The 72,089-nt window shown below is 40.3% G+C and overlaps 1 protein-coding gene across 1 annotated transcript; it reads left to right on the top strand.

Moving 5' to 3' along the window:
• The first annotated feature begins 29,043 nt into the window (after nucleotides 1-29,043).
• LOC148475027 (patched domain-containing protein 3-like) lies at nucleotides 29,044-62,396 on the top strand. Its single transcript, XM_088457827.1, has 4 exons — nucleotides 29,044-29,793; nucleotides 44,066-44,187; nucleotides 47,729-47,874; nucleotides 60,691-62,396. The coding sequence occupies exons 1-4, from the start codon at nucleotides 29,044-29,046 to the stop codon at nucleotides 62,394-62,396; spliced, it is 2,724 nt and encodes a 907-aa protein (XP_088313953.1).
• Nucleotides 62,397-72,089: the final 9,693 nt, after the last annotated feature.

Genomic DNA, 72,089 nt, shown 5'->3' with positions numbered 1-72,089 from the left:
TACTGACAAGGCCCTCATGTTGGTTCAACTCATCATGTATATGTCACTGTTTTACTAGTGTGGATAATCTTTTACTAGTGCATGCCATGCATGTTAGGTTTTATATGCATGTGCCACAACCGCAATTTTTGTGATGTTTGCATGATAACCTAAACCTGCATACATGTATTACAAGACACTGTGGCATAGACTGTCTCAAGTGAGGCAGGCAGCAACTAAATATAAAGTGATGTAAAGACTGAATTTATTGTTATTCAAAAATCACAAATGATCCCAGATGTCATCTTCAACTGATACTAACTGCAGAATGACTTCCATTTCTGCAAATGTACCCAACTCACTTCACAGTACACAGCTGCTCATCAATCATCATGTACACCACCCCAGACATAATGCACCATCACACAAATCAATGCAGTTTAATGTGTAAATTTATCATCCACCACTGTGTAAATGTCTGTCCTCCAGTCCTATTCATGTGCACTAAGAAATGCAGACACTACCTTTTTAGGTAGTAGATGTGCATACCAGTTATTGTCTTCATTTAGTTTAATGGTTGGCTTAAAGGCATTTACTTGCAGACTATTATTATTATCATTCTGTTTAATTGTGAGGCAGTAATGTAATGGTGATTCTTATATTGGCGGGAGGTCACACGAGCATCAGTGATTGTGATCACAATTAATGTTCAGGCTATAGCAGACTTAAACACAGCACAGGTAGTTTATACACTAACAGTAAAAAATAGGTATGTAATCTGTATACCTCATAACTATATTAGCAAAATAATATCTAACATTTACATTACATTTATAAAAATTTAATTTGACGGCAGATAATAACCACTTGGCCCATCTAGTCTGCCCCTTTTCATTTATCCTTTTGGCAACTTCAACCCTATTTGCTCCTTAGGTCTCTCTTTAGCATATTCTTATGCCTATCCCAAGCATGTTTACATTGTTCAACCGTCTTAGCTTCAACCACCTCTGATGGGAGGCTATTCCACTTATCCACTACCCTTTCTGTGAAGTAATTTTTCGACAAATTTCCTCTGAGCCTACCTCCCTCCAGTTTCAGTGCCTGTCCTCGTGTTCTTGTCCTTCTCTTCCTTTAAAGAATTCTTCCCTTCTGCACCTTTTTAAAACCCTTGAAAGTTTCTATCATGCCCCCCTTTCCCTACTCTGCTCCAAACTATACTTTTTAAGATATTTTATTCTTTCCTGGTAAGTTTTGTGATGTAGGCCATGCACCATTTTAGTTGCCCTTCTTTGTACCATCTCTAATGCATTTATATCCTTCTGGAGATATGGCCTCCAGAACTGAACACAGTATCCTAGATGAGGCCTTACCAATGACCTACTGTATACAGTGGCATTATTACTTGTTTTTTCCTGCTACTGATTCCTCTTCCTATGCAACCAAGCATCTGACTTGCCTTCCTCAATGCTTTGGTGCATTGCTTGCCTGACTTCAAGTCATCTGAAATGGTGACTCCTAAATCCCTTTCCTCCTCTGTTTTTCCCATTATAGTGTCCTTGATACTATATTTAGCCTTTAGGTTACTAAGACCCAAGTGCATGATTTTGCATTTTTTACATTTATTCTCATTTATTCTCACTAAAATAACAAACATACAAATAAAATTACATAAAAGATTATTATTCAACCTCTTGAAGAAGAACTCAGTGTTCTACTTGGCATAATATACATTATAGTGTCAATAAAGAACAATAAATCAAGGTTAAGACGTGCATTATTCATATAATTATGCCCTGTATCACAACATAAGATACCTTTTATGTCCATAGATACTGCTTTATCCCAGAAGTTCAAAGTACTGTATGTAATCACCACTGATTGCAATGCATGAGTATCAGACTTTAATGATCTGCAGATTAATTTATATTTGTTCCATGGACAGCTGCCTGCAATAAAGTCATTTATAGCAAAGCTGTCTATAACCTTGTTTGAGTTTTATGTCTCCAGTAATAGTGGAGATATGATTCTTGTAGTTAGTATCACCATAGATGTAGTCCAGAGTCCATGTGACATATGACCTCTATATGGGAAGACTTGAGGATGATCTAATTTGGGGTGTGGATCTTGGGGCGCATTTGGTCCTCTATGCTGGCTATATTGGTGCTCTTTTTCATTTGGCATGGGGATACACACTTTATCCACAATTTTATTTTCCACTTTATTTCTAACAATTCTAACCACACCTTCTCTATCACTTACAATCCCATGCAAATATAACCTTAGAAATTATTGATGGTGAGATATACTGTACATACAAAAAAGAAGTTGGCACTAATAAGTATTTATATTATTACAGTAATCGCCATAAAAAATGGGCTTAAACAAGTTCTTGAAACACAATATAAGAAATTTACTTGATGGTATAGGTATCCCACACATCCACATCTCAGCTCTTTTGGTGATGTGGCAAATTGTCCCACACTCCACAACATATTTGGTGGCATTGCTCTTCTCTGGTAAGTTTATGGCGGACTGTTTGGAGACTCTCGGAGATTATCACTGGACTCCCGCTCCCTTTCACTCCTGACTTCTGACTTTTCATTCTTATGGATATTTCCATTTCTCAATTCAAAAAGTCTCTGCTTAAAGACATTATGAACACTACAAGAGCTGGTATTCCTTGTTAGATCTCCTTCTCCTATCTCTCAGCAGTTCCAGAGACCTGATCCTTATATGAAAATGGAAGATTTAACTTCTTCCATCTTGTTGACTCACTCAGGCTTCATTGCCATTGGTATGACTGGTTGAGATTTAAAGAGTCCCCTGAGTATGGAGTCCTTCTTAGGCACCCTTTTACTGATGTAGATCACCCTACCTGCTCATCATCTGCTATACCCCGTCCCACCAAACATGTCACACTTCTGGATCTCATTTTTGATCCTCTTATACCTTCCCTTTGATCTCCCTTGACCCTTATATTATCTGGAACAGCCCTACAACCTACCCCATACACTGTCACCCCAATCTTTTATACTTCTTTTCTGATTTCCCCCTCCTTTTTTAAGCACCTAAAGTGTTGTCATGTTGCTCCATATAATTTTTTTGTCTTCTGTTCCCTTTTTCTCCCTCTTTTATTTCCTCTCTTCTCTCAGTATTTACATTCTGCAACAGCACACACTCTTGTTTGCTTATGTTTAGTCCTTGCCAGTGACTATATAGTTAACTATATATTTCTATATTACAGATTTGTATATATCTTTGCTGTTTGCTTTAATAAAAAACAGATGGCATAAAAAAATTGGCTTCAAAATATATCACAAGGTCAAGTTCATCATCTAAAAACAACTGCTCCTCCTTTATATTTGAGGAACAGGCCAAATAACTTTTTGACCTCATTAAAGATGAGAATTACCCAGACTCACTACTTACACAATCTTTATCCTGTTAGAATATGTGTGTACTGTCGTAGATGATAAGAGCAGAGTAATTGTACACACCAGCGGATACCCTGAAGTCACTGAACAGCCCAGTACTTAACCAGTGGAGTGGTTTATTTAGCAGTAACTTGAGTGTACAGCCATACTCACAGTTATGCATGTAACAGACTCTCTACATGGAGCTTGTACAGTTGGAAGTGATGCAGGATACAAGCAGTGACCAACACTTTGGATGCAGTATAGTGCCAGGTTTCACTATGCTAACTGCAACACATCCATGTTCCACTGTGGCACTCTAACACAGTGACAAGATGGTGCCGTGAATGTGCAGAAGTACAGTCTGCAGCCATATTGGTCAGGAAATGAAGCCTCCCTAAAGGAGTCAATATGGAGACTGCACTCTCCTGGCTTCAACATATATCCAAGATGGAAGAAGTTAAGAATCTGTGATTTCATTTTCAGAACACATGTTATGCAACCATCATCTCAGGAGCTTTCTCCTATGAGGCATCTATGTCAGTGTATGTGTGTTTGTATCACTGTATGTGTGTTTGTTTGTCAGACACACTAGCTACCACCTGCAATCCAGTGCACTGCAAACTGCAAACAGGCTACTATGTATTTGTTTGTCAGACATACTGTAGTAGCACCTGCAATCCAGTGCTGCACACAAACAGGCTATTGTGAATGTTTGTTAAAGTGAACTTCTTGCACTTGTTTTTTCACAAGGATATCTAATCTATCTACACTGCAGTACATAATTTATATTGTCACTAGTGTATGAGGGAAGAGAGACAGTGTGATTTCAAGATTAATTGTCCAAAAATAGTATAGTGTGCTGAATCTGAGTTCACTGCACTCCAAAGAAGATTTCTTTTCCTGTTCTGAAAAAAAAATAATTGCACAAAAAGATTTTTATATCTGCAGTCTTTAATAACTTAATTTAAATAGTATTTCAAGAGTGTGTGTTGGAGAGGCAGCATATATTACTGAACTTTGGGTGTTGTTATGTCCCCATTGGCTGCACCCCAAAATAAATAAATAAAGTTGAAACAAAACATATTTTTCTGGTATCATGTCCCCATTAGCTGGACCCCACAAAAATAATTAAAGTGGGATATAGGACATTTTTTTCTGCTGGAAACAAATCTGCAGTCTTTTATAATTCAATAAAATTTCAATAGTGAGTGTCTTGGAAAGGCAGGATATATTACTGTGCTTACTGTGGGTGTTGTTGTGTTCCCGTTAGCTGCACCTAAAAAAATTATTAAAGTGGAAAAAATAGCAAAACTGTTGGTGTCAAAAAAATCTGCAGTTGTTTAATAAAACTAATTTTTTAAAGATAGCACTCCCTAATTTCCTTATCTCACACTTGGTGTGGTGGTAGTTAAGTTTAACTACAGTATCTCCACTCTTGTCCTGGTGTAAAAAATAAAATCAATCATGGATCAGTTGATAGAAGAGCAGAAGTAACCTAGTACTAATGATGGCAGGCATAGTACTTTGAGATCTACATTTCAAAGAGCTCCTTGTGAGCAAGTTGTCAGCTCAAGTAGCACAATACATGGTAACATCTCCTGCATCAGTTTCTCCTGCAAGTGCTGCTGCCAGGAAAAAAATGACCTTTTACTAGAGACCCACTGGTGATGTCAATCAGTCAACTCAGCACACCAGAGTGAAACATTATAACATCTGGTTAGGTTTAAAAGAATTGCTTACAATTACTGACATCTCAACTGTGACTCAATCTGATAGTAAGCATCAATAGAATGGTTGAGAATTATTTTATTGTTAATGTACAAATTAGTATGTCCCACAGTGCCTTTGAACACTTATAAGAAAAGGGGCAATTTGGAGACCTTGTACAAACTAGCTATAGTATACTTAAGCTGCCCACTCTCCAGTGTGAACTCGGAAAGATTGTTTAGCTCAGCCAGAAAACTTGTGAGCGATCGGCAGAGGAAACTACTTTAAAAAAATGTAGGAAAACTGATGTTAATCAAAACAAACTTCAAATTCTATGAGGAGGACCTTTTCTGCCAATTACAACAAACAGAGAATTCTATAACAGTGGATTCCAGTGAGAATGAGCTAATATTGTGTGATGAAGAAGATATTAACAACAGTGATGAGAGTGATGATAACATCTTTCAACTCTGATAATGATTAACAACACTGTTAGCCTTAAGCCTATTGGTAGCTTGGTTTAACTAAACCACAAATATGTTTTCTTTTTAGGGGGCCCAAACAAACTAAGCATTTCAGCCACAAAAGAGGCATTACCTGTCGCTGAATTGCTTGGATTGTTAAACTGTTCATGTCCTTCTTAAAATACAAGATAAGGATGGCTAGGAGGGCCCAAGGACAATTCCATTGAGAATCACATTTCATTATGAGCTTTGCCATAATTGTGTGTGTGTGAGACAGCCAGCATATAATACTGTACTTTACTGTTCTGTATCTTACAAGATCATCTTCTTTTTTGGTCTCTACATAATTTATTAGAAATAATGTAATCAATGTAAAAAAATCCCCACCAAGTCAATACAACTTATGCTTTTTTTCTCTAATCAAAAAAAAATAAAACAAACAAAAGAGAATTATGTATTAAACAGTGTTACTCTTTCCTTTTTAGTATATTGTAGTGCAAAGACAATTTGGTTTCTAAATGTACAGACTGATGAGAGATACAATTTACAGCTGTCTATACTTTTCCAAAGGGTCAAACATGACCAATTGTACAGGACTCTCAAGGTTAGGAAATGTCTAATAAATAATCAATGTGTTCACAATGTGCAGGTTACTTCATAGAAAATGAAATTAGCAACTATAATGTTCAAGACACTCATTTTAGATGGAACAGTACTAATAATCCTTATTTAGTATTCACAAACACAAAATCATCCATTACAGCATTTCAGCCTAATTTTATTTACCTTTTTCTGTGGAATAACTGCTAATTTACTGCTAGCAAAGGCAGACAACACAGCATTATAGGATGTAATACAACAAACTTTTGTGTTACTCTTATCTAATAGAAAGTATCAAAGTGACCAAAACTATCTATACAAACAAGTAATAAGTACTTTCATCTTTCTACTTTCTAAAATTATCAATTTCTATTGTCCTAAGCCCTGTGATTCACTGATTGGATTCAGTGTGTTTGTAAACTCACATTTGGATGCTTGTTTATTAATAGTTTTTTCATGTCTTCGATGTACTTTTCTAGTTACAACTAAAAATAATAATCAATTAATGCTTTTCTTTTGATTAAACAGTATTCCACCTCCAATCACCTGTACTGGCCCCATGCCTGTGAATGCTGTTTGGAGTAAGTTTAATGGAAATTTAGTTTTCTACTAGACGATACTCCAGTAGCAATCACTCGCCTGAGGCCTGTGATTTGCTGCTTGGATAAGTTGTTATTTACTTATTAATTAATTAATTATCCATTTCTATTTTGTATTTTGTCCTTTATTTCTACTTTCTAAACACATCAATTTATATTGTCCTAAGGCCTGTGATTTGCTGATTGTATTCAGTGTGTTTGTAAACTTACATTTGGATGCATATTTTTAATAGCTTTTTATATGTCTCCACATTATTTTTCTTTACAATTTTCTTTATAGTTACAACTAATAATCAAACAGTGCTTAGCATTCCACTAAATACTTAGTACTTCAAATCCAATCACTGGTACTGGCCTCTGGGGAGTGATTTGCTGTTTGGAGTAAGTTTGATTGTGATCTATTTTTCTACTAGACATTACTCTGGCTCAATTGCCTCTACTGGTCTAAGGCTTGTGATTTTCTGTTTGGAGAAGTGTGTTGGCAATATATTACATTTTCTATAAGGCTTGGTTATAATATTATACATCTACTAGACTTTTACTTTTAGACTATTAGTTCTTTATAAATGAACACATTAAATGTGATCATATAGTTTATAAAACCGTCACCCTGTCTGCCATTGCTGTTTCATAAATGTGCTATATGCTTTTAAACTGCCATGTGTTTGTACCGCTGCTCTGGGAACTGTGAGGTGGTCAAAATTAACTGGAAATGAGAACAAAACAGGTTCAAATTACTTGATTTTTTGCTGTTTTTATCAGCTTAAAATTATCCAGATCCAAAACCAAAACAATAGAGTGTGGCTTTGCCAAAACCAAGACACAGCTAGGATTCAGAACCAAAACCAAAACTTGGGTGTCTGTGCATGTCTCTGGATCAAACTAAAGGATGATATACTTTAGTTATTTGGCTTTACAAATTTTATAATTATGCTTAAGAAATATCCAAAATGAAATGTAAGAATAATTCTTTATTACTATTAGATCTAATTCTCATGGGGAATTTAGACCCTAATCCATTTATTATTTTTCAGAAGGCTAAAACCCTCCAAAACATTCTAGCCCCAGTTTTTCCAACTGGACCCAAAAAAATATAAGCAAACATACAAATAAAGATTTGGGCCTAGAGAGGCCAATCCTGGGATTATGATCATCCAGATCTCGGAATTCTGGGAATAATCCATCAGGATTTGAATCCCGGGATTGGTGCTTTGTGGGAATAAAGTGCGCATATGCACATTGTGCAGTTTAGCTGGGTATTGCTGAGCACTCGGCTCAGAGCATGCTGCCTCGGCCCAATGGGCAGACTAAGTGACTACATGTGACATTAGAGGTCATGCTGCACAGCCCCATGGCACCACATCCCTTCACAGCCACAGCCACCCATCCACCTAACTAGAGGTGGCCAACACCAGTGAGGTGATTTAAGTGAGTGCCGCGGTATGCAGTGATATGTGGTGATACTGCGTGACACTGTCACTGTGTCACACACAGTGATGGCAGCCAGAATCACTGTCTGTCACTGCCCCTGAGTGACTTGTTGGAGAGCGGAGGCTTCTCAGGCAGTTGTAGTGAGGTCCAAGTCTAGGTCAACCACTGCTGCCACTTACCTGCTGCATGCTGTGATGAGCAGGTGAAGTGAGTGCCTAGGCTAGCCTTCTTGCACTCTATCCATGTAAGTGGATTGATTGCTGAAGGCTGAAGCTGAATGAGGAGGCTGTGTGTGTGTGCTGCACTGCTGTTGCCTTCAAATGGACTGGACTGGAGTGGACTCTGGAGGGTTAGTCAATGAATGTTTTTTTTCTTTGTGTGGTGCTGGGCTGGCTGGGGGGCCATGAAATTTATTTTATTCCTGTGAGGAGGCTGGGGGGCCTGAAAGGTTTTTTTTCCTGTGGGCCTGTGCTGGGCCATGAATATAATTGAACTCAATTCCTGGTATCCTGGGATTGAAAAAATGAAGCTGGATTGGCTTCCCTATTTGGGTCCAATCACAAACTGGTATTTGTAGATGGAATCACACCAAGTGTATGACCTATGGATTTATACAGAATAAAGCTAAGGTTACACTTCTCATATCACCAAGAATGTAGATATTATCAGAACATTAATTCATTGTAATTCCTATTTGCCCTCTAAAACATATATTATAAATCAAGTCCCAACCCGCATCTCCCATGAAACTTTAGAGATCAACATTGTGAGAGCCTAACTTCATTAATACTTTGGGGTTTGGAAAAAATAGATTCATTATTATCAGTATGTATTAACAGTTAGACCCAGTGAGATTCTTTTAATTACATAATGTAACCACTCCATGTAGTGAAACTGTTGTGAATCTTTTTCCTTCTGTGTCTCACCTTTAGTATTTAATGGGAGCAAATTGTAGCAAGTTAAAATGAAAGTTCTATATATTTCTGATAATATTTTATACTTAACCAGTACTGACTTAAATATATATACAGTATATGTGGTTATTTGTTTTTATGTATTGTATATTACATTGCTTTACTAAACCTTAGTTAGAAATCAGATCCTGAACTACATCTATGTGTTACAAGTCGTGGTCACGACTTGTCTCCCTCGTGCAGTTTACCTTCTCATGATGGTCTTGTTCTGGTTCCCTCAGTTGCTATGTGAGCTACACGCCTCGGGAGGTCACGTGTTGTCCAAACCACGGTGTGATTGGTTTCTCCTCTTATTTGTACAAATTGGCCTTTTGCTGCTGCACTGACCTATAGAGTTTATGTAGGTCCTTTCTGCTCAGCTGCACTGTCAGCATTCTGAATCACCTTGTGGAAGTTCTTTCTGATACTCCAGGAGAATTACCTTGCTCACGGCTCTCAGTCTCTCCAATGGCTCCCTAGCCGCACCACCAGCTTCCATGCTGCCACCAACTTACCAGCCTTTTCTACTGCTCCATAGCCGCATTAGCAGCTTCCGTGCTACCCATGACTCATCAGCCTTTTTTACGGCTCCCTAGCCACACCAGCAGCTTCCGTGCTTTCATTGTCTCCCTAACCACTGTACCGGCTTCTTAGCCGCTCCAGCGGCCTCCGTGCTGCCACCAGCTCTCAAAGTCATATCACAGTACACAGACTTATGTACTGGCTCTCAAAGTCGTAGTACACAAACTTGTGTACCGGCTTTCAAAGCTGCAGTACAGTACACAAATTTGTACACAAACTAGTACACAAACTTGTGTACCAGCTCTCAAAGCCACATCAATTGTGAACATTCTTCTGCCATCGGCTCCAAGCTGCACCATCGGCTTTCAAAGCCATAACAATTATGAACTTCCTTCTGCTACCCGCTCCAAGCCACACCATCAGCTCTCAAAGCCACATCAAGTGTGTTCTTTCTTCTGCTACCAGCATCAAGCAGCACCATCGGCTGTCAAAGCCACATCAATTATGTACTATGGGGCAGAATAGATGGTGTAATGGTTAGCATTACTGCCTCACAGCACTGAGGTTGTGGTTTTGATTCACACCACGGCCCTAACTGTGTGGAGTTTTTATAGTCTTCCTTTGCTTGCATGGGTTTCTTCAGGGTACTCCGGTTTCCTCCCACACTCCAAAAATATACTGGTAGGTTAATTGGCTCCCACCAAAAATTAACCCTAGTTTGTATGTGTGTGCATGTACATGTGATAGGGAATATAGATTGTAATCTCCATTGGGGCAGGGACTGATGTGAGTGGCCAAATATGCTCTGTAAAGCTCTGCGGAATATGTGTGCGCTATATAAATATCTGGTAATAATAATAATACTTTATTCTGCAACCGGCTCCATGCCACACCATCGGCTCCAAAGCCATCGCATTTGCATACTAACTTCTGTAATCAGCTCCTGCTGCACCATCAGCTCACAAGCCTCACCATCGGTTGTCAAAGCTGCATCACTGGTACTCCAAGCTCTGCTGCCAGTTCTTACTGCACCATTGGTTCCCAAACCGCAACTTCAGTTCACTAAGTCGTACCATTGACTCTCAAGCCTTACCTGAACCTGTATCTGTTTCTGTCATTCCTCTCACCACTGAATCCCATTGTACCTTCGTATGAATCACTACTACCCCGAGTTTTAAGACCAGGCAGCCGCCTAAGTACCGGTGAATGTATCTTAGTTCTAAGGGTACAACGGACGGTTGTTAGTGGCGGAAGACCTTGCTAGCCTGGGTTCTAGGGTGTTCACATGGAAAAGGCTGTGGGATTCTCAACACTATGCTTAGCCTATTATATTCACTACAAGGGTCATATCTCTATTCTTACAGAGGAAATACTGTACAACTCAAAGAGATATGCTATATATGACTTTACTGCATGAATACTTCCACTGTACAAATCTAATTAATATTCAGATCATTTAATTAATTATCAGTGGCGGTGACAAACTTTGCACTTCTGGAATAAAGCAGTATTTATGGACAGAAAGGTATCTTACTGTTGTGATACGGGAGTTAATAATACAGATAATGCACAGTCTGGACTTTAGTATATAGTACCTTATTGAGGATATACTGTATATTATGCCATTAGTTAATTGATGTAACCAATTGAAGTGGAGCACTGCATTCAAGAGGTTTAATAATAATCTTTTTATGTAATTCTATATGTTTGTGTTTGTTTTACTATTGATAATAAATGTTTTATATTATCTGGTATAGTTATTAGGTAAGGAGATTATGTAATCTTTTTGTACTATTAGTGTGTACACTATCTTTGCTGTCTTTTTATTGTTTATTTCAGGTGCTGATAACACCTGTAAGACTGTAGCTACATTTGTTACACACAGAACTATTTCAACATCTGAATAGAGGCTCCTTCACTCCTCCTTGTACTTGAATGCCAGAGAGTTATCAGCAAGCACATAATGCGAAAGATTTAGTACACTATAAACAGTGAGGTAACCAGGGGGGGTCAAGGGAAGCAACTGACTCCTCACCTGAAAATCAGTTCTTACTGTAACTGGCACCTATGCTGATCCTAGTGGTGCCATTTTTTTTCCTAGTGGTATCGCTCTCTTTTTACTGCCCCTGCTTACAGCACTGCCACAACATCCAAGTGCATGACTGGAGTAAAGGAGTCCTGTGTACATAGACATCTGCACCTTGCCTTGGGCAGAAGCAACATCCAGCATGCAGCACCGTATGCTCACAGCACACCACACCATCTGATCTAGTGACCTGAGTGCTAGTGTTCCACACACACTGCTAAATCTCCAGCCCCAGGCATAACCAACATTCTGCAGTCAGTGTTGTACACAGGGAAGCTCTCAGCACCATCTTACCATCTAACAACGTACTATACAAAGACTTTCCACTGACAATTTCCCTGTCTAGCCAGACATCAGCCTTCCCCACTGCCTCACACTCCTTCCTTGGGGTAACAGTATATTATGTCAAAATTCATTATGTCACCATTTATACCATCGACATGGGTATGTCGACATGGTCATTATGTCAATATTGAACATGTCCTTAATGTCAACATAGACCATGTTGACAATCAGCATGTAGGCTCGGATGAAATGTTAACATGATCAGAATGTTGACACTATATTTATTATGGGAGTCTATCCCTAATGCTAACCCTAACTCTAACAGCAACCCTAATGCTAATCCTAATGCTGAAACTAACCATAATTCTAAAGGTAGCCATAACTTTGGCCCTCATTCAGAGCCGTTCGTTAACAGCAGTACGCTCGTTGCGTTCCGATGTTGACTAACCGCGCATGCGTCGGTGTTACACTGCGCATGTGCGTACGGCAGATTGCGAGCTTTTTTTGACTCATTCGTAAAATAGCGTACAGGAAGTGACATGTCAAATGTGATTGACAGAACAGGGCGTTTTTGGATGTTGACGGGGGTGGAGATGGAAAAACGCAGGCGTGGCGAGGCGTTTTTGGGGCGTACATACATTATCAGATGCGAACGTAAAATGTGTTCGTACTGTCTCATACGTCACTGGATGATCCTCTTTCCCTTCAAAATGCTCGCACAGCTTAGGGTCTGGATTACTCGACCACATTGGCGATGGCCTTTTCCTCCGTCCCGGCACACCACGATGTAGCATCGATTAATCGCGGGTGGTCAGAAAAGCAATTAGTGTTGGATTGAAAACCGGCTTGGTATGTGTTTTGAAATCAGTTTTTTGGGTTAGCACAAAAGCGTACGCAGGTGGAAATCATAGCTGCTAATGTCAGGATTACACAATCAATTTGCGTACATTTGTGGGGGTTTATTTTGGCCTCAATTTGTTGGATTTGTAACCCATTTTGACAATAATGTCAGAATACAATTTCAAACTTTTTTGGGAATTTTATTGCTCCAACAAAAAATAAAAAAAAAAACAGCTTTTACAAAAAGATTTTTTGCAGTGTTCATTCCCAAAGTTAAAATAATTGTGCCAACATAAAAGATTTTGGAAACGTAAAACACAAAATTAAAAACAATTCACAAGAAAGGAGAGGGAAGTTTTGGCCAGAAAGGAATACGAGGCAAGCACAGAAGGAGTGTGGGAAAAGTAGCCGTTGCTGTCACCGTTTTTTCACCCGTTTGGCTGGGGGAGGGAGGGCACCAGACCGGGTCCGGGAGGTCATCGGGCTGGCCTGTCCAGAGGCAGATGTTGTGGCCTCTGGACTAGGCACAGGGCTAGGCACATTTGGAGGATTGGCTGATGTTGTGCCAGAGGTGGAGGATCCTGATGTTCCGGCAGGAAGGGAGGTCGGCTCCACCATGTGCTGGCGAACGAGCTGCTCCAGGGCATTGGCGATGCCGATGTTGGCCCTGGTATTTTCCGCCAGGGCCTGACCAATGGTCACGTTGGCCACAGCATTTTGCTCCAGGGCCTCAGCCACCCGTACCACACTGGCGTCCATCCTCTGCAGAATCTCTGTATGGAAATCCGATTCTAAATTGAGTTCTGTAAGGAGGGACACTGCCTGCGAGGGGGATTGCCCTGGACTGTCTTCTGCAGGGTCCTCAGTCGGATGTACTGGTTCCTCCCCTGCAGAGCCAGCAGAAATACAGCGGCCAAGGCTCCCCTCTGGAGCAGACTCATCCGCCTGTGTCTCTGTTGGAAAAATGAGAAAAGACTCACATTAGAATCTACATATTGGTCCAATAACATTTCAGAGTTGATGACATCACAATATTTACCTTGGACAACATGAGGAGCCGCAAAGTCTGGCATGTCCGTATCCATGTTGGACACGCCAAACACCTCCACAGCCTGCACACACCCCTGTGCCAGCTCTTCTAAATCATTCAACTCCAATGACACAGGGGTGGGACCCCCACGTGTCCCCCTTGCATGCCTAGCCCTGTCTGCCAGTTTTTGTTTCAAGCGATATTTGAAGTCTTGCCATCTGTGGGTGAAAAAGTAGACATTATTCATGCATTCTTTCCCCAAGTTTTTTTGGGTGGTCAAGTTTTTACTTACCGCCGTTTGACATCCCGGGCTAGATGGACATAATCACCCACCCTATTGACAGCAACGGCTACCTCATCCCACATTCTCCACTTCTGGCTTGCACTCATATTCCTGTCTGCCTGTGGCAGGATGTCCACACACTTCTGAACCAAAACCTCCATCTCCTTTCTTGTGAATTGTGGCTGCCTTTTCTTTTTTCCAGCTTTGGCCGGAATACTGGGCCCAGCAGCCTCTTCCATGTCATCCTCCTCATCTATTTGTTTAAATTTTGAGAATTGTAAACTTCACAACTTCCACTAAATTATTTTTCAAATTAATCATTGTTTACAAATGCCTGAAATACTTACCGCCAGACTGTTGCCCATTGTTTCCCTGGTCTGTAGCCATGTCTTAACTTAAAACAAGAAATACACCAGAATTTTGGGTTGGGCTCGTGACGTATTTATACATGCGGCCTTATTTTGTGGCCGCATCATTGATTGTGCGTTCCTATGATCCCTCCTTAATTTGTGCGGGAAACGAAACACTATTTATGGCTTTGGGCGTCTCGAGTCGAGGTGGCGTTTTTGGATTGTTGGAGGTTACCTTGGTCGGAGTTTCTTGTTGGCGGATTTTGGAGTTGGTGTTGTTGGGAGTTTATTTTGTTTACTATATTTGCGTTTTTATTTTCCATTCGCATTTTTTCTTGTGTTTTTTTTTGGTCGTTTCTTGATTTGGTAAGTTTTTGGAAGTCTAACTTTGGTTCAATTTGTGTCTCCTTCTTTTTCTGATTTTTCTAACGTTTTTTTTGCGTAATTTCATCTCTGTTAGGTTTTTATTTGGCTCTGCCCCAAAGACCTTTTGATCGGGAATCTTATATATTAGCTCTTGGTAAGTCCATTTTTTTACTTGTATTTGCGACCTAATTAGCGCATTTTTATCTGTTTGTATAGTGACTTGTATTTGCGAACTAATTAGCGCATTTTTAAATGCTTATTCATCCTGTTAAATTGTTTGTGTTTTCCCTTTAGCATTTGTTGCTTACATTTGGCCCCAATTTGACGTACTGTGCGCAATGTCGTTTTGCTCTTTGGCCAAATGTGTGTTTCTCCCCTTTTATGTTTTGTCTTGCACCAAATTTGGAAACATAAATGCACAGCCTAAACTGTTTATTTTTAATATTGTGAATATTTACAGTTTGCACGTATCATGACAATACCCCGGCATGTAAGCAGCAATGGATGGTATCATCAAGCTAAGTTGTTTTTTTTTTTATTTTGGGGTGGGTAAAAAGCCTTACATTCAAATCTTGCCATTTCAGGTTGATCTGGGTCGGATTGTTCTGGCCATGCTCCCGGAAGCCGACCAACCTCAATCTCGGCCCAGGCGTAGGCATCGTAGGCGTGCAAGGCCCCAGATATTTCGAACACGTGTCACCCTTTTTGGAATGCCCGATGATGAGGTTTTAAGACGCTACCGTCTTCCTCCCCAAATCATCATAGACACTCTCTCATTAATAGAGAGTGATCTTGAGCGGCAAATTGACAGTCCTACAGCAATACCACCACTTACGCAATTTATGGCGGTGTTGCATTTCTGTGCCTCAGGATCGTTTCAAACAACGGTGGGAATAGTGGCGGGCATCTCACAATCCTCCTTTTCCCGGATCCTGAGGGCAGTGATGGAGGCACTTTTCAAGCACCTCCATCATTTTATTCAAATGCCTTTGGATATGGGTGCCCTTAGTGTGGCCAAGGCCAATTTTTACCAAATAGCTGGCTTCCCACACATCATAGGGGTTGTGGATGGTACTCACATACCACTTGAGCCTCCAGCATGGCTGGAGGCCATATTTCGCAACCATAAACACTATCACTCCTTGAATGTAATGGTGGTATGTGATGCCTCCCTCCAGATCCTGTCCCTGAATGCAAAATTACCAGGAAGTGCACATGACTCATTCGTCATCCGGCAATCAGGGATATGGCACAAATTAACCAACCTACAAGCTGGTGATGCGTGGCTTCTGGGTAAGTGGAGACCTTTAGTACATAACAATGTTAAGCTTGATACACAGTGATCCTGATGTTGTCTATTCTTTTTCACAGGAGACAGTGGCTACCCTTGCATGCCCTGGCTGCTCACTCCTTATTTGGCTCCCACACCAGGCCCACAAAGTGAGTTTAATGCCGCACTTACAGCCACCAGGCAAGTGGTGGAGTGCTGTATTGGCCTTTTAAAAGGCTGTTTCAGATGCCTCCACCGCTCTGGTGGCGAGCTCATGTATTTGCCGGATATGGTTTCGAAACTTGTGGTCCTGTGTGGGATATTTCACAACATCGCCATAAGGAGTGGTGTCCCAATGCAGCCAGAGGATGCCTTACCTGAGGATGGCCCCCCCGAGGTTGGTCGGAGGTCAGTATGTGGGGGGGCCATATGCGATGATGTGGTGGACAGATATTTTAGGTAATTATTGTCAAAACAACAGTGTTTATACCCAATGTGGTACGGTTTGTTTGAGAACATCTATTTTTTTATTAATTTTTCCACATCTTCTGTTTGTTTGCATAATCTTTGGCACTCCAACGATGACTACTTCCTGCTACCCTTCAAAAACCTTTATGTGGAAACTTGTGGAATATATTATGTAACCCATATTGCAATGCCATATTTGTGGAATCATGTTGGCATGGTCCTTCGTCAACCAGTTCTTGATTTGTTGTGTGTTTGTTTCAAGTTTTTGGTATGTGGTGTATTTATGATTATCAGTGTGTGTTTTGTTTGTGAGTGACCACTTTGTTTCTTTATTTATGTTGTGAATACATTTATTGAGAGTGTAATTTGGTTCCTTTTTTTGCACGTTAGAAGCAAGTGTAACCAGGCTCACACACGTTACATTTGCCTAAGGGGTAACCCAGTAATGAAGCAAGTTGAGCTAAAATGTAATATGTTTTCGGGGTACAAACCAACACACCAAGGAATCCTGTACAATCAGTTGGCTTCGTAATATCGGCCTAAGCAGCTTGCCCACCAAATAGGAACCTGTAAAATGTAGTAAAATATAATTTTGCCAACACCAAAAAAGGAAAATGACATTGGTACTGGTAGGTGTTTCTTGTGCCTGTTTGCCTTCAAAATACAACACACAATCTTAGTGAGAATAATTGCCAATCCTTGCTTGAAGAGTCTACTTATGTCAGTGTAAAGAATCTTGGATTTACAAAAAACGCATGAGACAGAATGTTAATTAGAAATGATTAATTTATAAACATTTTGAAAAATAATCAACAAAAATCTACTTCCTAAGGAGGACTGACAGATGGTCAAGGACCAGCAGCAGATCGGTGATTTGCTCCCGCATACGGGCCACACAGTTGCCGATTTCCTCCCGACGCCTCTGTTCCTCTGTGGGTTAGAAAAGTGTGGGGATTAATACATCAATAATGAACCCACATTCAAAAACAACACAAAACAAGCAAACCAAAACTGTAAATATTGTTAAAAAAAGCATCATTACACCGATAAAACCCAGCACCCCAAAATGGTGTAGGCCAAAAATACAAGGCCAAAAAAAAGATTCCCACAGGTGTGATATGTGTATGGTGAAATCAGCAGGAACAGGTAAAGACATCCCCAAAAATCTCAAAAAGTCTACAAAAACTCAAAAAAAAAGGGGACGACACATGATTACATACAAACAGTTTGTGGTACCAAAAAATCAAAAGCCAAAACATACCGTTCACCAAAACACCAGATCGAGAAGCCACTCCCTCGACCTCCTCGGAGGTGGCTCCATTCCCCAAACCTATGGGCAGGGTGTTGGCAGATTCCGGGGAGGGGGTATTTGGAGGAGGGGCGGTTGGAGGAGAGGGGGAATTGGGATGGAGGGGAAGGAGCCCCGAAATCTCCGCAACAGGGTCTTGGCAGGCTGGGGAGGAGGGGGTAATGGAGGAATTGGGGGTTGGCGAAAGTGGTCGTGACCGGCGTCTTGTCTGACGATGATGCCGTAGTCTTTGCTGTGCCCCTAAAAGATGTGATAAAAATTGTGGTTAGTTTCAACATAAATCCAAAAAAAACACTATTTTAAGACAACACAAATAGGAAAACATGGCCATGCAGATATGAGTACAATGAATAAATAGTCAGACATGAAAACATGCACACGCAGATATGAGTACAATGAATAAATAGTCAGACATGAAAACATGTACACGCAGATATGTGTACAATGAATAAATAGTCAGACATGAAAACATGCACACGCAGATATGAGTACAATGAATAAATAGGACAGACATGAAAACATGCACATGCAGTTAGGGCCACCAAGATAAACATGAAAACCACAGTCCATAAAACTTACTTTCCGCGACCTGCATGCGAAAGCATGCCAGCAAGCGGGGCGTCCGCCGGTGCAGGTCCGACCACCTGCGTTCCAGCTGGCCGATATTTCGGCATGAGCCAAAGGAGCGCAGGCGGCGACGTACCTCCGCATATGCGGAACGCTTTTGGCTATTGGTGATGGGTGGAGGCTGGCTGGTGATCCGCCTATCCATCACCTCCGTTAGCACCAGCAGCTCGTGCCTGGTGAATACGGCAGCTCTCATGATGGCAATGGTGTATTTTTAAAAATTTATTTTTAATAAAGCACCCAAAAAAATTTTGATTGGCTAATGTATTTTGGTAATTAACAGGACCAATTCTATTGGTTAGTGTATGAGTCATGTGTTCGACAGGGCCACAAATCTCTTGAGAGTTATGATAGGCTTGATGCAGTGACATGCGTAAGCAAATTTAAATAAAGAAATGAACCCCGGGAAATATGCGGGGATCAAAACAAATAGAACAATTGTTTAATTGGGGCTAACATGTATTTTGACCAATAAAAGCGAAGGTTTAAGCCGTACGTATTCTGCGGGTAAACACAAACACAGACAAGATTAAAGTTTATTGCATTGTGTTTAAAAAAAATAAACAATTAAGCTAATTGATACATTGATTGGCATGATACGATTGAGGGAGGTAGGCAGAATAAACGAGCAGGTAATCAGAATCTGACAGGCCCACTTCCGGTTTGTACTTGTGCGTGCGTTCCCTTCAAGCCATTTCGGGGATGTATGCTCGCTATTTGGCACGCTCGTTAGTTAGAGGAGGGGTCTGTTGAGTTTGGGGAGGATTTTTATCTGCGTTCGAAAATACGAGCGAGTGCTTGAATTTACATATTTTTTTACGTACGCCGAACGTAAGTACGCCCACTTGCGTCCGGGTCTGAATGAGGGCCTTTATCCTTAATAGTAACCCTAACACTAACCCTTTGCCACACATCAGGGTCTTAGCTCCAGTTACCACGTCTGGTAGTGTAACTTCACTGCCATCCATGCCAACCCTGGTCACATCTTGCACCTCTGACACTTGTGCTGGCACTGATGCATTGGTGTCTGTCATTTGCCCTCCTGTCAGTTCTTGTGGCCACGGTGCATGGATGTGGTCATCTTGGATTTTCCCACATGATTCCATCTGTCAATCAGATTCCAGACCCCACTTAAGTAGGGTTCCAGACCCTAATTGATTGTCTGAGAACCTAAAAAAAGGGGGCTGTTCCAAACCCTGCATAAGTGTGTTTTCTACATGCTCCTTATGCAGTGAGTCAATGAGTGCAATATTTGGGGGTCAATCATGATTTTCAGGTGTATTCCAGAGGGTACCATCATGAAACAGACTCTTCCAGTGACACTCATGGTGAAGGAATTCCATTCCAAGACTTTGTCCATTGCAATTACTCCTAAATCATCTCATTCAATTGACCTTGGGTTTCCTTGGCTGCGACAACAGAACCCAAATGTCTACAGGACCTTTTTTTCAGATCCTGGCCTGGGCTCCAACCTGTTTGGGAAAGTGCCTTTGATTCATTCATCCACATTTGTTCACCTGAGAATCTGAGGCTACAGCCATTCCTCCTCCTTATTAAGACTTTTTTGATGTGTTTACCAAAAAGGCCACAGAGACTTTAACACCTGGGGATTGGGACTGTCCAATCAAAATTATCCCAGAGAAGACCCCACCTCATGAAAGAGTTTAACCTTCATCTAAACCTGAGACACAAGCAAGTCTGATCATATTAAGGAGAGCCTGGAGAAGGTTCCAAGAAAAAATAGTTGATGTTTTATCACTGTCCATGTTGGAGGATGTTTCATAGCATCCGAGCAACATCCTATCTTTAAACCCTTATGAATTGCTTTCAACTAATCCAGCCAGCACACACTGTATATTGGGCTTGATTCAGTTGTGGATGCAATGCCTATATTTATGCAGACTGATCAATTATTATCCATTGTGCATGCATGTAAGGTGTACTTTGCACACGCAGCGATTCAATTGTGATTATTCTCATGCAGAGTATTCACTCACAAAGTAATTGACAGATATTGAGTGTTTGGAGGGGGTAACGGGATGGTTAGAAAAATGCAGGCATGCCAGACCATTTAAACACTGTTTTCTGGGCGTCCATAAATTAGCCACTGTGTCCTTGCTCACAGCAGTAGAGCCCTCTGCATCTCTGGAGAACCACTGTGTCTGCAGCACATGAGACTTGATCCCGATCTGCGTTCGCTGTTTCCGGTTTTGTGCGCAAACGGCAGATGTGAGATCCTTTCAGTGGGTGTCTCTAAGCACTGGACAGCGAGTGAGTCATTAGAATATTTTCACTATTGCGATCCATGAGAAATCACAACTGTGTTGATATTTAAATCCATGGGCCAAATGTAATAGGATGAGAATTTAGAAAATGTGAGAGTTTAGCAGTAACCTCTCACATTGGTCGAGTTTTATCTTCAAAAATGGGAAAACATCTGGATGAGAGTTTAAATCGTGAGAGTTTTTTGAGTCTAAAAACATGCAAGTTTGCATGTTCTCTGTATTACATTGGGTGACTTTAAAAAGTGCAAAAACACTATCCCGCACAGAAATGGATGTCCAAATAGAAAAAAAGACCATTAAGCAAATACGCGAGTACTTTCCTTAGACAGGAATACAACTCACGGATTTACTAAGAATCATGTTTCAAAACACGATAGAGCACAGACCAGAATAGAAGAAATTAATAGAAGTGCCTGTTAGCTGCGTGTTCTGCTGAAGCACAGTACAGATCAGTCATATCTGTGCAGCACTTTTGTGTGTGACTGTGTAAAAACATGGTTAACATTTAGAAAAATATCAGTGTGGAATCCCCCCCCAAAAAGTATAACCAGCCCCGGACCACTGAGCCTGTTCTGGTAGTGGAAATATTGAGGGAAAATGACATGGGGTTCCTTCGTATTTCCAGTCCACTAATCAGCAGCGGGCTTAACCAGCTGGGAGGTAATGCCATCACATTAACCAGCCCCAAACTGGTCACCCCTGCTCTGAGATTCCTCAGAAAGTGTGGACCACAAAAAAAGGAGTCCCCCTTCTGAGGATACCCCAGAGCTGGTGTGAAGCCCGGGGCTAATCCCTGCAATCTTGGTTCGATGGGTGCAGGGTTAATGTGTGATAAATAGTAAAAAATATTGTTCTTTACAGTGGGACTACATGTCCCAGTAAGACTGCCCCACCATGGCAGCACTTGGAGAACCACAAGTACCACCATGCCCGGCCAGTAAGGGCACGATGGCAAATGTACCCATTCTGTAAAGAAAATATTTTTAAAAATATGGCACATATAAAAAATATGTTAACTATTTTTATTACACCCTCACGCACACTCACAGTACATACTTACCTACTCCATGGCACTGGTCAGTCCTCTTCTCCATATAAACATCCAGGGGGCTTGGAAAAATAACAAACTACAATCTTGACCCCACAGACAAACAAGCACTGTATGTACTGTACATACAGCACTTAACGGAGAATGACAAGTCCCACAAAGTCAGACTTCTCTCAGCCAATCAGTGGGCAGTTTGTATGGCAGTTGCAGAAGACCACATAGGTCCTATCATTGTCCCTGGGTATGTGACCACCAGCATCTCTGCCAAAATTGCGCCCCAGAATGCAATACGAATGGCAATCTGGAGCACATGCACTGGGGACAAGAGTGCAAGCACTATTTGGCTGATTTGGCTCTGTCCCCCCTGAATCATGCTCCACTGCGCTCTGCTAGATGGTCATTTGGGAGGAGGTGGATAGGTATTGCACCACATTATAATTATTGGGGTAGGAGATAGATAGATAGATAGATAGATAGATAGATAGATAGATAGATAGATAGATAGATAGATAGAGGGTGTTACTAAAAGGTGGGTACTTATGGGCACTGATGGATGGGTGCTTTACCACTTGTGGGTTTATAACCACTAGGGGGTGAGGAATGCCAGTGTGGCTCTATTGGCTCTGGGTAATCTGTTAACATTTTAGGCTGAGAGGTACAATTACAATGGTGGTCTAAGGAGATAGGCAGGTTTGGACAATAAAAGTAAAGTGGTTAAATGGTGTTCCCAACATTAGGATGTAATGTCATAGTACCATGATAAAGTTTGAAATGTATTTGATAGCAAAATGGTCCTTTACTTCTTGTAAAGCAGAGACACACAGCGTGGGGTCCTCCTGCCATACTGTATTTTCTAGCTTGGTATAACTATTTATTTCCTACCTTGCTTTGTTTTTAGAATCTGCATAGTAGTAACTATTTATCATTGTTATATATTCTCACAAGTTATTTTTATTATATTTTTTTTTCTATGCAATTGAGTTTTTTCTAGCAACACAGGTGACTATCCTGTATCTAATGACAGCAGTCTGTTCACTCACAGGGCCTGATTCAGACCCGGTCGCGAGCGCTGAGCACTCGCAACTGGGTCGATGGTGGGCCAGATCGGATGCACTCGACGGAGCCGGCTCCGTCGTGCGCATGCGCGAGACCTGGATAGCGACGGGCACTCTGTCGCTCCGGGTCTCTCAACAAAGGGGATGAGCTGTCACTCAACATCCTCAACTCAGCTCCTTTGGTGGGCGGGCCAGGGGGGTGGCTGCCCAAACGGAGGCGTTCCCATGAGGATGCCTGTCGTTTGGGGTGGCCCCACTGACATCACAAGTGATGTCAGTGGAGAGCTTTCAGCTCTGTTAGAGCTGAAAGCTCTCTGGGGCTTGCGGCCATGAGACCCTACCACAAGGGTCTCATCGCAAGCCCGATGGTCGCGATGGTCTTGACCATCGCGACCATCATCATGGCCGCTCGCTATAGCTGTGGGTGGTCACCCACAGCTATGCAAGCGGCCAGGAGGCCCGCAAAAAAAAAAAAACGTATTTTGTTCCCTGTACTTAGACAGCCAGGACTGGCTATGAAAAGTCCGGGGCTGGTTCTGTTTAAGGGGGGGGGGGGGGCATGTCTTTTTTTAACATTTAACTCTTTCTAAGCTTGCTACAATAAGATACATGCAAGCATCTCACTGATGTCTGCATGTATCTGTGTGAAAACTAACTGCTCATGCTGAAAGTGAAAGCATGAAGCAGTTCACTGCAGACAGGGATTTGCAGTTCGGGTTGAAGAGGGATTTGCTGCACGATTTGTACATGAACATGCCAAATCAAACAGCAAATCACTGTTCCAAACTGAACCAAATCGAATTCTATTTGAGAAATGATTCTCAAATCGAATGTTAGTAAATGAGGGATTTGAACTTTTGATTTGAGTTGGTTTGAGGTGAGCTAAATCAAACTACAAAATGAAAATCAAATCAACCCTTAGTAAATTTATCCCTTAGTGTCTTAGTGGACTTTAAATACTCGTGATCCGTACTGTAAATGTAATCACTAAGTGTTGTGTACCTTCTAACAAATGTCTACATTCCTTGAATGCCATTATAACTGCAAGAAGTTCTCTGTCACTGATGGAATAATTTCCCCTCAGGAGTCATAAGTTTTTTTGAAAAAATATGTACAAGGGTATAGGACTTGTTTGGAGATCCTGCAGTGAAAGAGCCCAGTACCATCTGTTGTCTCTGGAGCAGTGGCAGATTTTACCTAGGGGATGCAAGGCTGCAGCCCCCCCTGTAAAATCCACCACCTCAGTGAAGTCAGTTCAGTCTGTGACTGCACTGCTACACTGTGACTGGCAGTGGCTTACTATTGGAAGTGCTATCTGCCAGTCAGAAACACAACAGGCAGTCTCATGGGGAGGTGTCTCCTGCCCCTGGGACTGCCAACCTGGGTTGCTAGCAGAGAGCGGCTTCCAGTAGGAAGCCGCTACTCTGTCTTTCAGCCAGCCCTGCCTGGCTCCTAAGGGCTGCAGACGATGCAGCCCTTTGGAAGCCGGTGAAAATGTGCATGTGCAGTTTCTTGCCGCTAGTGCACATGTGCCAGTCCCGGCGCCTGTCACATCAATTTTGCAGGTCCCGGGACCCGGCCAGTAGGTGGCTACACCGGCGGTAAGTTCTTTCTTCAGTAGCCTCTTCTTCTCAGTGGCAGCAGCCCCCCTCCTCTAAGAGGGTAGGAACCATCGCTGCTCTGGAGCATTCACTTCCAAGAATAATGGATTGGGGTAATTTAACCAGGGCCGGTGCAAGGTTTCTTGGCACCCTAGGCATAGCTTCAGCCTAGTGAGAGACCCCCTGCCCCCTGCCATGCCCTCACCCTCACTAAAGCTGCCAGCTACAGACTAGTGTTGATTAAAAGTTGCATTTTATTTTATTTTTTTATTGTTCTGCACCATACACCAGCAGGCCCCTCTGCTGGTGGTATTAACAGCATATATTTAGTATGTTATACAGTATATGATATATAATTTTTTCCTTTTTTTTCCTTCCCCATCACCTTTATGTAATTTTTTTGCTCTTTTTATTTGTTTGTTGCTTGTTAAAATCTCAATAAAAAAACATGAATGAGAAGTTCCTCACACACGTAGAAGGGAAGGTAGATATCAAAGAGGAAGAGGAGGCAAAAAGAAATACAAGGTACAGAGGACAATAGGAACAGAAAAACACACAGAAACCCCAAAGAATAATAAACAAATGCAGATAGAAGACCATCTCAGAGTGATTTTCCTTTCACATAAAATGTTATTGCCGGATCATATAGGCCTACTTAGTAAAGGATTGTCTTTCTCTCCTATGGTGAGATTTGATCATCTTAAATGATAATAGAATCAGACTATTTAGCAGAAACCATATAATATAATAACCAGAAATACCACTCGATTTAATACAACCAACATTAGATTCAGAATCTGATACCCTTACTGATGAAGACCATTTAGTGATCCACATTTTAAGAAATCTGGGTCAGACAGCAGTTATCCAACAAAATAGAGCATATATGCTAAGGCTCAGGAGTTAGGGTCTTATGTCTGCATATAAGACTAATCACCTAACTTATGTTGTTAGGTAAAGCTTCCTTAAAAGGCTGCAGTGAAAGACTTTTTCACAATGGTCTGGGAATACTCTACTGCTCAGGCAACTGAACTTCTTGTTCTTGCATTTAAGTGACCAGAAGTATCATTGCTTCTGCACAGATGCCCGACCTCCAGTCAATGTGTTCCCACAAGGGATGGCCATCAACTATCGATGGTTTTACAACCACAGATTTTGATGCCCTAATGTTGAAGAACATAGGCTGGGGGTGACTTGATGTTTTAATTATGCACATGCACAGCACTCACCCATAGATGGTTGAACCATTGATGGTTTTCTGGTGATAGTTAAATAACATCGACCGTCAATGGTAGAGCCATCAATGGCCATCCCCAGTTTCCCATAGTGACAATATTGATGCTGCTGCAGGAGCCAGGGAAGCAGCCTGCTCATGGAGAGTAGAATGTAAGTGCTGGCTACAGTTTAAGCGAAGAAATGTCTCCCAATTGAGAGGTCAGCTACTTTATTGATTACCCAGATTTATATTGCTCTAGGTAGAAAGTTGAATGATCTGATCCACAAGCAAAATTTGTCAAGTCACCTATTTAGAGGATCACCACACTTGCCCAGTTATGTGCTGCTGCAGAGGATATGCCTAGGCTGGTTCGCTGTTAGTGGATTCCTCCATTAACAAGATATTAAAATACTATATTGACTTAGGGCCGCATTTAGAGTTTGACTTAAGTGAATTTTTGCACTGCAACTTTCTTTTGCACTGCAACTTTCTTTTGCATAAAACACATGTGCCCCTATTTTAAATTGCATTCATAACTCCCTATATTTTGTAAAATGATTCAGGGCTTTCATGTATACAGTGCATCCGGAAAGTATTCACAGCGCGTCACTTTTTCCACATTTTGTTATGTTACAGCCTTATTTCAAAATGGAATAAATTCATTGTTGTCCTCAAAATTCTACACACAATACCCCATAATGACAACGTGTAAAAAGTTTTTTGGAGATTTTTGCAAATTTAATAAAAAAAAGGAATTGTCTGTAGCCTTTCGAGACAGGATTGTCTCAAGGCACAAATCAGGAGAAGGGTACAGAAAAATATCTGCTGCTTTGAAGGTCCTGATGAGCACAGTGGCCTCCATCATCCATAAATGGAAGAAGTTCAGAACCACCAGGACTCTTCCTAGAGTTTGCCGTCCGTCTAAACTGAGCAATCGGGGAAGAAGGGCCCTAGTCAGGGAGGTGTCCAAGAACCCGATGGTCACTCTGTCAGAGCTACAGCATTCCTCTGTGGAGAGACGAGAACCTTCCAAAAGGACAACCATCTCTGCAGCAATCTACCAATCAGGCCTGTATGGTAGAGTGGCCAGACGGAAGCCACTCCTTAGTAAAAAGCACATGGTAGCCCACCTGGAGTTTGCCAAAATGCACCTGAAGGACTCTCAGACCATGAGAGACAAAGATTTAACTCTTTGGCGTGAATGCTAGGTGTTATGTTTGGAGGAAACCAGGCACTGCTCATCACCAGGCTAATACCATCCCTACAGTGAAGCATGGTGTTGGCAGAATCATGTTGTTGGGATGTTTTTCAGTGGCAGGAACTGGGGGATTAGTCAGGATAGAGGGAAAGATGAATGCAGCAATGTACAGAGACATCCTGGATGAAAACCTGCTGCAGAGCACTCTTGACCTCAGACTGGGGCGACGGTTAATCTTTCAGCAGCACAATGACCCTAAGCACACAGCCAAGATATCAAAGGAGTGGCTTCAGGACAACTCTGTGAATGTCCTTGAGTGGCCCAGCCAGAGCCCAGACTTGAATCTGATTGAACATCTCTGGAGAGATCTGAAAATGGCTGTGCATCGACGCTTCCCACCCAACCTGATGAAGCTTGAGAGGTGCTGCAAAGAGGAATGGGCGAAACTGCCCAAAGATAGGTGTGCCAAGCTTGTGGTATCATATTCAAAAAGACTTGAGGCTGTAATTGCTGCCAAAAGTGCATCAACAGAGTATTGAGCAAAGGCTGTGAATACTTATGTACATGTGATTTCTTAGGGGTTTTTTTTTAAATAAATTTGCCAAAATCTCCAAAAAACTTTTTACAACTCTGTCATTATGGGGTATTGTGTGTCGAATTTTGAGGAGAAAAACTAATTTATTCCATTGTGGAATAAGGCTGTAACATAACAAAATGTGGGAAAAGTAACGCACTGTGAATACTTTCCAGATGCACTGTAAGTGCAGTATAGAAAAGGTGTATAAGTACAAAGTAAAAGTCCTTTGAAATGTGTCCTATTTTAGGTTTCTCCTATCTTTATATTAGAGATGAGCGGTTTGGGTTTGGATCGGATCTTTCCGCTAAGTTCGGATCTCAGAACGAGGCAACACATAATTTTTCATGGACAAAGATGACATTTTGTGCATAAAAGATGATGTTTTGCCTCCTTCCGAAATTCAAACTTGGCTGGTAGATCTGAGCCAAAACTGAACCGCTCATCTCTGCTTTATATTTGTGAAACAGGAAATGTGTTTTTATTTGTGTCCTTTAGCTGGTGCAAGTTTGAGTAAATTATGATGACTGTCACATCTTTGCTCCAAGTGCTTCTATGATCTTTACATCAGACTTCATCTATCTAAAGAGCAACTTAATATATAGATGTACAGTAACAATGTAAGCATGTGCGCTGACCCCTGTTTTTTGGTTTAGGTTTTGCAAAACTTCCCTCATGGGTTTTGGTTTTGGATTTGTATTTTTTCAAAATAATATAAAAAAAACAGCTAAAATGACATCATTTTGACCTGTTAGCATGCAATCCAAAACCCAAGTTCGGTTTTTAAATCTGAGATCTGAACCTTGGGAAGATCCGAACCGGGACTCGGTTAGACTCTGTACCCCAATACGCTTACGAACTCGGACTCGGTTTGACTCTGAACCCCTAAATTCGGGTTGTTATCAGTTCTCTGAGAATAGGACCCGCACATCTCTAGTAAGCATAAAGGCTCATATTTACTGGTATGCAAATCGTGTCTCTTTTCCTCAAACTCCAAAAGATGTCAGAAAATAAGTTCCATCAAGTGTACATAAGAAATGTTGTATTAAAAAGTTATTTGTATATAACCCACAAAGTGTGTGCTACAATTGCAGCCTTGATCCTCCCTCATAGATTAATCCATTAATTGTCTTATCTCATGATGCTACACCGCTCTTCCACTTGCCAAGAATCCTACATGCCTTATCAAGTAACACATGTTTATCTGTAAAACAAGAAGTCTAATATTTAACAGCACTCTTCTGAGGAAAAATGGTCATGCTTCAAAGGTCATAGTCAATTAGTTTCCAAGCCATAAATATATCAACAACTCCCTAGATACTCTGTTTTACGTAGGAAATTATACCATTCATCATCCAATTATCTGCTTTGACTTGCTTATCAAAACATATTTGTTATAGTCTGACTTTATACTTCAAACTAACTATGCTGGCTGTTTACTCCCCTGTTTTCCTTCTTTGTGAGATAATAGGAAATTGATAATGTCCCGCTGTAAAACAGACTGTATACAGAAACCCCTCTCTCGCATATTCTGTGGGCTTGGAAAGCTGGTGGCAAGGTACCCCTGGTGGTTCCTAATTATTCCTCTTATTCTATCTGCTGGGCTGGGAGCTGGCTTTTACTTTTTACCTCAGAGAGAAGCTAATAACATAGAAGGCCAGTTCACACCACTTGGAGGTCCAGCTAAATCTGAACGAGAATTTGTCAAGGTGCATTTTCCAACCAATGACTCAGGCCAGTTTTCTGCACAGCGACTGTATACAGAAGGATCATTTGTCTCGCTCATTGCTGTCAGTGTGTCCAATAATGTCCTAAATGTTGACACTTTCAGGGAGTTACTGAAGCTGGATGAGATGGTGCAGAACCTGAACATCACCATCGAGCAGCTTGAAGCTTATGCGACTCTCAATTTCCAGCAGCTGTGTGCAGAAATACAGGGTCAAAAATGCATTGCAGCCAATCCACTCCTATCCGCAGTGCAAGGTAACATGAGTCTGATAGAGACAATAGATATAACTTACCCCATGTTTCAGGGTAAATTCCTTGGAACATACCTAGGTGGGGTGACACTGAACTCAGGCAATATTGTGCAGAAAGCCCAAGCAATCAGGTTAGTCTATTACCTGAGAGAAGATAATGAGCAGGACAACAACCGAAGCCAGCGATGGATCCACCACTTTATCGAATCCATCTCACAGAATATAGATACACTACAACTACAACAAATAAAGGTAAGTTTCAAATGAATACATATTTTTTCTACTTTAATTTTATACTGCGAAAATGTGTTTAATACATTTAAAAATATGTTTAAATGAGTTGTCGATCAAAAAAAATCTATACTTCTAGTAGTGCTCACATTTCTTTAGTATATACCTTTAAATAGGTATATTTATTTAGTACATTTATTCATTTATTGTGCTTTGCTGAAAGATGTTGGTATCCTATTTACTATATTTCAGTGTTTCCCAACCTCCGTCCTCGAGGCACACTGACAGTCCAAGTCTTAGTGATATCCATGATTGAGCACAGATGGATAAAACAAAATAAGTAAGGTACTAATTAATACGCCTGTGCTCAAGTACGGCTATCTTTAAAATCTGGACAAGTGCACAAGTTGACCCATAAATCCTGCTGCTTCAGGCAGCAATGGAAGTAAGACATACTCATCTCTTATACAAACATACTGTAAATAAAACTTGAATACAAAAGGTTAATATTGCTACTCTAATTTTAGATTTATTAATAAACTGTCATTCAGGTTTTGGCAGCAAGAATATTAACATTCCTACAATAATGCCCTTCGGTTTTGCTTCCTAACACTTTCCATCTGAAGCAGCTGCCTTACTTTGTCACGATGCAAAAATTAGGTGGAATGGAGTTTAGGTTGGAGATGTTCTACTGAGGTCTGTGTGGATTTGTGTTATATCAACTAAAAAATAAGTACTGTATAAAAATATAATAATTACAATTTCAACTCAGGAGGGTGTAAATAGAAATCCACATTAAATACAACCTGTGGGCTTACCGCGGATTGTAATTGAATAGCTCTCAGCATGTAACCCAGGAGCCACGAACCATGGGTACAGTAATTGAATTTGGCCTCATATGTATCTGAATCAACATAAAGAATTTAAAAAAATATTATGCAAGCTTCAACATTTTAGCAGATTACTGTGACACAGATGGACTATAATATGAATCCTGAAAATAAATTAATTCATAATGTTCCTAATGATCTGCATTTACTTCTGTCATGGGAGATATGGTCTATTTTAAAATCAGTTTGTAATTGATTAATTCAAATTGCACTCTCTTTTTTCAAGGTGTAATTAAGATTCTCTTATGTACCAAAACACGTCTCCAATTTTGAATTGAAAGGAGAAAAAAAGAATAAAAAAGAGAATTTAATTTAGTGTTTTCTGTATAAGCTGAGTCAAAATAAATAACTCATGTTAAATCCAATCATATTAATGGTGCGTACACACGGTACGATAAAAATGCACGATATGAACATTAACGATGTTGATCATATCATTATCATTCATATCGTGCATTTTTCAGTCCTCCAACCCACCAACGACCTGCGATGTGCGGGCACGTACGACCATTCATGCAGGCCAACCTGGTCGATATCGACCAGGTTACTATAGGGACCTGCAATCATTGATCGTGGGTTGCTAACCATCATTGGTGGTGTGCTCGATGATGGATATCGATCATCCAGCACTCCGGGAAGATGCAGGTCAATAAGTCAGCGATATTGTTATCGCTGTCTGATTGTCTTGTGTATGCACCTTAAGTATATATAAATGTTACTTCCACCATTGACAAATATTAATAACAATTATGTGATCAGAAAAAATACAATAAAATCTCATGACGCAGAGTTTTTCTCCTCATGAAATATGTATCACATATAGATATACACAAACCCATAAGCAAATGATTATAGCGGCTCTGGGGAACTAGAACGCTGAACTGTGCATTATAAAAATCCTGCTGCTATACATTCACGCTGCTACTGTTTGTTTATAACTACTAATAAAAGGTATTTTCCAGCATTAGCATTTTAACAAACTACGAATGTAGTACATTAGCTACTGTTCATTTATAACTGTCACATAACCGCACCTGTAATTCCATGGATAATAAGTAACCTGCATAATTGTCAGACATTACGTTATTTATCATGGAAGCACATTACCATATAAAGCAAAAAATTTATACTAAATGGACTTGCCATTTGTGACATTATTATTAAGCCTACTGGAAATATAAATCCTATGTGCATAATCTCTATGTGTATAAAGATGTATAACTAAACCACACAATTGTTACATAATTTTAAAACAAATTATTCTGTTTCTTTGCATGTTAAAAACAGAAGGTAACAAGTCTGACAAACTTAACAAAGTAAAAAATAGTGTACACTGGAAGAATTATGCGACAGAAACACTACAGTATATACTGTATACTAATGGAATAATTATAATAAACTAATAGCCAAACCAGTGTTAGTACCCCGAATAGAGATGCAGTTAAAATAGAGATTCCGGCGGTCCAAATACTAGTGCTGGAATCCTGGCACCTGTCAGAATCCTGGCACCGGCACCCCGACTGCCGGAATCCTGAAGGTAAGTAGCGGGGTTAGGGGGAGGGTTAGCGTTAGGGTTAGGAGTTAGGGTTAGGCAATAGGGTTAGGTTTAGTGTGCAGGGAGGGGAGGTTAGGTTTAGGCACTAGGAAGGGAGTGTTAGGGTAGGAAAAGGGGGAGAGTTAGGATACTGACTGACAAAGTGTCGGGATGTCGGCATCTTAATTCTGAACGCCGGGATCCCAAACGTCGGCATCCCGTACCCATCCCCATTGAATACTCCCTTTTATAACAATTCCCCAAAACAACCTACCCAATATGGGTAGAGTTACAGATTGGATACCCTATTGCATTGGTTTTATTGGATTGGGGATATATTAATTCCCTCTTACTGTACCTTTGATTTGTATATATATATATATATATATATATATATATATATGTATGTATATATATATATATATATATATATATGAGATGACACATAGCTTCACCTTTAACCACAATGTATTTTCTTATACCCTTCTATCCTATATCATTTTGAAAATATTTTTGCTGTTTGGGTATAATGTTAATACATTTTATAAAAATGAATTTTTGTTAACTATACTTACACAATACAAGAGGATTGAGTGCACCCTGAATACCCATTATTTTCTATTTCTCATTTGTACACAGTATAAAACCCCACAGGTGAATTTTTTTATCTGCTTCATCAGGTTTCACAGAGGTTCACTTGGAAACAAAATTAATTTATTTGCAAATTTTACTATTGATAAATTACTGTATAATGTCAAATAAAAAAAAACCAATCAAGGGTATCTGCAAACGGGGGTGCTGGGTAAATATCTGGCAAAATCCCAGAACAACACATTGACATATTATCTTTTATTCATATTGCTATACAGTTGTGTTTTACAGCTATGGGAGCGGATCAAACAGAATTCTTTAAATTGACGCTAAGCGGACATGAACTGAGCTATGGCATTACTGTCATTCGGGATTATTGTATACACAGAAATTCCGATTATTATTATTATTTTTACACCACTCAACAACTATTAGTTTACTGGATCCAACTTATATAAAGTTTTTATTTCATGTGTATTATGTAGAGCTACTATGTATGTCAATTGTTATTAGATTTTTATTGAATTAAATGTACAATAATTTTGCTATTTATACAATTGGGTCCTGACTCCTGACTGATATCTAATTCTGCCATTCCACTATTGAACCAAGAAGATTGAATAAGCGCAGAGTCCTATTAATTAAATGAGAAGAACCTGCGCTTACTCTCTAAGAAGTAAATCAGCAGCGGGCACCTGGGGGTAATCCAGACCCCTAGATTATAATTTACAACAAGAAAATATGTGCCTGCTCTTGAAAATGAGTAAATGTATAAATGAATCTTCTTGTAAATGATGATGACTAAGTACTGTATGTTCTTTATAGATTTAATTATTGCTGTTTTAGAGAATAAAATGGAGTCACAATGCTCCTCTCTGTAATCATTAATACCTCTTTTCCACCAAAATTCCGGGTCTGACCCGGAGTTGGAACAGGGTTCCTATCCGGATCAGACCCGGAACTTAGCTGGTGCCGACTCAGGATATACCAGAGTCGGCGCCGCTCACACCACAGTCGGGTCTGCATAGACCCGGCTGTCCAGTGTGATAGTGGATGACGGCATCTCAAAGCGCCACTGAAGCGGGAACAATCGGCCGGCTTGCGGCGCACTGCAGGTCATCAAGACCCGGAGTGCGTCGTACACACAGCAGGATTTCACGGGCTATGCCCGTGTTAAACTCTGCTATTTACCTGGGTTGGATTGCCGGGTCACACGACCTCATCCCCATAGCATAGGACCTCAGCACCTTCGTGCCTAGCATTCCTAAACTAATCCAGGACAGCGTCCAAACTGTGCACAGTCCACTTGCACAGCCCAAACTGCCAACTGACTACATCCCACAAGTCTCTCCACCGGCTGGTGGGTCAGGCGGCCGGTCGCGCCAACTGTCAGCCGGGACCACGTGACCGTAAGGGAGCGTGGGCTCTGGCAGATAACTTCGCGGCTGGTGATCAAGGTGGACCATTAGTGAGTGTGTAATGAGGCACACACTCCAACAGGAGGCAGCAGGACTTAACATCAAGGATATAAGAAGACCTTGGCACTTGCAGGACACCGGGTAAGTTGACGGACCAGAGTTTATGGGACACCGACCCTTCAGAGCGCAACTACCAAAAACTTTGGACAGCACCTTGTTTTCTAATTGCCAGATTTTTTTCCTTTTTTTTTTTTTGAGACTATTGTTGCTTTTGCATGTGCATGATTTTTGTTATCCTGAAATTTTTATTCTGTTCTACACTCCTCCATAGTAACTTTATCAAGGCTATTATCAGTCTCTCCCCTCACTTTTTTTGTCCTGCCCCACCCCAGCATTTTCCTTTAAAAACACTATTAATGATTACAGAGAGGAGTATTGTGACTCCTCTTTATTCTCTAAAACAGCAATAATTAAATCTATACAGCAATAATTAAATCTATACAGTACTTAGTCATCTTCATTTACAAGAAGATTCATTTATACATTTACTCATTTTCAAGCGCAGGCACATATTTTCTTGTTGTAAGCGCAGAGTCCTATTTGTTTGGTTTGATTTGTGTTAGTTTTTGTTTTTTGAGCATCCATAAGCTCAAAATGGAATTTCTGCAGCTGTATGTATAATTGAAACAAATTAATAAGTTTGATATATTAGTATTTATATTAGTGCCAAAGTTTCTTTTATTTATATTTTAATTTTAGTGCCTTTTTGGAAGCTGTTACTAGTTACAGTACGGTAGCTGTGCAAGCGGGGGCATACTTCTCATGGCACTGTCGGATGAAGCCAGGGCACACATTACGGGCTCAGCAGGTGTTATATTATTGTACAATATGACTTACAGACTGTAAGTCAAATGTATAATGCTGGACAGGAATGGTTTGCGCGGAGGGAAGCTGCCATGCACTAGCAAAGGGACAGCTACAGACTGCATGGGTATAAAGTAAAGATCCAAAGAAGTGTGCAGAAGGAATTACTTAACCCTATGCGGTTGTCCCCCTAAAAAGAAGACTCACAATGTTCCTTCATACAAAGCACAGCAAGGCATTATAGAGAGTCACCTTATTACATTTATATGAGGTTTTATATTGAATTGCAGACAAACAAATGTTAACTTTATGCTTCACAGCTCATAGCTGGGAATCCGACATCAGGTTACAGTATACAAAGCCCATTCCTCTGCCAGAACTGAAAAAGTTTTTGGGGCTCACATTTAGGGGTCTATGTACTAAGCCTTGGAAAGATAAAGTGGACGGAGATAAGTACCAACCAATCAGCTCCTGTCACTTTACAGCCTGTGTTTGAGAAATGACAGTTAGGATCTGATTGGTTGGTACTTTATCTCCATCCACTTTATCTCTCTCCAAGGCTTAGTACATAGACCCATTAATATAGATTTATTTTTTTTAAACAAAAAAAAAATCTGATTTCAGTATAACTGGTCTAATATACTTTATTTTCCACATGCCCATATATTCTGCCTGATTCAGAAAGGCACGCAATGCCCGGTGCTGCTGCGATCCCATTATGCAGCAGACTTGGGGATATTTGCTAATGAGTCATCCACCGTCTTGTGTACAACATCTCCCGCTTACGTCCAAATGCGAAAACATCAGTCGGATATCGTACGCACATGGAACCTTATGAGCAAGCCTATGCTGTCTCAGAATGATCATCTCACCTACAACACCGCAGCCTCTCCAGCTGTGAACAAATTCACAGAGGCTCACTAGGGCACGCTCACAAAGCGGTACTGACACGCCTGCATTTTTCTAGCCTCCGTCCGTTAACACCCCCCCATCCCTGACTATCTGTCACTCACTTTGCAAATAAATCCTCTTTGTGATCGCCATTGCTAACAATTTGCGGCGCATGCATAAGGCGGCTTTGGTTCATGCGCAGTAGCAAAAAATCCATACACTGTATCCTACATAGACACTGCTGCATCTCTAATTCAGGTACCTCTAGAGGAAAAGACATCAAATACAGCCCTCTGAATGAACATCTTATGTGCACACCAAAGAAATACAATACTAATGCTGGCCATACACGCTGCAATTATCGGGACGATCCGCCCGATATCGGCGGATCGACACGATAATTGTAGCGTGGGGGGGGCGACTGAGGGTTAAATAGTGCTCGGTCGGGCATGCTGGATTGTCCAGCATGCCCGTCCGATGCAATATTTACCCGTTAACTGTCGGCCGCATCGGGCAGTGTATGCCCAGCGCGGCCGACAGACAGACATTTCCTGTGTTCCTTCCTACGGAAGGAACAGGGAAATGTCTCCTCCCCCAGGGGCGGAGAGCGGATGTCGGGCTATACACTGTGAGATTTCTCTCACAGTGTATGCCGCGGACATCTGTGGCTGGCAGCCGGCCAGATAAAATGTCTGTCGGTCTGACAGACATTTTATCTTGCCGTGTATGCCCAGCATTAGGGTCCTTATTTTCCCAGTGATAAAACATGATATAGATAGATAGTTAGATAGATAGATAGATAGATAGATAGATAGATAGATAGATAGATAGATAGACAGACAGACAGACAGACAGACAGACAGATAGATGGATGAATGGGGAGTTATCTTGTCTCCGAATCAAGAACTGCTGGCATAAAAATATGAGTATAAAAGAAAACTCAGATGTTCCCATGAATACAGGTTTATGGGGGTGTGGACTTCATGGGCAACATACCCCGTACAGAATCTGTGCAGAAAGGGGAGTAATACGTGCCACACTTGCAGCATATGGAGGTATGGAGGGTGGCAGCACTGGCAGCTGTAGCACAGCAGAAGGGTGGATTTGTTTGAAGGTGTGAAGGTTTGTGCACCAGTTATAATCTGGCTCTGCCACTTTGTACAAATGATCCATAGCTTCATAGCCTTCCTATTAATTTCACTGGGTATTATAATACATAAAATAAAAGCTATTGCTACAGTACCGAATGAGGAGGCAAATAAGAGACATCAACCATTTCTGAAAAGCAACCAACAGACCTAACAATAGGTATAGACTGGGAAAGATGAGGGCTATTACTAGGTGATGATCCTATTCCCTAGAGCAAAATAAATTTGCAGGTCATAGATTCCTGCAAACTACTTTGTTTATCAGACATTTTCCAAACTAGCAACAGCTGGTGGGCTGACTACCCTGTGCCTGCGTTTGCTCAGAAATATTAAATATTTTGTTAATTGGACAGTCTCCAATAATGCTTAGTGAATACAGTATCTGAACTGAAGATCAAGAAACATCATGTATACATGCTTGTAAAAGTATGCCCTTAGCTGCTTTGGTGGTGGCTGCACCACGTAATGAGTGGCTCTTAGCGGGTGTCAATACCTGCATCCCTTATAAACACAACTACCTACCCCCCAGCATAATGAAAGGGTTTCCTGCAGGTCACAAATACGGTAACTGAGATGAATTCCCCATCAGAGGAGCAGGTAGGCTGATAAAATACGACACAGAGATTGGGTTCTAAATAAACTTGGGAAAGATCAAATTCCACTACAGGCTGACTGAAGGATGACTAAATCCATTACAATAGATGAGAGTAGGAAAATATAGTTGTTCTAAAGACAGAATATTCTATCACAATGTATCTCAAATTATAATGTGCTGTAAACTTAGACAGCTTGGGTGGGTAGATATTAATCAATATAATTATATGGGTTTTAATATTGTGATGTGTCATTTAATACATTGTAAAAATAGGGCTGTATTTGAATAGTGATCTCATATTAGTATGTTGTGCCAAATGTAGACTAATCAGTGGTGGTTGTGAAGTATCAATGGCCCTCATTCAGAGGTGGTCGCTAGAAGCGAGCGCTCTCTCTGAATGAGGACGGCCGCTTCACTTTTCAAGTGCAGCCTCCTTGTCGCTAGCTAAGCTGTGGGTTACCACCCACAGCTTTAGCGACCCACCAGGTTGATGGTCGCAATGGTCAAGACCATCGCGACTATCAGGGCTTGCGACAAGACCCTAAGTTTGGGTCTCGGCAACCGCAAGCCCCAGGGAGCTTCCTGCTCTGATCGAGCAGGAAGCTCCCCACTGACATCACTGTTGATGTCAGTGTGACCGCCCACAAAATGGCAGCCACCCCTTTTGTAGTGAGCTCCGGAGCGAGAGAAATTCTCTCTCGCTCCGGGGCTTGCACACGTGTAGTGCAGCCGCTGCGCGTGCGCAGAGCCTTAACATTGACCCGGTTGCGAGAGTTCAGCGCTTGCGACTGGGTCTGAATGAGACCCAAGGTCTATAATTTTTATTAGATTCCTCTTAGCTGTTTTACCCTGTAAATTGGCCTTGATATTAGGCTACACATAAACACACTTATATGCAACAGTGTACCTGGTATCTGCATTAATCAGAGTATCAGTCCTTATAACTGTTACATTGTTATTCAATGACTATATGTGGAAATTCATTAATGGACTGCCATCTGGAGGAAACAAATTACAATATTTTATCTACACATCATGCTTCTATATATTCTGTGCACATGTCACGTGATCGGAGCCAGTTGAAACGCAAACACATGACTTCCGGGTATGTGTGGAACGCGAACACGTGACTTCCGGTTGATGGTGGAACGCACCCAGAAATACTGTATTAGGACTGGTCTATGCAGCTAGCGAGCACTGCTGATTGTGAAAAGGAACAGATGGGAGCATTAATGGTGTATATAAGGAGAGATTGATTTGAGCCATACACGCTTCTGACGAAGGACCACAGGTCTGAAACGCGTTAAGCGTGGCTCACTACTGCTTGGACTCCTAGTGTCTTCAGTGCCGGCTGTGCCAGTGTTGTCATCCCCTTAGGTGGACCTAGGTATCCGGAACCAGGTACCACTATCCTTCATTCTATCTGGGACTTGGTGCTGACAGCTGCTGGGACCGATTTGCCGATTCTGACCAGAGGAGATTTGTATATGCTTTCATTGATTTTTTATCTTGTAATAGTTATCTGTGATTAAAATTGTGCCATTTTTAAAGGAATCTGCACTATTATTGTTGTATTCTCTATGTGTCATCCTATGCTCTGGTTGATTAACTGGACTGAGTGATCAGGAGCTGGAAGGCATTTTTTCTATGGAAATTCAGTATTGGGATTTAAAAGGAGGAAGAAAGAGGCTGTTCGCAACATATCCTGTGCGATTATAGTGGCCATATATGGTTTCTGTATCCATCCTCCAGACTGAAGGATCAGTATATGGACTCCTGTTTAGGGTGATTACTTATGTGTCTCTATTAGATGTGATACACACTTTGGTGATCTTTTGTAATTTTCATGTCACTCTATAAGCGCTTTTTCTGGTACAATATCTATATTTCTGTATTGTTAGTCAAACCAGTAAATTACATATTGAAACAATTAGGATTTTTAAATATAACACCCAATATAAAAGTGTCTCCTTACTATATACAGTATATCTACTTACCCAAATACCTTGCACTTATATATGGCTTTTATAGATGACTCACGGCAGTTGCAGCTAATCTACCGCTTTTGTTATCTCTGAAATAAATGTTGCTCCTTGTTAATCTAGCAGTCTGTCATCTAAGCATGTGAGCAGAACCAGCTATTATTATTATTATTATTATTATTATTATTATTATTATTATTATCATTATTTAAGCTTTGTTTATAGGACACAACATGGGATCTGCAGCACCGCACAGAGGGCTATGGATGTTCTGTTCTACTACAAGTTTTAGAAACTTGGGTTTCTACTAGATCTATACATTTCTTAGTTTTCTGTCAGTCAGTATGGCATTACTAGCATCAGGGGAATAAGTAGGTATTTGAAAGTCCCATAGCAAAAGTTTGTAAGGGCCCGATTATACCACCCAATGGTGGAAAATGCAAAACTGTAAATAGACCTTTTTGGTGCCCTGTGCCAGGGAGAGCATTGGCGCCCCCCAACCACCATTTTTTAAATTGGGAAATAAGATAGTGCACCTGAAAAAGGTCCATGGCCTCATGGGGAATGGCCAGGGAAGAGATAGGGGAGGCCAGGAGATGCTAGGGATAAAAGATGAGGAAGCTACAAGTGAGAATGATAGTAAACAGGAAAATTGCCAGGCCCAAACAGCACCCCCTGCCCTGCGGTGCCCTGTGCCATGGCACTGGTCGCACTACCCTAGTTACGGCCCGGGGAAAATGTAGATATCACAAAGAAGATGGACCCCCCTCAGCTTTGGGCCCCATAGCAGCTGCACCCCTTGGTAGTTACACCCATGACTAGCATTGAGACTGCTCTTAAGAATGTTAGAAATAGGAATCTCGGTATGAGAGCCATCATGCATTCAGTGCTGGTCTACACTCTACACTTTCTATCTGATGCAACACACATATTATCATTCACGCAATTTCGGGATTGCTAGAAACAGGCACAGCTATTGCCAATATGTGTTTCGCTTTTGCTTTGTCCCGAACAATCAGTTCTGCCTATGATAAAGCAACAGCGAAAGGCATGTTGGCGTTAGATGTGCCTGTCCCCAACTACCCTAAAATTGTGTGAATGACAGTATGTGTGTGTGGTGTCAGAAAGAAGGGGGGCTTAGCCTGTGAGTCTAGAATAGCAACTGAATGAAAAAAAATAATTGAAAACTTCCTCTCCTGGGGTGAGTATGGGTGCCCAATAGATATGAGATATATTGCAATTATTATCAGAAGATCCCCAGATGGAAGTCTCTGGTTATGGGATCATAACTGCAGTGTCAGTCAAAATACGATTCACTGCATCACCACTGACACATATCCACTCCAAGGGCTAAATGTAATAGCCTCCAACTTTCCAATGCTGCAGGGATTTTTGTGTCTCCCCATTTTTTTAACCATCTTGGTTTAGCCTTTATAATGATTGCCACTTAAAAAAATAAGAGACTCGCATAAATCCCTGCAGCATCAGAAACTCTGAGACTATTACATTTAGCCCCAGGTACTTTTCAATGTGATTTGTTTTGATTATTCATCTGGAGAGGAGATGGAAAAAGTTTTGAAAATAAAATTCAGCTATGTGAGTGACAACAACCAGCTCAAATACAATTCCAGTAAAAAGAAATATACAGTATTCTTGTATAAATTATATTAAAACTAAAAACTTCAAGTCGGGAAACATTAATAACTACTTGATGCCCACCAGCTGTCACAAACCTACAGTACCTGGATTAAGAACATTCCCAAGGGCCAGTTTAGAAACTTTGAAAAACCTGTACAGACAAAGTCGTATCTGACAAGTCCAGAAACACTACTGTTTTCAAACTGTGGGGGTCATTCAGACCCGTTCGCGAGCAAAGGATGCTCGCAAACGGGTCGATGTTGCCCCACTGCGCATGCGCACGACGGAGGGAGCTCCGTCGTGTGAATGCGCGAGACCCCGGACTACGACAGCCAAGCTGTCGCTCCGGGTCTCGCACCAAAGGGGGCGTGCTGTCGATGTTGATTGACAGCACGCCCCCTTTGGTGGGCGTGCCGGCCAGACGGAGGCGTTCCCATGGGAACGCCTACCGTCTGAAGCCGGCCCCACTGACATCACTAGTGATGTCAGTGTGAGTGATTTTGGCTCTGATAGAGCCAAAATCACTCCTGGGCTTGCGGCAGCGAGACCCTACCGCGGGGTCTCCATCGCAAGCCCGATGGTCGCGATGGTCTTGACCATCGCGACCATCATCATGGACGCTCGCTATAGCTGTGGGTGGTCACCCACAACTATACGAGCATCCAGGAGGACGCTCCATTTTCATGGAGGAGGGCCCTGATTCAGAGCGAGCGCTCTGGTCAGAGCGTCCGAATCTGAATCAGGCCCTAAGACAATTTGAATCAAAAGGATCTCAGGAGAATAAAAAACAGTTCCCAAGCAGTAGTTTCATTAACCACAAAAATTCAGTGACCTATCTTAGCACATCAAGGAGATCATCTTTTACTATTGACCTATTTTATTGAGTGACCCCACCTTAAAACAATTCCTTTCAACTGAACCACAATGTTTATTCAGTAAAACTCCAAACACGAAGAGCTACATTGCTCTCACTGTCCCAAAACAAATTTAAACAGAAGCAGACAATTGGCTGAATTTAAAGAGCAAATATTTCTTCCCTGTACTGGCTGTAAAGCTGGTCATTATGGTCTGAAGTTAATTAAGTTCATGTCGAACATGAACAGTAATAAACAGATTTTGAAACAGAACATCACCTATAGTTGTGACTACAGTATATCATTTAAGTTCTGGGAAAACACCAATATTTATTAAGGCGATAAGAAAGGCCCAAATACTGAACTTACAAAAAAGTCTCCAGAGACACAGTGGGGGGGTATCTGATTAGCCGAGGCTAATTACCTCGCTCGGGGTTATCCAATTAGCCCCGGAGCCAGGCACTAATAAGGGATTTTGTGTCGCCTGCCTCAGGCAGGTGAAACGAAATCCTTGATAAGAAGCTGTTTTTCAACCGATCGTCGAAGAAAAAAAATGTTTTTTTACAACCGAAAATTTTTCGGAGCTAATTGGATACCCCCCAGTGTGTCAAAAAAATTTCCAAGCAGAGACGACAGACTAAAAATGCTCTAAATATTGATATTGATATATCAGCTTTCCAGTATGTATTTCATATGAGCTTTATTTTACAATTAGGTCCATCTCACTCCATGTTCCATTTAGAGTTCTGCAATTCACTACAAGTTTTAATAGGTATGGTTTTATTGGTTATTCACATACAGCACTCTCATGATATGCTAACATTACATGAGTTATATATTAATATAAATATTGTTCTCTAACAACATGGGAACTGTTTTACAATATGTGCTCTTATTTATTATTTTATAATTCTTACAGTATATCCCTTTTATTGATGTAGACCATCTGGTTGAGTTACTTAAGTATATCATATGTTGATCATCTAGCTGTTATACAACATGTGCTTTTATAATCTTATGACTTTCATATTCATCATATTCATCTAATTTATGTCAGTCATTTAGCTGTTTATTTAAATGTAACATGTTGATAATGTTTTTGAGTAGTTCAAGTGTGTCACAATAAATAGGTATCTATGTACTAAGCCTTGGAGAGAAATATAGTGGATAGAGATAAACTGTCACGATACAGGCTGTGTTGAAAAATAACAGTTAGGAGCTGATTGGTTCTTATTTTATCTTCATATACTATATCTCTCTCCAAGATGACCCCATAGTCTAATTTTTACAGAAATCAGGAACATTCTACAGTATTTACATGTATGTTCCATTTTCTAGGAATATAATTAATTTGTATTAGTCTCAGTTGACCAATAGCATCCAAAGGGGGCTTCTTTTGGGATCGCAAATACTTCCTGGGGATACTAATATTTTGTGGGCTTCAAATGAAAACACCCATTTCTGGAGATTTACTGCAAAATCTGTTAAATAAACATGCCTCAAAGTAATTTACAATATAATATAATATAATGATAGTGTAAAAATATATTAGCAAACAAATGAAGCACCAGAGGGGTCAATCCTATTAGCCACGATGATCTCGCCGGTGCGAGTCATCGTGGATTGCTGAATTTTGTGTACTGCCCCGTAGCGCTCTGAGCAAAATTCAGCAAATTCGGGCTCGGAGCAGGCCGCGAAGGGTGCAAGGTGCCGTTCCGTTGCCGGCGTTTGAATGCCATTGCAGCGGCAATTCGCACCCTTCTCACATAACAGGATTGACCCCATAATGTTTCGATTTAATGTATCTTATGAAAACACTCGACTATATTATTGATGCATCCTAAACTAAATCATACAATCACAAGCCACCTTCTCTTTTTTACACCAGATATCCTATTTCACATCTGTATCCCGGCAGCAGGAATTTGAAGGCACAACAAAAACTGTGATTCCGCTATTTTCCATTACATACTTTGTCACCATATTATTTTCTATTGTTTCATGCGTAAGGTAAGATTATTTGTCTTCATAAGCATAACAGCTATTATATTATTGTACATGCTTAATAAATAATATTTCACCTCTAGAGATATGCTTATGTATAGATCATAGAATATTTAATAGTTTTGATAAAGGCAGTTTAAAGTGGTTTAAAACTTTTTACAATAAAAAATTATTTAATTAAAAATACCATTTGAACTTGCATTTGATATTGTTTTAAAAAATAATAATATATTTAATGAACAAAAATTCTTTTTTTTATTTGTTTAATATATGTAATATATATATATATATATATATATATATAAAGCAAGTTTTCAAAGTCCTATTTCATTATTTCCCTGAAACTCAAACTCCTAATTCATTGTAAACCTGAAAATGCGAATTGCATAAATATTCAACCCTCTAAATTTTATTAACTTAAAATATAAATATAAAATAAAGCCAGCCTTTATGAATAAATACAACTCTTATACCAATAATATTGGTCATATTGGAAAGCTAATGAAAAATAATAAGAGAATTCTAAGAAAATGAAAGATAAAGTTATAGACATGCATGGAACATTCTCAGGGGTAAATTTACTAAGATTTGAGATTTTCCCGATTTACAATGAGTTTAATCTCGCTGGAACTCGCCAGAACTCGGGTGATTTTTTCACTTTTTAACTCTCAAATTTACCAACAAGTGATTTGTGCAAAATCGAGTTGGCCAATGGTGAAGCAGAACAAAATATTTCCCTCGAGTAGCATGTTATGAAGGAGATTACTCACCTGAGATTGCAGAGTTGTTTCTCTGCCTAACTCTCCTGAGCAAGCAGCCTGCACATATCAGTGAGATATGTGTAAGCTGCTTGTGTGTTATACCAGTAAAAAAAATGGGTTGTTTTTAAAAAAATTATGTAGGGTCCCCCCCAAAGGCATAACCAGCCCTGGGCTTGTCAGCCAGTCCTGGTTCCGAATATTATGGGGAACAAAATGAGTAGAGTTCCCCCATAATTTAGGAACCAGCACCATGCTGCAAGGCCAGTGCTGGATTTAAAAATAGGGGGAAAAATTTTGTAGGTGTCCCCCTATATTTAAAACCAGCACCGGAACAAAACCGACCGGGGTGTAATGCCACAGCTAGGAGACTCTATTACCGTGTCTCCATGGCCAAAGCTTTCTCACCCCAAGCCAGTCAGGCCAAGTCGGGGATCTCAGGGGAGGTGGGGACCCCCCCAAAAAAGGGGTCCCCCCTCTCCTGAAACCCCAGGCTTGGTCTGAAGCCCGTGGCTCTTCTCTGCACCCCTGGGCTGTGGGTACGGGGGTAATAAAGTGTAAAATCAAACCAAACTATTGTAGTTTACATTGGAACTACAGGTACCAGCATGCCTGCCCTTTGGCACTTGTGGAACTACAAGTGCCAGCAGGTGGCCAGCACCTGTACCTCCACTGTAAAATAAATAGTTAAATAAAGCCACCACACACGCTGTAAATAGTATACATTTATTACACACATACCTCACTCACACATACTTACCTGTACCAGCCGGTCGGTCAACTTGTCTAATGTAGAAATCCATGTGGAAGTACCTGCAAAAAAGATCCTATACTCACCTACATCCTGGTGCTGCTCTCCATAGCATCCAGGGTCTTGTCAAAACAACAAACCGACTTACGAGAACCATGCCGAACATGTGTAAGTATATGCTGCTACATATACTTAGACCTCTTGAAATGACAGATGACCAAAATCATCTGTAATTTCTTACATGTAGCGGGCACTCATTGGCTGGTTCCACGTGGGTCATAGTAAATTTACCCCTAAGGCCTGTATTCAAATTGCTGGACTTTTCGCCTCCTTCGCCTGTTTTCTAGGTGGAAAAGTATTGCGCGCCTGCCCGCTATTCCCCATATTCAATTCCAAAGTAGGCGAAATCGGGAACAGGCGAAACTTGGATCGGCAAAAAAATACGGGAATTTTCGGGAAATAATTGCAGGACCCCGATAAAGATGTCCAGACCTGGGGGATCACTATGGGTACCCCCATTTTTGCCTGCAAAAGAAAGTTGGGTTTTTAAATAGCCGCGGCAGGTGTTTTTTTCCCGACTTTTAAGAAGTGATGCAGAAGAGTACTTAGTTTCTTTTTTCATTTTTAAAAGTGGTCCCATCAAATTTGGAGTACCTGAAAATGGGTACTAGCAAATTTTTAAGTCCCTAAACAAATTTTTTAAAAATTCACCTGACGCATACTTACAGAATACCCCTAAACCTATTTAGCTTTTTTTAAACATTGTTCCACTATTTTTTTTTTTTTACCCCAAAATTTTACATAATTTTTGGAGGTGTCCTGATTTTTTTTTTCTTTTTTTTTTGCACATTTCGTTTTAAGGGGCCATTCCCAAGGATGCAGGCTATTTTTTTTAAAGCCTGCACCCCTAAACCCCAATTCTGCACTTTTTTCACCTGCTAAAGGGAACTGAAAATGTATCCCTGTTTTTTTTTCAATTGACTTTTTGCACCATCTACGAAAAAAATGGGAATTTTCAGGAAATGTGCCTGGGACCCCCCTAAAGATGTCCAGACATGGGGGATCACTATGGGTACCCCCATTTTTGCCTGCTGATGGAAGTCAGGGTTTGTAATAGCCACGGCAAGTGCATATTTGTGGCTATGAAGAAGGGGTAAAGAATAGTACTTAGTTTTTTTTTTTGTTAAAATAATTATTCCTATCAAGTTTGGGGTACATGAAAATGGGGGTAAGCATATTTTTAAGTCCCTAAAGTTATTTTTAAAAATCCTGCAAAAATGCACCTGCCGCTATTCTGCGCAATGAAAAAAACACCTGCCGCATACAAGGGTACCTCTGTGGATTTAATTTGTCTATTTTAGAAGTGTTTTTTCATTTTTTTTTCACCCCCCAAAAAAAGTTAATGTTTTGGGGGGTCCCGATTTTTTTATTTTTTTTTCACACAGTTTATTTTTAAATTATACTCCCAGGGCTGCAGGCTATTTTTTTTTAAGCCTGCACCCCTAAACCCCAATTCTGCTCTTTTTTTGCCTGCTAAAGGCTGGCGAATATTTATCCCCGTTTTTTTACATTGACTTTTTGCACCGGCGAAAAGTCAATGTAATTGAATACGGGGATAATTGAAATAGGTGAAAATTACATAATCGGCGATAAATTATTGTCGATTTCGACATTTCACCTCAAATTGAGTACGGGCATAAGTGTCATTTTGCAATCCACTGTGTGTACATATACTAGGTTACTATATTTTAAAGTTTATGCTAATTAAACATCTAGAAATTAAAAATCCTGCAGAGTTTGACCCTAACTGCATATGATAGCTCTGCCACAGCACCTCTATCTGAAGTTAAGTACTTATACCCAACTTTCCACTGTAAATCAGGAAGGTAGTTTCACTTGTGGGTGGGTGGGTGTGTGTGTGTGGGTGTGTGTGTGTTTATTTGTTTTTGAAAATATTATACGATAATAAAATTAATTTGTTTCATTTAATTATTTCAGTGTTTTTACTTTTATTTCTCTGATGTGTTATTCTTCACAGATCTGACTGTGTGAGAAATAAATTCTGGGTTGCTGCTTTTGGAGTCGTTTCTTCCGGATTAGCCGTTCTCTCTAGTTTTGGACTGTTGTTACTGTGCGGAGTGCCCTTTGTCGTTACAGTAGCAAATGCCCCATTTCTTATTCTGGGTAAGTTTATCAGAGTGTTGGAACAGCGCACTAGGAAAAAGCATGTTATTTTTTACTTTGGTAACCTTGGATAAGGGTCAAAATGAGGTATAAAGAAGAAAATATACAGTGCATCTGGAAAGTATTCACAACGCTTCACTTATTCCACATTTTGTTATGTTACAGCCTTATTCCAAGATGGAATAAATAAAATTTTGTCCTCAAAATTCTACACACAATAGCCCATAATGACAATGTGTAAAAGGTTTTTTGCGATTTTTGCAAATTAAATTAAAAAAAAAAAACTAAGAAATCACATGTACATAAGTATTCACAACTTTTGCTCAATACTTTGTTGATGCACCTTTGGCAGCAATTACAGCCTAAAGTCTTTTTGAATATGATGCCACAAGCTTGGCACACCTATCTTTGACAAAGAAAAAAGGATCTCAGACTGCACATTCTGGACATATATATATAATTGGAGGTGCTACCTGTGGAGACCATTAATATATACACAAAGAAGAAATACAGGTGCACAACTCCAAATTAACTGATTATATATAAATAAATACATTTTGCAGTAAATACAATAGAGGTATTTGGCATAATCTTGGCCAAGCTTATGGGCCTGCCCACCATATCCGGGTAACCTCTTGTCGGGCAGGTCCCTAACATACTAAGGCTCAAATCCAGAGCACAGGACACCCCCAAACTAGCCCAGCACTTCTACTACATTGGTTACAGCATGGAGTCTGGCAATGTAATATGCACACCAGTCAGAGGCACAATAATAGGTAAGTCCTGCTAATATTTAGACTGTGTAGTGCAGCTTTGGTTCATTTTTGGGGTGTGGGTCCCCCTAGATTGCTTTGCTGATCTGCTTCAGGGCCCCCGCAGTATAACACATTTTCCTTTAACACATTTTAATACTTCACTGTCTGTTTCCTTTATATATATGTATTTCACTTTTTTATTTTTATGCTTTATATGCGGCCAGCGGCTGCTCTTAACACTTCACTTTTCTTATTAGAGCGGTGCTTTGGGGCGGATTGGCTGGGCTAGTTTGGGGGTGTCCTGCGCTCTGGATTTGAGCCTTAGTATGTTAGGGACCTGCCCGACAAGAGGTTACCCGGATATGGTGGGCAGGCCCATAAGCTTGGCCAAGATTATGCCAAATACCTCTATTGTATTTACTGCAAAATGTATTTATTTATATATAATCAGTTAATTTGGAGTTGTGCACCTGTATTTCTTCTTTGTGTACACACCTATCTTTGGGCAATTTCGCCCATTCCTTTTTTTGGCACCTCTCAAGCTCCATCAGGTTGGATGGGAATCGTCGGTGCACAGCCATTTTCAGATCTCTCCAGAGATGTTCAATTGGATTCAAGTCTGGGCTCTGGCTGGGCCACTCAAGGACATTTGCAGAGTTGTCCTGAAGCTACTGCTTTGATATCTTGGCTGTGTGCTTAGGGTCGTTGTCCTGCTGAAAGATGAATCGTCGCCCCCGTCTGAGGTCAAGAGCGCTCTGAAGCAGGTTTTCATCCAGGATGTCTCTGTACATTGCTGCATTCATCTTTCCCTCTATCCTGACTAGTCTTGCAGTTCCTGCCACTGAAAAACATCCCCACAGCATGATGCTGCCACCACCATGCTTCACTGTAGGGAAGGTATTGGCCTGGTGATTAGTGGTGCCTGGTTTCCTCCAAGCATAACACCTGGCATTGACACCAAAGAGTTCAGTCTTTGTCTCTCATAGTTTGAGAGTCCTTCAGGTGCATTTTGGCAAACTCCAGGTGGGCTGCCATGTGCTTTTTACTAAGGAGTGGCTTCCGTCTGGCCATTCTACCATACAGGCCTGATTGGTGGATTGCTGCAGAGATGGTTGTCCTTCTGGAAGGTTCTCATCTCTTCACAGAGGAATGCTGTAGCTCTGGTTCTTGGTCACCTCCCTGACTAGGCCCCTTCTCCCCTGATTGCTCAGTTTAGACGGCCAGCCAACTCTAGGAAGAGTCCTGGTGTTTCCAAACTTCTTCCATTTATAGATGATGGAGGCCCTCATTAGGACCTTCAAAGCAGCAGATATTTTTCTGCACCCTTCCCCAGATTTGTGCCTCAAGACAATCCTGTCTCGAAGGTCATGCGTGGTTTATGCTCTGACATGCACTGTCAAGTGTGGGTCCTTATATAGACAGGTGTATGCCTTTCAAAATCATGTCCAATCAACTGAATTTACCACAGGTGGACTCCAATTAAGCTGTAGGAACATCTCAAGGATGATCAGTGGAAACAGGATGCACCTGAGCTCAATTTTGAGCTTCATGGCAAAGTCCGTGAATACTTATGTATATGTGATTTCTTAGTGTTTTTTTTTTTATTAAATTTGCAAAAATCTAAAAAAAAATTTTTACACGTTGTCATTATGGGGTATTGTGTGTAGAATTTTAAGGACAAAAATGAATTTATTCCATTTTGTAGTAGGGCTGTAAAATAATACCTCTTTTCCACCAAAAACCCAGGTCCGACCTGGGTTTTTGGACATGGTTCCAACCCTGGTCAGACCCAGGTCAGACCCATTTACACTGCACCTTTGATCTGGGTTACTCCCAGGTCAGCCCTGTTCACACTAAACTCAGCTCTGCCCTGCTAAACCTGTGAGGTCATAAAAAGTGGGAGGTGTATGCTCCACAACCACCAATCCGCTCATTTTAGGCATGATCCAGGTCAGATAACCCGGGTTGTACCGTTTACACTGCACCATTACCTGGGTCCATCCTGGGTCCAACCCTGGTAGCTACCTGGGTTGGATTGCAGGGTCACTTGACCCAGGTTATTTTCCAGGGACCCTTTTACACTGAGCTGCGACCCGGGTAGACCCAGCAAAAACCCAGGTTTTTGCTCTGGTGTAAAAGGGGTATAACAAAAATGTGGAAAAAGTGAAGCGTTGTGAATACTTTCCGGATGCACTGTACATCCGAGCAGCAGTTTCTAATTGTTAATGCAGCACGAGACACTTTCAAGTTTATGCATACTGATAGAATAGTAGATCTACAGTATGTTTCCGAAGGTACAGTAACTTAGTAAATTCAATAGAAGGCACTGCAACAAGAGGCAAAGGTTAATAACGAACTCTCCTTATTTAGCTTCATACAGATTATACAGCTAAGAGGAATTTAAATTAATATGTCTGATATCTACATGTTGGCTACTAAAGCTACAAATAAAAGACTGAGATAGGACAAAGGTTATGTTATGGTTCTCGCATGGTTGTGTAAGACCTCTAGAGCCAGGAATAGGATCTTCCATTAATAACAGCCACCCGCTGTTCCCTTAGTGATTTATTTACACATCGGTACTTAGGTGGCCACCTGGATTTAAGCCTCCAGCAGTAGAGGCTTACACAGCCGATGAGACACCGCAGGACTGCTGACTATGCAAGACAGGATGGTGATGTGGCAGTCCATCCACTACTGGCTAACTGGAGTGAGGCTGCAGATAATGGTATTAATATAGACGAGTTTCACCCCTTCACATAGAGGCTTTTTCAGGGCCTGATTAAGGGGGGGGGCGACAGGGGCGGTCGTCCCTGGGCCCCCACACACGGAGGGGCCCCCACTAGCGGCCGCTGTCTGCCCTGCCGCTAGTGTCCCCTCCGCTAGTGTAGTGTAGATCACAGTGAGCGTGGCCACACTACACAGTGACATACACACAGCCGCCAGTGGTGGATGTATGTATGTTACAGAAGCCGATGAGAGTCATACAGACTCTCATTGGCTGCTGCGTCAACTGAGGCAGCCGGCTGTAGCTCACTCATGAGCTCCGCCTTCCGGCTCCCCCGCAGTGGGTGATGGGAGAGACGTCATGACGTCTCTCCCATACTGTAGTGCAGAAGAGCCAGGACTCGGAGCGGACAGCGACGGTTGCATCAGGAGTAGGGATTCGGGTAAATTTTTGTGTGTGTGATAAGGGGCACTGTCACTGCATAGGAGGGCCACTACAGGAGTCTCTGTATAGGGGGGCCACTTCATAGAGGGGGGGTGTTACTAAGGGCAATGCATAGGGGGGGACTACTACTGGGGGCAATGCATAGGGGGGAATTCTACTGGGGGCACTATATAAGGGACACTGCATAGGGGGGACTACTACTGGGGGCACTGAATGCGGGGACTACTAATGGTGGCACTTTATAGGGAGGGGACTACTACTGGAGACAATGCATAGGGGGGCCCTACTATTAAGGTCAGTGCATAGGGGGAGACTACTACTGGGGGCAATGCATAGGGGAAAAACTACTGGGGGCACTATATAAGGGACACTGCATAGGGGGACTACTACTGGGGGCAATGCATAAGGGGGACTACTACCTGGGCAATGCATAGGGGGGACCACTACTGGGGGCAATGCATACGGAGGACAACTACTGGGGCAATGCATGGGAGGAACACTACTGGGGGCACTGTATAGGGGGACCACTACTGGGGCACTGCATAAGGGGCACTACTACAGGGGGCACTGCATAAGCATAATGGGCACTACTATAGGGGGCACTGCATAGGGGGGACTACTATAGAGGGCGCTGCATAGGGGGTCTACTATAGGGGGGAATACTATAGGGGCACTGAATAGGAGGGACCATTATTGGGGCACTGCATAAGGGGCACTACTACTGGGGACATTGCATAAGGGGCACTTCTACAGTGGGCATTGCAAGAGGGGCATTACTACTGGGGGCATTAAGGTGAATAGAAAGAGAAATAAAATCCTAGGGTGACAAGAAAAATTGGTATATAGGGGCCTCCACAAGTTTGTTGCCCAGGGGCCCCACAGACCTTAATACGGCCCTGAGCTTTTTGAAAAAGCCTCTATGTGAAGGGGCGAAACTCGTCAGAGGAGCCCTGAAAATTCTCCACTCCACTGGAGTACTGGAACATTTTATGGACTTAGAAGTCATTACCCTAATCCCACTGGGCTGTCATTTGATTCTGGATATACACACAGCTGTTCAAGAACAGGAGACGGAGAGAATGCTGGTGCAGAGTATCCAGGCTCAGAACGCCGCTTACTTAACACAAACTGACCCAAGTGTGGTGAATATACAGGATTTGGGATAAGACTTTGTGTCAGCTCGTTATTCCTGTCTTAAAAGGAACTACATGCTCCGTTTGTACACTCCATTTCACATGGATTTCCACTTGCTTTGGACTCATTCCTATATGGACTAAACATCAGCCTATTAGAGTCATACATGTATCTGATCCAGAAGGCCTTATAAAGTACCTTATTAGGTCATTAGTATTCAGATATTTATACTACTGCGGATAGTGTTAGTTACATTGTCATTTTTAAATTAATGTGATGTGTGGTCGAATATATCAAATGTGATTAAATTATACATTTTTGAATACAAGGAGCCCTGACTGTTGTTGTATTTCTGCCATCTCACAGTCCAGTAGTGTGTTTTTAATTAGTGCAGTCTAGTTTTTGGTCATTTGTTTTCTTGTTTTTACTAGGGAATCACAATCCCTGGAGTTTTAGATCTGCAGCTGATTGTTATATCACCTCCACTTGGTAAAGCGGGAGGACAAATAAGCATAGCTGGTTGTATTTATTCTTTTTGGCTTGCTAGTGTCGAGGTCATTGGTTTGTTTTTTACTGTAGGACTGTGATACTGCAGGATATCAGACAAGGACTGGACAGGCAAGATACATACATGAACTAGACAGACACAATGCAGACAAGGACTAGACAGACAAAATACGAGCTAAGACTTGACAGATAATGAACAATGAAGTGGCAGGACCAGTGGCTGAAGCAACAAAGTTCAAGGTGCGGCCTTGAGGGCCGGGTTGCGGATAGTGACAGCCGAGATGCGGCTTGAGAGCCGAGATGAATGCAGACTAAGATGCGGCCTTGTGGGCCGTGGTGCGGCTATGACAGCCAAGATGCAGCTCGAGAGCCAAGATGAAATGCAGGCTATGATGCGGCCTTGCGGCCGAGGTGCGTCTGAAACAATATGGCAGACAGGTGAACTCTGGCAAGACAGGAATACAGGCAGGAAGCAGACTGACACTGGTTGACAGGACTCTGGTATAAAAATGCCACAGGCAGCGGCATTGTATGATTCACAGGCTAATACAAAACAGACAGACATGTGCAGAACACTAGAAGAATGACTCCGCATACAGGAACTGTGGGACAAGGTAAGACTGGCATAGATTCAGACTTTTGAGCACAAAACAAACATTCTCCGGATGTCAGATAATATAACCGACACTGAGTGCAGGGCTGGCTGAAACTGAAGGGATGCAGGATCTAATCAGAGAAGACCCTACAAGCCTCCCTAATGACAGGCTATTTAAGAGAAGTTTTGGGCAAAGTCATATTGTTCCATGTGCGATGTGGTTATGGGTTCATAAAATGTGATGACACCAAGAATGATGTCAGGGTCAATTCTTCTATTTGTCCTTTTAACATTTTTAAGGGGTCAGGGGCGGATGCTTGAGAACTTTGGGTAGTCGTTTCTTTCATCTAGAGGGACTTCCCATATTGGAGTCTCAATTCACCTCCTGAAAACCTCGCATCTTGGGGAAATTCACTTCATTATTCTGATGAGAACCTACCACCTTAATGGCTGCCTCCTTAAAATCCAGAAAAGAGCTCTTAGAACACTGCAGTCTTAATAGACGTAGCTGTGTCTTGATGGGTTTCCCCCTTACATCCTTTGATGAATTGATTTATTAAATGTTTCATCAACGTTTCTTTCTTCGGAAATGTCCACAGCCTGTATCCTCCGCATAGTGTGCACCTGAGCTGCACACAGACAGATGATGATTAGTAAGCACCTGAGACAAAACACACAGATAGACAGAAATGACAGGCTATGAATTAAACACAGACAAGACAGGAATCCGGCTGCCTGCAACAACCGGAACATGGATCAGGACAAGATGTAGTATCCCAGTAGCAACTATGACTGGGAACTGCCATCAAGATGATCTGCTAACCGCAGATCCTAACAGGTTATAAGTGTCCCCATGGTCCTATCAGCACACTTGAAATCTATTCTGTAAACTATACAGAAATATGTGTATATAAATATGTTCTATGTCTAGGTAAAGATCAGTACTAATCTATGACTTATACATGGAAAACATAACAACTATAGCAGACTAAAGACAAAGACTGTGGGGTATATTTACAATAGTTCGATTTTGTTTGATTTTGCATTTCTGGTGATTTGGCATTTGATTTTCATTCGATTTTGCACATAAGAAATTTACTAAAGTCAAAATCGAATGTGAAATTGAATCCCATTCAAAATCGAATATTGTCTAAACATTGGTACTTTTACATAGGCCAACAGAGGATCCCCTGGTTTATTACTATTCAAATTGGAAATCAAATTTGCTGAATGCATTTGCAGGGGGATCCTGTGAAGCATGTCCACCTGCTGTGTCATTACACCCCCACTAGTAAGGGCCCAGTTCTGGTTGTTGGAATTATGGGGGACCCCTTTGTATTTTACCCCCCTCCCCCGAAATTTCACAACCAGGACGGGTTCAGGAGCCCGGTGCTGGTTGTTGATAATACAGGGGACCATTTCATATTTTTTTACCATGTTTTCACAACCAGGACTGGCTCAAACAGCACGGTGCTGGTTGTGCTTTTGGGGGGACCCCACATCATTTATTTTTAACACTTTCCATACACATAACACACAATAAATCTTCTAAAATACCCAGCATGAAACAGGTACTGTATATTATGTTTGGAATTTTGTGTTCGATTTAATAAGTGAATTTATTTTTGATTTTAGAATGACATCCAAAACAGAACAAGAAATCACTAGTCAAAATTAAACAACATCAAATTCAACTTTGAAAACTAATTCAAAATCGAATTGTACTAAATGTGGGATTTTGACAGTGAAATCGAATTTCGATTTTATTTGATTTATGGGGAGTTAAATCGAACATAAATTGAATGCAAAATCAAACTTTGATAAATATATCCCTATAAGTTATATCCCTTGGAGCATTAATAGCTCAATACTTTCAAGTATGTTCTAAAGAGATAAGTACTAAGGGGATTCCTTGTGTGGAGATAATTAAGTAAAAGTCAAACGTGTAAGAATACACATCACTACAGAAGTAGCCTGTTTGTGTTGTTGAGATAAACTAAAATAGATTCAGGTACAGCCCAGCAGTGTTCTATTAAAGGGCCCCAACATGTGCACCGATGAAAGATGACTAGTCAGATAAAAGACTAAATATTTATATGAATTATAATTTAGAGTGTTTTCAAAGTTACTTAAAGGAATGTATTGTGCTTATTTAGAGGCAACATAACCGGTATTGTTAAAATATTAAATATAAGGCTATATAGAGGTTCCAAATGAGCTGTGCAGCCACACGGAAGAAGAATTATAGAGAGTTTAGGAATAATATTTGTGAACTATATCCAGAACTTGATTGTATATACTTAGTGTTATCTTAATTGATAATCCATGTGGTCTGAGGGTGAAGGATTCTGGCAGGAGCCGACATGTAAGTTGGTGTACTGTATATGCAATGTTCATGTATTTTACTTATCACAGAGTTACATTAAGGGAGATACTAATGTGACCAATGAGTTTTCCCAAGCAGGCCCATTACCACATACCAATACTTGGGTGGAGGCACTTATATAAAAAGGGTACACCACTTAACGGGAGTATAAGGGTGGGTACATTTTAGACAACAAACTAATTGGTAACCTAAAGTCCCTTTAGAAGTTGCAGGGAGTTACATTTTGTTTAAACTGTCTTTCTTTATTGTTCTCAACTCAACTTTATTCAATGATTTATATTTCTTACATACTCTATATTTTCATCTTATGCTTCATATTTCTACTTGATTTGTTCTGTGTATATAATTCCATATGTGTCAATGTTCTGTCTGTTGTTTAGTTCATCTAAGTACTTGGTGATTGTAAGCCATCAGCCATTTTTCAGATGCCATGGACACTTACCTTTCATTAGGAGTTTGTCACATACACTGATTTTTATCATTCCAATTTAAACAATACAGTATAAACTGAATTGTTCATCTGAGATTGTGATGTTTTTAGAAAGCAGTATGACAAGCATTTTGTCTGACTCTGCATTTTCAGCTATAGATTAAGGGATTATCAATCCAAATTCACAAGTACTGTTGAGGCATCCTCATTGACTAATGTAAATGACATGGCTTCCCATGAAATCAGAAGTTTTTTGAATTGACAATAACTTAAAAATATTGTCTTTCAGTAATAACACACAGCTATTTTGACACAGTAAACTGTAAGCAGAGGAGCAGCAAGGGGGTAGAGACAGGGCACCAGTTGATGGAGGGAGTGAGTGTTTGTATGTGGGGCGGTACTAGCCAGAATATCTGGCCTTACTGGTAAACTGATACATTAGAGGCAGCTGGTTCCTACTCTGAAGAACCATCTGCCAGTGTTTGCACTGAAAAAGTTTTAATATTATCTAGGGGGTGATCTATTTATGCAATAAGGATGGGTGTATTTGTTTTACTGTGGAGGGTGATGTGTGTTTTAATACTGTCTGTGGTAGGGTGGTGTATTAATGTTGTGTGTGTGTGTTGGGGGTGTATTATTATATGTGTGTGATGTATTCTTATTATCTGTGTTATATGTGGGTCACTGATCGTCTCTGTATCATATGGCAGTCACTGTAATGCTTTCTGAAAATTATGGTTACTGCAATGCTCTTGGTACTACATGACTGGCACTGTGATGCTCCCTCCATTATATGGTGGTCACTGCAATGCTCTCTGCATTATATGGTGGTCACAGCAATACTCTCTGCATTATATTGTGGGCACTGATTCTCTCTGTAGTATATGGGGGTCACTGCAATGCTCTCTGCATTATTTGGCAGTCACTGCAATGCTTTCTGCATGATATGATGGGCACTGATGCTCTCTGTAGTACATGGTGGTCACTGCAATGTTCTCTGTACAGTGTGGCGGTCACTGCAAAGCCATTGAGTTTTGACACAGTTGAGCCTGCATACTTCATTGAAAACTGTAGATAACCCAGAACTACAGAATAAATGCAGTAGACACTAGCACCTTAATTTACCAGGACTAAAATTTGTTTTTTTCTTCACCCTACATACATTTCAGTCTTCCCAATGGTGACAACTGTATCCAAACTAGCTAAGGGTGGATACTATGTAATAGGGGGGCACCCATCTGAGTCTCTTCCCCAGTTAACAGAAAGTATAACTTCACCCCCTGCCTGTAAGCATGTTATAAAGGTGTTTGTTATGGCTTGCTTGTCAATCAAAATAAATAATTTATGTTCCAGATTGACTCACATTCATCTCTGCTGTAGCAAGTCAAATAGTGTGCAAGAACTCCTTTAAAGAGTGGCATATCTATAATGGGTGCAAAGTGGGTGGTGCACACTTGCCCATGTGTCTAGGGGGGCCCCGCACCACACACCCTGCACCCATTTTGCAATAATGTATTCAGAAAGATGGTGCTGGCACAATAGATCACAAATATTCTGGCACTGTGCCGGAGTTTGTGCTCCCTAATTCACATGGGTCATCTTTTCAAATATCACCAGAAAGATGGTGGTGCAGGGATCACTTACCGGGGGTTCTACTGCATGGCTGCCAGCACAGATATGGGGGATCCCGCTGCACACAGGCCCACTCATCTGTTGAAAAACCCCTGTCTATTAAATAGGTTGTAATTGTTACCACTTTATTTAATACTACAGTATATTTGGCATAACTAGTATCCCTTAACTACTTAACCAAAAGGAAAATCACTGGCAAAACTCCCCATATAAATTTTGTGCTAGTCAAATTATGCATAATTCACCCAAATAGATCACTATGAAAATATTTAAGTGCATATGATGTACAGTTTGTACCATGAACTAATTTGTTAAATAAATTAATAAATTAATAAATAAATAAAAAATGCAGGCTGGAATGGCAGTAAGCACGCTACATAGACATACAGTACAATTAATTGGAAAAGGGCAATCTCACACCCATATGTAGTTTTGTATTTTTTTTGGTGCAAAACTGCAGCACATTAGTAACTGGGCTTAGGACCTGAGTCAGAGATGGACGCAGAGCCGATGTACACACAGATGTTTTGCTACTACGCATGCACGAAAAGTCCAGGAATCCCCTACTGTGCATTTGAACCCAAGTGTCCCATGCCATTTGCAAATGTGTATGGCATCGCTAACACCTCAGAACTTTACTGCGTTCCCAATCGCAAATCCAGTGTGTCAGAGGTCATGTTTAGTTGGATTTGAGAAAAGTAGCTAGAGTAAACTCTAGGCTACTGCAAGTTTTGATTGTGTGACCGATGTACTGGAGCATCAATTTTGGTGTGTTTGCAATCTCCATCGCAAATACACAGACCATGCAGCCTGAAAGTGGGCGTCCCACCGCTTGTACAGTCCATCACACTGTGAAACACAAAGGGAAGAATGAGATTAGCATTTGCATATTCCCACAACCACTATTGAGAGAGCTATTGCGATCACGACTGCATTACCAACCATCTCTGAATCAGGCCCTTAAACGCAATTGCTCTATAGACTATACATAGAATATTTAAGTGGGAGAATTGGAAATGAGCTACCTTGGAAAACTGGGATCATACCAAGGCACATTACTAATGATTGTAAAGGTCTGGATACATTAGTAAATAGTAAATACAGTAGGATGCAATATATTTTCCTACATGGTATATAAAGATTACTTGTGACTTTACAACATACAAAACATTTCACGTTAAACAGGGTATTAGATATTACTGTAAATAAAATACATCAAGGCATTCCATAGCATAAGTACTGAACAATTGCTATCACACCAGATTGAAAAGGACAGATAGCAGCAGCACGGGAAGGTCAACTCGCTGAAGCTACTCACTGCGGGTGGGAATCAATTCAGTATTAAGTTATCCTGTAACCAACGTATGTCTGAGTAGACAGAGTCAGAGTTGTTGCAGGGGGGGAAAAGGAGACAAGAGGGCAGATAACTGCTTACTTGGAGTGTTATGGGAGAACATGAGGGAGAAGGACCCTGCTCATGAGAGCTTTTATACTAAGGTGAGGGGAACAGTTGGAAGGTAAACTGGAAGATAAATGGTGGAGGGTTGGAGAAGTGTTGCTTTAAGAAGAGTGCTGGTACGATTTAATAGAAAGGAACACGTTGAGGGCACATTTAAACTGTGGAGGTTTTTAGAAAGTCTGACTGAGCAAAGGAGTGAGTTCCTGGGGATGGGAAAACCTCTAGTGAAGTCTTGGAGACAAGTTAGAGAGAAAGCAACCCATGTGGAGGAGAAGCGTTGGTCAAAGGAAAAGCAAACATTAGATAAATGCCTCATGATTACAGGCTATAGCAATACTATGAGATGAATTTATTGTGTGCCAAGTACACTTCATTATTACTGTAGTTCACTTTGTGTATTGGATACCTATGCATTACTTATATGCTTTTGCTGCTATTATATGTATTTTATGTACTTTTATAACAAGGCAATATGTAATCCCTATATGTCATTTAAATGCAATTTAAATATGATTTTACTTTACAAAAGTAATGAATTTTAAATATGAGTATTCTAGTAAGGAAAACCAAGGGCACTGTTGGTAAAAATAATGTCATTTTTTAAAGTAATATGGCATGTATAAGGTACATAGAAGAATATCCTTATTCAAGAATTCCAAATCATATATCCCAAAGCTTTCAAATTATTATTGTGCTGAAATATGTTTGAAGTAATTATCTATTTATATAAATGCTTTATCTTCCAGGTGTTGGAGTGGATGACATGTTCATTATGATTTCCAGCTGGCAACAAACTAAAGTAAAGAGTAAAGTTGAAGAAAGAATGGCTGAGACATACGCTGAAGCTGCAGTCTCGATAACAATCACAACTCTCACAGATGTTTTAGCTTTCTACATAGGAATTATGACACCTTTTCAATCAGTGAAGTCATTTTGTATTTATGCTGGAACTTCCCTATTATTCTGTTTCCTGTATAATATCACTTTCTTTGGGGCGTTTTTAGCCCTTAATGGTAGACGGGAAGAGAGTAATAGGCATTGGCTGCTTTGCAGAAGGGTGAAGGAGCAAAAAGATGATCACCGTTCCTCCTCATATAACCTGTGCTGTGTTGGGGGAAAATACAGCCAAATCACTGGTAAAGAGAGTGACCATCCAGTTGCTGATTTTTTCCGGGAGCAATATGGTCCATTCCTCGCAAACATCTGGGTCAAGTGCTTGGTGCTAGGCCTGTATGGTGGATATCTGGCAAGCAGTATATATGGCTGTTTTCAGGTGCAGGAAGGAATTGATCTACGTAATTTGGCTACTGACAACTCATACGTTCGTTCCTTCTATGACTATGAAGATTTATATTTCTCAGAGTATGGTCCCAGAGTTATGGTTGTTATTACAAAAGAGATTTCATACTGGGATTCAGATGTACGTCTTAAACTTGACAAGTGTATACAGTCACTTAAAGGTGGCTCCTATGTTAGTGAGTCTCTCTCAGAGTCATGGTTGGACGTGTACATAGGCATTGCTAATCTACTTAAACTGGACATTAGTGATAAAAATAATTTTATTGGAAACCTATCACAGCTCTTTAAATTTACTCCTGATTATAAACAAGATGTGGACATTTACTCGGGGTCTATAAGAGCTTCTCGTTTCTTCATCCAGACTGCGAATGTCACTTCTGCAGTAGATGAGAGAGACATGTTAAACCATGTCCGGAACACAGCAATGAGCTGCGACATCCCAGTCCTTGTTTACCATCCAGCCTTTATATACTTTGATCAATATGCTGTAATCACCCAGAACACCATCCAGAATGTTGTGGTTGCTGCAGCTGCCATGTTTGTAGTCTCAATACTGCTAATTCCAAATCCTCTATGTTCACTGTGGGTGACTTTCACCATAGCTTCCATTATAGTTGGTGTCACCGGTTTTATGGCTTTCTGGGATGTTAACTTAGATTCCATCTCTATGATCAATCTTGTTATCTGCATTGGGTTCTCCGTTGACTTCTCAGCACACATTTCATATGCTTATGTATCTAGCCAGAAGTCCACTGTCAATGAGAGGATGACTGATGCTTTACATGCTCTTGGTTATCCTATAGTGCAAGGTGCTCTGTCCACCATCCTCGGGGTCATCGCTCTTTCCGCATCAGCAAGTTACATCTTTAGAACATTTTTTAAGATCATATTCCTGGTTATTACATTTGGAATACTGCATGGGCTGGTTTTTCTACCAGTTTTTCTAACCTTGTTTGGAAACTGTGGCAGAAAACGTGGTGATGCCACAAAAGTAAAAACATCTAGAGGACAGGTGTCTGCTGGTACCGGAGAAAATCCAAACAGAGACAGTAATTTAGAAGATGACATGGGCGAACAATTCTATAATAAACCTGGCAAAGTAATAGAAACTTTTGAAAATAAAATGTTTTCTCCAGATGCTGACTGTCCATAAGTTCTTCCTATATAGGGCGGGATGCATCAATGCGGTTTATGCATTCAAACTTCCAAAAATTATTTTTAAGGAGGTTTGGTCGCCTATTGCATATGCACCAAGCCACGGAATGTGATACATTCCAAAACTTGGATGCGATGGCAACGCCACCTTTAGATGGCATTGCCCAATAGAAGCACTCCCCCCACTACTTAACGCTTGCACAGAAGGATTTCTTTGTCAAGAACTTGGAAGTTCTTCTATTGCAAAGGATAGCTCTTACCAGGAGAGCTGTCCTTTGCGATATCATTCATGCATAGCGGCGTTATTTAGGCCAACATGCATGTGATGATTGGCGGGTTGCATCGAATTGCAAAATGTATCCCGCTCATAGAGTAAAACATTTGAAACTTTAAACTAGCCTTCTCAACCACAAGGTTATTTTACACTTCCTTTCCTGTATAACACAAAATCATTATCCATTTAATGAGTCTATAAATACATTTCATTGACTCTTGATAGTATTATGTTCAAAGACTGTTTACTTACTAAGATCAATATTGCATCTATACTAAAATAATAACAATGTTGTGTCAGTCTGTTTGTTCCAAGTTGGTGCAAAAACTACTGAACTGATTTTCATGATAATGGCATCATTTTGTAGTGGAAACTGTCAGAAATAACATGCACTTTGTTTCATCTCGATCCATTAAGTTAACCCCAAGCAAGGACAAAAACAAAATGTATTTACCTTATCAATGCAAGAGATAGGTGTGGCACCATGGGTGTGGCACCATGGGTGTGGCCAGCAAGGGGAGGGGGGAGAGGTGCTTTGGGCCCGTGTTCACTTGAATAGGATAGGCTACATAGCAGTCTGTGCACAGGGCACACAGTGACATTGGTGTAAGTGGTGGGTAAAGGCACTGCTGCCACCGGTCTGTATAGCATTGCTGGTCACATGGCCCACTCCTGTGACAGGGCCCCCATGCATGTACTATAACACCTCAAATTAAAAAATTGTTGGCTGAGATGATTTCATCATGGGCGAAGCCATAGGCAACAGCTAGTAAAGTATATATCTGTGGATCATTTTGACATGTACTAATACTTATATTTCAATCTTCCTTGTAATATGAACACAAAAATAAATATTTAATCAACCTGTATTTCTACTGGTCAAAGGTTTGAGTGTTATTTTACAGTGATTTGTTGGGTCAATGAAAAGTTGCATCTACTGTAAAGCTGCATTTTGTGCTTCCAAGTTGCACTTTGTCAGACAAGTGCATTGCCAGGTGCACTCTGAGCAATGCAATAAAGGTTAGCCCCACATACACCAGACACCACAATATATTAACAACAAACATACACTAATGAGATATAAATAGCCACTCACACACACCTGATCCCACAGAATATTAATGTCACACTCACACAGTTTATTAATTATCACACTTACATTATCAGTAGATTGGTGTGGGTATCCAGGAATGCAGCAGTATCTGGGCTGTGTAGCTCCACCCCCACCTAGAAGAACCAATGGAAAAGATGAGAGAGACCTCTTTTTCCAGCCCTTTCTAGGTAGGCTATATAATAAAATGGGCCACTGATAGAAATTACCTCATCGCAGCTGTGGTGAATGCGTGCACATCACACCTAACATTTACAGTGAGTGCCTTGGCTCCTATTGCGTGCGCCATACGCCTTAGGTATGATGTGCATGTGAGCACCATATGTACAATCATGAGACAGACCACCCACAGAAGAGGACAGTAATAGGGGGTATGTATAATGGAATTGGATGGGAGGGGGTGGGACGGGACTGAGCCACTATGCTGCATGATCTTGATCTCTAAATACAACCTGATTCCACCAACAAAGGGTTAGTTGATGCCAAATTCATGGTTTCAAAAATTACCTTTCTAATTGATTACTATTGAAATTATGTGATGATAATATGGGATAACATGTGAAAACTATCAAGAAATTAGAAAATTTGAGATGCCACTTATGATATCCTTCAAGATGTTTTTTTTTCCTTTCCCCTTTTCCCTCAGACTCACCTCCCCCCCTGCTAAGTCAAATAAATATAGTTTAGATTATATATAATTTGTGATAATTAATCTTTGCATAAAATGGAACTCTTCATAATTTAGGTTTAAACATAGAGTACTAGACTATAAAGATTTTTGTATTCTGTTCATATCTTCATTTATACCGTACGCTATTTGAGATACAGTATACCAATAAAAAAGTGTGCAAAAAAAATACACAAGATACAAAATAAACTTAATAGAAAAGAGAGGTTCTATTTTTTTTTAGTTACTAAGGATACATTAATGAAATGAGAGTTCCATAGAATTGGGGGCTGCAAAGCTAAAGCTCAACCCCCAAATTAAATAAGGGAGAATCTAGGTACTGCTACTAGTTCTTCATAAATATTTGAACGCAGTAAGCTTGCGGGACATGTAAACCTCAAAAAGCATGGGATGGGATAGAAACTTGTGAAACACCGCATGGCAATGGCACTGGTGATGATGAGTATACTTCAGAAGCAACTGTGCCATCCAGTCCACAGAAATTTTTCAGGCAATCAATTAAAATCCCTTTACCCATGGTATCAATTGCTGCAGAGAGATCCAAAAGGATTAAGATTGAACAGTCTTCTTTGTCTCTTGCCATCAGAAGGTCACTAAACACACATACCAGGGCTGTCAATGCTATGTCTTCTCCTGGAACCTGACTGGAATGAATCATAAATATTATGGGTTAACAGATGGGTTTCCAGTTGAGTAGTGTTATAACAATCAATGGGATGAGTACAAGTTATGACTAGTATAGGAGGGTAGAGATGGCCAGTGATGCTCCCTTAGAGTTATAAGAAAAGAGCGAAGTAAAAAAGAGAAATAACTTATTTTTAGGGGAAGTCTTATACAAATATTAAAACTTTAATTTTATTTCAAATAGCGTAAACACAAATTGGACACACAACATATAGCAAGTAACCAAGAATAGTATGCGTATATAGAATAATAGCAAATCAATTTAGAGTATTTGTATGTTTCACATTGTGATGTCTATTAACCATTGAGCTATGTAGAAAAAAAAAACAGTAATCACTTATTATTAAAAATATGATCAAGTGCCAAATATACAAAGTATGTCACATCAAATGTAATAAACAGACATCGGGGCAAATGTAATAGGGTGAGAATTTAGAAAATGTGAGAGTTTAGCAGTAAACTCTCACACTATTACATTGGTTGAGTTGTATTTTCCAAATGGGAAACATCTGGATGAGAGTTTAAATCATGAAAAATTTTTGAGTCTGAAAAACATGTAAGTTTGCATGTTCTCAGACTTTATTACATTGATCGAGTTTAAAAAGTGTGAGAGTTTACTCTCACATTTTCTAAACTCTCACCCTATTACATTTGGCCCAGCATGTGGTAATTAAATGGTCCACCACTTTACCATAGATTATTAAGTCAAAGTGCAAATTGACCATCATACAAAATCATAATCCATATATATTCAAAAGGCATTTTCATATATGACAGAATAAAACATAATGCATGCAACAAAAATGTATATGAATTAAAAATTGAATTCAAAATAGTCATATATACTGTAAGCAGGTAAGATTATACAGTAGGTGTGAAAGATACAAATGGAATGTGCTAGGTTTCTACTGTTAGCCATGAGTCAGTTGGCAGTGAACAGTCAATGAGAGCAGTGAATGCACCTATCAATGTATCAAAGGTAGCCCTGCATCAGCTGTCGGTAGATGGACTAATGAATCCTGAAAAAAAAGGGATAGCCCCAATAGTCATTAAGAGCACAGATAGAAAAGTAGGCATAAATACAGTGTAACTCTGGCTAATAATTCCTGTGTGCCCTAGAGGGGAGAATAAAAATGATAAATCCTATCATATATGTCGCATACAGGGCTGGATGTATAAAGCATCACATTTAGAATGCGATACATTCCACCACTTGCCGCAAGCATAGAGTCATTTATTCCTATCGTATGCATGTACAGTACAATTGCAATTAAAACCTCAAAAGACAGCTCTCCTGTTAAGAGCTGTTCTTTGTGGTGTGATCACTTCCACAAAGGACAGCTCTTATCTGTGCAGTCTATCAGCACAGAAAGCTAATCAAAGTACAGGAGCTGCATAATCATGTTAGAAAGAAGTATGCATAGAGGAAGTACACCCATACTGGGGCTTTTCCAATGAAAAGGTGCAGAGAAGTATTCCACATGGAAGTTTGCTATGGAGATGTAACTAAATTGTGAAAGGTTGTGAAAAGTTACAGTAGAACTTGTGACAGCCCAAGGGCAAATGATGTAGAAAGAGCAGTAGGTATGATTGATTTGAGTGTTGAACAGCACATATTCTCTATCATACATGGGAAAGTGTCAGCAAAAGACATGTGGATAGCACTACAGGTAGCATATTAAGATGGGGGTATAATTAGAGAATAAGTTTAAGGTGTATATTGTATAATACCAAACTATGTAAATGCATCAGTATGAGTGACTACATTGACATAATGTTATATATTTCTCAATAACTATTCTCTGTAGGAGTACAAGTAGATGGTGAAGACATTGCCACAGCAATGCTACAGAATTTAACTCCTGAGTTTGACTTTCTAGTCATAGCAATGGAAGCAAACACAGCCATTTAAACCGCTACAGTCAGAGCAAAACTACTGCAGTTACAGGAATGTGTGCCAGTTCAGTTGAATGCTGAGGGTACTGCATTAAACTAAAAGTAAGAAGCTCAGAAAATGAAAATATATATATGTCACAGAATAGGTTTCTAAAATTTGAATGTATGCAAATAAAGAATAAAATGCTATACAGCACAAGAAATGCAAAGTCAAAGATGAACCATCACTGTCACAGTCACTGAAAAATTGTTGGTATATTGATTCAGGTGCTATCAAGAAATTTGGCTGCAATGAAAAGTGGTTTATCACATTAGCTGCATGTGATTCTATAACAATCAAAGGAATTGGGAATGAAGTACATACAGCTGCAAAGATTGGAACAATTACAGCCCGCTTAAGAATTGGGACTATAACAAGAGTCACAAAAATTTTAGACGTGCTTTATGTACCAGAAATGGGAACAAATTTTAAAGCAATCAGTGTCCTAGAGCAAAGAGATCACAGAAATCACTTCACAAAAAGTTGTATAGAACAGAAAAAGGACAGTAATAGAAACAGGTACTCAATGCCATAAATTATATGCACACAGCAGTGTTATGCAATGATGACAATTGAGTCACAGTCTATAGAACTCTGCCATAGAAAATTTGGTAACCTTGGATATGACAGTGTTCAAAAGTTACTGAACGGAATGATCACAGGAATGTCAGTGACTTATACAGAGAAACACATATGTGAAAGCTGTATGAAATGGAAAAAAATATGTGTGCGGTCCAATGGAAGTCAAGTCAATATGTGATTACAGATACTTCATAATGTTCATTGACGACTTCACAAGAATGACACACATATACTTCATCAAGAAGTCATAAGTAGTGAAGAAAATTGCAGACTACAAAGGACTTGTACAGAATGAAACAGATCATACGCTCAAAACTCTAAGATCTGATAATGGTGGAGAATATCTAAACAAAGATATAGAATTCTTCCTAAAGAAATACAAAATTGAACATCAATTGACCATCACCTGCACTTCTGAACAAAATGGTGTGAGCAAGCAAACCACACAAAAGTTGAGAGAGCCAGATGTATGCTAAAAGGACACAGGTCTAAATAAGATATTGTGGGCAGAAGCAGTGTCCACGGCAGTCTACCTTTTTCCCACTGTTGCCTTAAAAGACAAAACACCAATTGAAGTGTGGTCAGATAGAAAACCAAATGAAAAGTATTTTATAGCTTTTGGAGGTATTACCTATATGCACATATAAAAGGAGAGAAGACAAAAGCTGGATTCAAAGCAAATGAAGTGCACCATGCCATGAAAGTAAGAGTTACAAGCCTGGAACCCAAGTGCCAGAAAGCTTGTGAAATCAAGAGATGTCATAATTAAAGAAAAAGCACAAATTACAGAAAATATGGAATTTGAAATGCAGAGCAAGTATGTGTCACTGGATAAGCCAGCAGCTGGTGACATTTGATCTGCGTAAATCTCTGAATCAGGCCCACACTGGATTTGTCACCACTAAACTGCACTGCAGTGCTCTAAAATGCAAACAAATCTATATATTTATTTATCCCTAAATATTATAAAACATTTAACTTTTTAAAAAAAATATATGTCTCATTGTTCAGCCAGGGATTGTAACCATCTTAGTGCAGCTGCACTAAATCGTATGTTTATTATAAACACACTTAACCCAGCACTAAACCTGTGATCCTAATCCTCAGCACTGCATCTTGGGTCTTAACTGTCCAGGTGTTGCATTGGAAAGACCACTTACACTTAACACCCGCTGTGCTGAGTGTCTTAACTGTTAATACGGCACGCTATTTTGCACAAAAAGACCATTTATTATACACTGGGCACATATCACTGATTTCAATGACAATGGTGCCGTAGAACAAAAGTTTTAAACGTTTCAGTGCCACAGCCACCATCTTGGGCATTGACGGGGTCCTTGCCAACACACACTTATTATTATATATTTTCCCTGCGATTTTAAGTAGATAAATCAGTAGCTTATATAAAAAATAAATCATTTTATGTTTATGCATTAACTGCTCCTGGCTTTTCACGTAACCCTTTCAAAATAATATCTTTCTCTTAAATATTACAATAATAAATATTAGAAAATAAAACAAATTAACAAAATGTATAATAAACAAATATTGTAGAGAATCTCAGAGTATACTTTATTGTATGACCTTTCTATGTTTCTGAGAATTTACTGTGCAGGAAAAAAAATGCATAGAGTTGTTAAGAATGTGCTCTTATTAACTAGCCAGAAAGCCTCTTTTTAATTCATTGTGCTCTTTAAAGCAAGAGGCAAGAAAAAAAAAAGGTTTTGTGATAGCAATTTTTTTTCCCCAAACCGTGGCTCTGTTTGTTTTTAAAATATTGGTGTATGTTTTGTATTTTATTATAAGGTGTCAATATTATATTATTTATTTTAATAGGGGACACTACTTTTAAAGAAGGCAAGATTTTAATTTACATGGGTACTATTTTTTTATTATACACATACACAACACAATTAGAAAAAATATTTATTTTTTGTTAAGAGGCATAATTATAACTGTACTCACAGCTCAGCAATTAAAAATTGGAAAGGTTACCTATAAAGGGGGTGGTTCATCTGGCCTATCTTCCTAGAGGACCGGATTTGATGCTGCGTAACATGGGCCTAATGAACAAATTGAGCATGTTTTTTTACATTTTCCCCTTTTTTCTAAACACATCAAGCTAGCCCAAGCTGCCAGTCATGTGTACTGTACATTGGAAACCCAACACACACCCTCTAGAACACTGGGTATTACACTTGAGGATTTGGAAGACAAACTTACTAGAAAATTGCAGCAATTTGATGCAACCTAGAAGTCACCACATATTCACCACATATTCATACACTATTGCAATCCTTCCACTGTTTCTAAACTTATCTTAGCTTGTTATTACTACTGGATATGAGCACAAACCCCTGTGTTTTGGTTTTGGTTCTAATTCATAATTGTGTTTTGGTTTGGTTTTATCAAAACAACACTCAAGTGTTTTGGATCTGTTTTTATTTTAAATTGATCAAAACAGCTAAAATCATGTAACCTGGGCCTATTTTTTTCCTACTAGTAACCTCAATAACATTCATTTCCAGTCAATTTTGACCACCTCACAGCTCACAGTATTGTTTTCACCAATATTGGCGAAAGACTGCAGCATGATGACTGGCTAAACTAAGCAACAGAGCATGAGCACAAACACATGTCCAATTAAAAGAATATAGCACATCTAGGAAGCATAGTGGCACTGCAGTGGCAGTCAGGATGGCAGTTTAATATAAAACTATATAAAGCTATAGAATGTTTTTGATTTATCAAGAACTAGATCAGAGACCCGAGGCCAGTACAGGGAAATGGAGTATTTAATACTATTTATGTAGTGGAAGCCAGTGAAAGGATGGTTTGGTTGTTTGATTGATTAATGATTATACGAAAAGAGAAGCAGTTATAACTATAAAGAAAAGAAAAACATAAACATGGGACTGCCAAACATGCAGTGTGGAAGTAAGGTAAAGCATGCCATTGATTGATCGATTGATTTCTTAATGACTATACAGACAAAGAAGTAGTTATAACTATACAGAAAAGAAAAACAAAGAAATGGGCCATACAAATCAGAAGACCATCAACAATAGCCTAATAAAATACAATGAAAAGAAAAGTGGTGCATGATGGAATTGTCCTTTGGTCCTCCCACCCATATGCTGTATATTAAAAAGTATAAGAAAGACCTTGATATGGCAGAAACACTAGCAGATGCTTACCTTTTTGAATAATTTTTAGATATATCTAAAACTAAATTATAATTACAATGGACATAATACATATAATCAGTATACATACATTAATTATATATCACATTTAAGACTGCAGCCATACTTATATTGGCCTACATTATATATAAAATTATAACAGACACCAGGTGCTAATATGCTGGTCCAGAAGGATACTGTAACAAATGTAAAAATTACATGTATCAGGTCTGTAATAAACAGCTTAAAACTATCTGATGTACGTAAGGTGGTGATATCAACATTTTAGTCAATGCACCTTCCTAAATGAGCATCAAAATGAATGGTGCTAGATAGTGAATCTCACCGCATATATGGAGACTGGTGGTGCTTCTACCTCTTATTATAGATCCATTTCTGACTCATCCGCACTACTGTGCTCATGTAATTGCGGTTCACCCATCTCCTCCCACCACTGAGCGGCATCCCGCCTGTCAGTGCTGCTGAATCCGTGCAGCTACAAATTATCAGTACTGGCCATGGATACTTCTGACTGGCCGCGGGCACCAAACTGCATCAGGTAATAGCAGTAAGTAGATGGTAATCCAGTATGATAACCATAATATTCCAACAGCAGCAGCAAGTATTATTTCTAGCATAAGAAAAGCAACAAGGTGTAGGCAGGAGAGTATTAGTTCCGCTGACGTGTTTCGCTTCATAAATGGAAGCTTTATCAAATAAAAACTTTTATACTTTATATAACACAACATAATTTTGGTTATTATTATAGCGACTTATTTATAAGCATTTTTGAGAGCTAACACAGGCTCTTTAGGTGTTGCTGCTGATATTTTGCTACATATTAGATATTACATATTCATATACATACCTTTATTACCATACTAGCGCCTGATTTTTCTTGGTGTGTATATTAAAAAGGACGTGCACGGTTTAAGAATCCAAGCACATCAGTGACAGGGACTGTCACTTTTATGGCTAATATTCTTGGTTTGTTTGGGCCCCCATAAAGCAAGCTACCAATAGACTTAAGGTAGCTAACAGTATTGTTAATCATCTCTATAGTTGTAAGATGTCATTATCATCCTCACCCTCATCAGTGTTATTATCATCATCACCACACAATATCATTAGCTCATCACCAGAGTAATTCAGCATTTCTGTACTTTGTTATACAGTAATTGGTGGCAATGGTCTTCCTCATATAATTTGTAGTTCATTTTTATGAACATCA

The sequence above is a fragment of the Taudactylus pleione genome, unplaced genomic scaffold (genome assembly GCF_031769625.1).
Source record: "Taudactylus pleione unplaced genomic scaffold, aTauple2 ptg000788l, whole genome shotgun sequence".
Classification (NCBI taxonomy): Eukaryota; Metazoa; Chordata; class Amphibia; order Anura; family Myobatrachidae; genus Taudactylus; species Taudactylus pleione.
This window is presented reverse-complemented; position numbering and strand designations above follow the sequence as displayed.

Coding starts and splice junctions, on each gene's coding strand:
- LOC148475027 (XM_088457827.1), top strand. CDS start 29,044: ATGTCCCGCTGTAAAACAGACTGTATACAGAAACCCCTCTCTCGCATA. Junction 44,188..47,728: donor TCTATTGTTTCATGCGTAAG/GTAAGATTATTT, acceptor TATTCTTCACAG/ATCTGACTGTGTGAGAAATA. Junction 47,875..60,690: donor TGCCCCATTTCTTATTCTGG/GTAAGTTTATCA, acceptor TTTATCTTCCAG/GTGTTGGAGTGGATGACATG.